Genomic DNA, 64,770 nt, shown 5'->3' with positions numbered 1-64,770 from the left:
GCACTCGTTCAAAATTGATTTCATCCATCTTGTCTGCTGCTCCCATGGCTCTGATGGATCCGGCTTGATATGGAGATGCAGATTGACACGATATCCCAGTTTCCGATAGTGTCTTGAAAATGCACGAACAGCATCGTGACCCACGTGGAGGGATGATGAAAGCGGTTCAGAGTGGAAAGAATACTAGTACGACCTTCAAGTTTTGTAAATTTGATCTCTGCATGCCATGTGCAAAGCCACACACTTTGATAAAGGTAAGCTCCTTCAGAAAAAGACAGCGCAGCCGTGTAGTTGCTCCATAACCAATCGCTCCCATGGCTGCGAGTTCGACAGATGCGGGTGTTAGAGACACGTTGATATTGGTATTAATGTACAAGTACCATTCATGAGGACGATTATTTCTACGATTACAAGTCTCTGGTAGTATATCGGATAGTACACCCGCCTGTCATCACAAGATGGACGCGGGAAAGCGGGGTTCGATTCCCCGCCAGAGAGTCTTTTTGGGCATTTACTTGGGGAGTCTGAGCGAGTTTTTTATGCCCCGCCACGTCTGCATGCAATACAAGTTAATTTCGCAAATGGACTTCTTGAGAGCTATACATCTTCCATGGCTTTCAAGTCCTCACAATTTCTTTGATTTGGCCTACAGATTATACAGAATATATCTCACCACTCCAGGAATTCAAGTGGAAAATAAGTTATCAAGAACGCGTCGGATGAAACGACGGTATAAGGAAAATAAGTCCTAGTGATTGTGGTGAACAAAGCGGGTAACATGATGATGGTGATACGCGGGTGTAGCTGAAGGGGATATGTACGGGTGGCGCGAAATGAACAGAGCGCTGACCAGTAAAACAGCATGATGCAAGCGAGAACAGAGCAAGCAACGATGAAGAGGGGGGTGTCCAGGTGGGTACTGGTGCATTTGCGCGAATCGACAAATCGAGTACGGCAGACAGCGAGCGAGATGCGTACTAGATCAGACAGCAGCGTGACAGCGACAGATCGAGCGCAGAGCAGGAGGCATAGATGTGGCGCATAAACAGGCGGATGTGGAGAGAAACCGTATTTGATAATCATAGAATCAACTCAAAGAACAAAATCAAAGAACAAAAAATGAAGTTGGCGGTGTGGGATGGTGTAATGGTTGTGTTGCACAAAATTAACAATGATCATGATGCTCGTGTGATGGATATGATGCAGGCGGGGGATAGATATTGTGGGTGTCCGTAAAATGGATATGCGTTTTGGGTGAGTGATAGCCATGATTAAGAAGATTGAACGAAGGGGTAGGAGACCATGCGCGTCGCCGGCCTTATGAGTTTTCATCCTCGTCACCGTCCAAGCCTGCTGCTGCTAGCCGCTCTCTTTCCGCCCGATTCCTTGCACGAATGACTGGCAACTCGGCTAAAAGAGACACCTGCTCGCCTTCTTCCCACCGCTCTAGAGCCCACTCTCGTACGAGTATGCTCACCTGCATGATGATTGGGTTATCTAATATGCGTGCGCAGTTCATTAAGACGTACCTTCATGAAGCGCTTGCCGGCGTATTTCTTGTAAAACGATTCGTGACGGATGGGTTTAAGAATATAGTTAAGCATCAGGTTGGCGGTCGGAATTATGGAGCTTTCCGCATACGATGAGAAATGGGCGTGATTAGGAGTCTAGAGCCCAGAAATGTTATCAACAAGATCGAACATGCCACACACACTACTTACCCATTTATCATTGCCGAGAATGAGGCGTCCCAACCAGGTCGCCGCCGCAGCAACCAGGGAAGGTGGCGTGGCCAGCAACCGCCACTCCAGTGTACCCACTTCTAATAAATATTTTCCCATCGTCCTCGATTTGACATCGTAATCATCCGCTTTGCTTATACGGCGCAGGAAGTGCATCGGGTTCGGATAGCTCAAGTTCCAGTCGATTGTTTTCAGGACGTACCGCTCTGCGAGAAGGATCTCGGATTCAGTGTAGGATGAGTCCGCGCAGTGAAGGAAGTGTGAGACGGATGGTGCGACAATCTCTTCAACCTTGGAAGAGACGAATAGACACGTAATGCCCACGAGTTGAAGTTTAGCAAGGGAGACGACGCGTGCCGACAAGAACCTATCGATGATGTTCACGCAGAGGAACAGGGTCTCAGGAAGTAATCGGAACCGTGCGTGTACTTGCACTAGCCAATCGAGAAGGATTCCACGCATCGACCAGGCCAGCTCTTTTTGCGACGCCATGTATTCCGGATTGGGAAGTGTTATAAGCTGAAGGCGGCTCATTAATTACAATTGAGTGATAAAAATATTCGGAGACTCCTACCTCGGTCTGCTTCATGTACTTGAAGATCTCGACAACATATTCGCTGACCATCAATGGATCATCGGAATCCTCAGCATCGAGATCGTCCCACTCGTCACCGTCGGGGTCAGCTTCAGGTGCCACATCGACATCCAGAACAGCTGCCACTTCTGCCTCGTGTTGCGCTTGCTCGTCTATGTCAGTCTCGGGAGCATCAGAAGACGTTCGCCTCTTCTTAAATACACGATCGTCCTGAACTTCCTCGTGTATCTCAGTCTTTAAGACGAGATGCGAAGAAGTTCGTCGAGCAGCCTGAACACGTTGTACCTCCTGGGTGATCACCTGTTGGGTGTTCGCCCCCGACCTGCGGGTTGAAACACGTCGCGAGGGCTCAGGAGCCGGTGGGTGATCATCCACAGCCATTGCATCGTCGTCATTGACCACAAGTTCCTCCTTGATATCTTTCAACGGTTTTACCTCTGGGGCAATCACAGACCGTGTAGTGCGACGTGTGGGAGCGGTGATCTGTCTCAAAGGAATAGTGGGCTTCGCCTTTATCACTACGCCATCAAACATTTCCTTGGTCGGTGGGGCTACTTCTTTGCCTTTGCCTTTTCCGTCCTTAGCAGCTGTGGCAGCGGCCTTGTTCTTGTTGATGTTCTTGGTCGTAACTTCGCCAAGCGCTTCGCGCTTGCGCTTTCCCTGGAGAGTGAGATCGACCTTGTTTTCATCGTTGGCCCCAACTTTTGCACGAGAAGCCGCGGTAGCGCCCAAGGCCCTGGATTGGAGTGTGGCGGTGGGAGCGGGAATGGCAGACGTCGATGGAGGCTTCACACGGGAGATAACACGAGATGGGCGGGCATTAGCGTTCTCGCTATCCTTCTGAACCGCCGTACGGGTAACCCGCGTTACACGGCGAGTCTGAAACATAACATATCAATCAGCGACAAGCCCATCGATGACGAACAAGAGTCGATAACGCATGTGGGACTTACTGGTAAGTTGGAAGACATTAGCTATCTAATTTACGCAGAGGGTACTCTATCTGTGCGTGCAGTAGCTAGATGGATGGAATGTAAAACGAAGAGCGAACGGAGGATGAGAGGAACTACTTGAACTATTCCAGAAATGGCCATTTTAAATTTCAACCATCCACACATAACACAAACAAACAAACGCGTTCGCGTTTCATCACGTGATAAATGCCATTGTCCACGCGCACGAGAGCGCTTGTCTTTGGTCAGAGTCCATTATCGTTTATTATCAGTAGATGGGCTGCGCCATTTTGACTGTGGTCGGATGAATGTATTTAAAATCGCATTATGGAGACAGACATCATCGTGGCATTACGCGCGCCTCGTGATCTGCCGCATGTTGTCCACTGTTATGCAATGATATCGGTTGTCAGATTCCCATCAGTGCGCTGGCGTAAATACATAACCGATAACCAATTTGCGCTAGTACGGATCGCTTCAACGTCGACTATTTGCAACTCACCTGATTGTTTTCAAAGTCTAGTACTATCGCAGGTTCGCCGCAAGACTGAATTATAATTCATGACAATCCCAATATATTACAGCACCGAGTAAGCCGAGTACAGGATCTGCCTAAATACCATCACTAGAGGAGTCCAGTCCGAGAGATCCGCAAGTCCAAGAGAAACACAACCACCTATAGAGTTTCCCGTGCCACTTTAAAGGGCAGACGTGGAAGACAGATATAAGCAGCAATGAAACCCAAGAAAGTACTTCACCTCATCAGGATCCTCGAGGGAAAGCATCCCAGCCGAACGATGCAACCGGAACCAGGACCACCGCAAGCCAAAGGAACAGCCCGTTAACCAAAACACAAACCTTGCGACCAAATGCAAAAAGAAGGAAATCGTAGGAATGATGGGACAAGAAAAATAGGAAGAAGGAAAGAAAATTTCGGGAAGAGAAAAAAAACCTTTGCAAACGAGACACACTGTAAACTTGATGCATCAACATTCTTCGTGCTTCCGACGAGTCCTGGGTGTCGCATCATCCAGATCCAGAGCCAACTTCCGCTTGGGGGACGCTTCGTCGAAAGGGGCAAAGACGGAGCTAGCGGAAGGCCAGGAAGGACGGACGATGGGAATACCGAGTCCACGACGGGTGACGAATGGACGATGGCTGACACCAATAGGCTGGTGGATGCTGGCATACACGGAAATCGCATCCGCGAGGGGTGAGCCCGGAACGACGTCGAATGCAAAATCCGTGCATGCTGAGTCAAAACACGGAACCCAAGAGGGCATCGTAAAAGAGGGAGAAGGGGGTGCGGAAAGTGAAGAACATGGGGAGGAAGGGACTGATGTATGAGGTGTATCAACCTCAGAGGGCAGGGATACTGTAAAGACGATTAGCGCTCGAAAACGGTAGAAGCCGACGAAATCTCACTGTCAAAGTCATCCGTGGATGCCATCGAATAACACGAGACCGAGGAAGCAATAGACTCATCGTCAGAGTCGTCATCAAATGCCGAACGGCAGCCCTGATCAGTCGGTGGAACTTTGGATACAGTATGAGCTGCCACTTCGGGCTCTTCCTCCTCTTCTTCGATGACTGAAATTGCGATTCCTTGACGAGCGGAAGTTTTAGCGCCAAGCACAACAAAGAGGCAAACAACTGACCAGTTCTCTTCTCTACCTTGGTTAGCTCAGCTCTGATCTCCACAAACTGACGGAAGTATTTCTTGTTCTCCTCCTCCAGCTTGCGGCAGGCGCTGTTGCCCGCTTCAACCTGATCCCAGAGACCCGAGCGCTGAGCGAGAAGCTGCTTGACATCCTCCTGTAACTCTGCGTTTTCGTCTGCATGATGATGCAAAGCTGTGCACTGGTCCCTAAGGCCGACAATCTCCGTGTACGCGAGCGTAAGGCGTTCCCTCATCGAAATATTTCGATCTTCGCTCAAGGAATCGGTACCTAGGACGGCGTGTCAGCGATGATAGTTGGGGTAGAAAGGAAAGCATACTGCTCGAGGTATAGGGTATAACGTTCCCTTCAGGAGATATTATCTTCAATTCAGGTATTCCTGTTCGTGAGAGTCAGCCAACAGCGAAGAACATAGAGAAAAACGTCTCACCTGCAGCTGCTCTCTTCAACTTCCTCAGCTCCTTCTTGGCTCTTTCGAGTTCCCTCTTCGTCCGGACGAGCGTTCCTTGCAACGCTTGGACTTCTTCATCATGTTCTTGCTGTAAGTCGGATGGCGTCTTCTCGGCTATGAGTTCGTCGCGCTCGGCCTTAAGGTTTGCGATCTCGAAGCGGAGTGCAATGTTGGCAGATTGTAATGAGGAGAGAATAGACCTTTGGGAGCTCATCTTGGCTGTAGCATCCCGGGACGTCAATTCAGCTTCGTTGCGACGAACCTCTTCAATCTCTAGATCGCGCCTAAAACGGTCCATTTGGTTGCTCATGGTTAGATTCTCCAGCACGAGCCCATCGATATCAGCGTTGGCAGTGTTGAGAGCATCCTGCACATGTAAGAGCTGCTTCAGGAGAACGGCGTTCTCGTTCCACGCATCGGAGAACAGTGCGTGGACATAGTGGCCAGGGCCTATCGGAGCGTTGTGCAACTGCGGGCTAATGTCGGAACAACTGATGCTCCAGTGCAGCCGAGGCTCAGGTACAAGACGAGGGTTGTCCAAATCTGATTCCAGGATGGCAGGGGACGACGAGGACGGAGGAAGGCCTGATGGAGATGAAGCACATGTGGCTGACGAAGAAGCAGCCTTCGAGGTGCAGACTGCTTTCTCCGCTTCCTGGAGCCTGAGCGAATCTATGGACAGAGCAGGACTCTGGGCCGTCGAAGGGTCGAACTGACAGCGGCAGACGTCGAAGGCCAGCCCAGCCATGATAACAACAAGATAGAAGAGGACCAAGGTCACAATCTTGAGGACATCAAGGATAAAGACCAGCGTAGAAATCCCAGCAGAGAGAGAAGGGGAACACAAAGAGAGGCGAACGTTACACTTGTCGGAAGACATATCGATAGATAGGTGCAAGTAAAATCGTCTGGATATGCGAATATGCAGATGTGCGGACGATGGGAGTGAGCAAGAAAGATGAACACTGATGTTTCAGCCTTCGTGTGCGGGTTTTATACCTGGAAGGCTGACATTATTAAGTTAGCATGCCAGCCTCTTGGTCGCGATCAAGGTTTCACCGGATTTCAAACAGGCCTGCATACTTTGAATTAGGTATAAGACACTCTTGCCTGCTGCACCTAACTCGGATTAAAGCTTGTCCTTGCCCATTTGAAACGGATAAAACTTGTCCTCTTCCATGTAGCGTGTACTTGGCCAATTCGACACGACTGAGAAGGATGAGTCCGAGAAAACAACTTAGGCGTTGTTTGGATCACAAGCTGTTGCCAAACAAACCACGTCTAGGCTGACTAATAAGCCTCGAATTAGGTTGACCCCTTTTAAAGTTTTGGTACTACTGAGTCAAATCATAAATACCCCGGTACGATCCCACAATGGGCTTTGAACTCAGTACTCATGCCCGATCATCCCTCAACCTATCATTAGCGGTGTAAGTAACGTATACAGGTGTCTGCAAGCAGCTATTACAGGTAACAGTGTGATACATAGTACTATGTGGAGGAATTAAGTCGATGAAACACACTCATTGAATCTGAGGATTTACCAGCTACCAGAACCATAACACGGAAGTTACCAGAGAATATATCACCCAAACGCGAATAAGACTGGCCTGAGATAAGACACGGGGCACTTCCAGCTGGGTGTAGCCTCGCACATCATATATCACTGCATGAACGTAGAAGTAATAATACAATTGGGGCAAGATTTGATTATCATGATATCAGAATCAGAATTAGCTCACTTGATACGAACGAAAATAATCAAATTCGATTGAATGGCGATTTGAAGCTGAGAATTCGAAGTCAGAAAGAACTGATACAATTTACTTACATGCCACATATTGTTGCAGTCCGTCTGGTGAATCGGGACATGAACATGACATTAGACTAGTGCCCCCCCCCCCCCCCCCCATTTCACCACTGTCGGGGGGAGGTTTATTGGAGCTACTTACTCTGGTCACTCGGATCGACAGCTCTACGTCAGCTTCACTGTACCCAGATTAAAATTTGGACTGTCAATCTTCCATCTCTATTTCGCCTTTCACGAATCTTCCCCTTCATGCCTTTTTTTGCAAGATTGGCAACGGGGTTTAAATCTATAGAAGTTGATAGTCCAAATTTGTCCGGAACAGCGGGATTCAGGGAACCTAGTAGAGTGGTATCGGTGGTTCCATACAAGTGCGTCACAACTGCCAGTGGCTCCCACGAGTCTTGGGCACACAGGTTGACTTGCGCAGTTAGCATTAGTACTGAAGTACTGACACATGGTCAAATGGCATATTAGCACCGGATGTAAATGGATTGATATCATATTGTAGGCTCGCCTTTCATGCACATGCCCCAGAATAAATCCTGCAACGAAGGCTTCCCCCACTAGAATGAATGCAAGAGGAGGTACAATGATACCTATACGGGGAAAGACTCAAGATTTGCTTCTGCTTCCTCTTCTTCGTTTTCCACCAGATGTACGTTCAACCTCTCTTGGACAATACCTCATCCATCTGGCATCTGAGTACTACTCCCGTTTCCCATGCTATTGTACGGCAGTCGGAGCTGTTTGATCAGTTCCCGCTAACCAAAGGTTTCACAGGATGAGGCAACTCTAGGAATACAGCAAATATAAGCGCCGAAGGTGTAGGAATCTGGGGTAATATAATTAGGCGGATTCCACTGTTAGGGGTGGGACACATGCCGAGATGGAAGAATCGGAAAGCTGTCTGGTGGTCGTGGTATTGGATCAGAAGATACCAAGCGGTGCGGGACAAAGAGGATACAGCCGCCTGCAACGTTAACGCGATCTCACACCTATGTAGGAAGAAGACCTGTGACAGAAGCGTGTTACACATTCAAAACGCGACCAGACACAACATCGGCATAGCCCGAAACCATTCCTACGACGAAGGTTCTCCGCGGGAGTGCGATACAAACATAAGGCCTAGGGTTAGCATTGAACAAGACACCTCAGTTTCAAATCTATACCAATAAAGAGTAGATAAGGAGTCTCTTCGTCAGACAAGTTAAACCCATCCCTCCTGTACCATGTAGTTGAGATGAATTTGCATCGATTCGTCGACGTAAAATCCGCCCTAGCAGCAGACACTGCAGCGGCGGTGTTTGAGCAATGTACGCCGCATGACGTCTATTATGAGGTGAGAGAAAAGGCACAGCGTCTTGATACTATGCTTACTAGGCGGTGACAGGGTTGACATTTTCCTCACTCCTTTGTGGACATGGTGACGTTCGTGTTGTTTGTGCCCTATTTTCGTGCAGGAGAACTGAACTCAAATGTATACCGAATCCTTCCCTATTTCCCTGGGCTGCACAGGATTCGGTCTTCCTCTGCCAGCATCCCGAAACCGGCTTGGACACACTACTAGATGATCTTCGTCTTCTTTGCAGGTGTTTGGGACACGTACAACATGATTAATTAAGATGTTGCGCCTAACGACGAATTGAAAGCATCGATGCAGTTAAAGAATCATCTACAGAGGCGTTGATACCTAGATGGTAATAGTGCCCAATCAGCAGAAAGTCGCAATCGACAGATGATCTTGGAATGATGGCAAATCCCAAGGGAGGACGTTCGAAAAGGACAAAGCATGCTTATGAGTAAAACCTTCTTGATTCCGGTACAGAGATCCATCCCGTTTACCATGCCTGGCGACGGGAGAGTCTGAATAGTAGACACTATGGAAACCGTTAGACTTTCCATAAGACACGACTGTATATGCAGGAAAAGTGTCAGATGCGATCAAAGAATGATGCTGTGAAACGTTGTCTCCACGTGATCCGACGGTTCTTTCCGGGAACGGATTTTGTGCAAGTAAGTTATAAGATGTAGCAAATTCACAGCTTATTCCGTTCCGAAAGTGATCCTAACACGAGTGACCTCGTCCATAGGATGCAAGGCAGCCATCATAATGCTGTGCGTTGCTCAACACGTGTATGCTGTGGAAACATGCAGTGCATATCTACACCCACAATGTGTATTGTGCATGTTGGGAACGTGGGAGGGGTACGCCAAACTGGGTATCGAATATGCCGCCCGTGCTAGTCGGATGGGTGTCTTATAGACGGGCGGTCGATTACCAGTTGGCTTCCAAGAGACCCCAACAATCACAATGGAACGACCAAGGTTCAGAAGATCAAGACGAATGAGAAATGCCGAAGACCAACCACGGCGAACCGCTGTCCCACCGCGAGCACGGCCTACCCCAACTCACCCCAAAGAGACAAACGTAATACGATTACCTGAAGGAAGTGGTCTGGGGAGATTTACGCTGGATGTTGGAGGACCTCTTGATGCAGTGACGAGTGTCTGTTGGTCGAGAAGTGGAGAACAAATGTTCTCAGGTTCTCGAGATGGAACGATCCGGGTTTGGTCGTCAGGGACCGGAGCCCAAGTCGCTCTCCTCCAGGGACACACGAACACAGTTCACGCCATCGCAATATCTTTTGATGGTCGCTTCATTGCGAGCGCATCCTCTGATTGTACTGTTCGCCTATGGAGCGTGCGTACCTATGAAGCAGTCAGCCCGCCTTTCGAGCATGCCGACGAACTCTATTGCGTCACATTCTCCCCTGACCGTAAGCGAGTCGCATGTGGTGGGAAAGACACCAAGGTGTATCTCTGGGATATCGAGCCATACACTAAGCCAGACGCTAGTATAATGGATAGCTGTGAACCAGCTCCGGAATTGCCATTGGCTCCCTCAGATGAAGATGTAAGAATTGCTTGCACTGTGCGCTTAATTGTTAGAAGTAGCTGATGCGAGCAATTATTTCAGATTCTTAACGAGCTCTTGATACAGGAGGTAGGGAAGTGTATTACTTATGCTTTCAATACTCATGACTGGCAACAGGTCGCTGGCTTCCTTCCCCCGCTGGCGCTTCAGAATGGAGTACGTATATCGTACCATAGTGTGATATCTCTGATTTGACTGCCGCAGGTTCCACCTGATCTGAATGTTCCCTCAGCATTTACTGAGAATTGGCCCAGCAACGAGATCAACAATGCTCTCGAAGTGAGTGCCAACGTCTGGGCTGTAGTTTAAATTTCGCACGTTTAATTATCATCTTGACAGGATGCACCAAAGGACTCGAACCAGCCTAAGGAGTCTATTGAAGTCCTTCCTAGTCCGGTACCTTCCTCATCCTCATCCAAGCATCGCTTCTTGGATAGACTACCACTCTTTCGTCGTCGAAACGATGTCGATAATTGTAGTGCCACAAATTCGTAGGTGTATTTGTTACATCAAATGAACAATCATTCATCATTTTCAGGATCCTGGCGAAAGGATGATGATATCTGAATTTCTGACATATCCCATAGAGATTGTGACCCACAGACAGACCAAGTTTTGTTGACAGTAACAATATCGTTCGACTCCAAGCTCTGTATCGATGGTGATCTTGTATCAGTTCAACTGGTTACTTTACCTACCATTATTACTCCTCAAGGAATAATTGTCACGATATTCAGCCTATTTCCACTTCGTTTTGCGTATATTTCCATCAAGGAAGAACATCATGTTTTTTTCTCAAATTTGCGTCGCTGCCATGCCATGCTATACAGGAGTATTGCATAATACTCTTGACATTTTTCGCAGTTGCATTGAGTGTTGCCGAACGCAGTCGACTCGAGCTCCATGGAACATACATTCCTAAACCGTATCTTCGTTCTTATGTGGTGAATATTGAGGTAAGTCCCAAGGGTTTGGGTTAGCAGTGGCTTACACATTCTGAGGGTCCCAACCGGTGTTCCGGCGGGGATCAGATAATCAGCCTTCTTGCCTATCACATGGCTATAGGAAAGTAGGCTGATCGAATGTGCGCAACCTTATGGTTCAGAACTGCCGTTTATCATCGGGCAATCGGAACATGCATCTGGCATTGCTTTAGGTGTGTACAAGTAAACTTGCAATCATCGAGAATGTATTCACGGGGCCCGAATTCATAGCGCAGTTTAGGTGCTCTTCGGCATGATCGGGAGTGGGGTCTCTGCATACAGCGCCTTCATATCGCCAACCGCTCAATCAGCCTTGTCCGCAATCAGACGTACTTCCTGGACTGATTCAGGACTCCACGACAGATTAATAGCACCAAGGTTCTCCTCGAGATACTGTGCGAGTCAAAACCATGAATGCGCGAGGTTATACGCAATGATGTAGCGACTGACCCTGTCACTGCTGGGTCGATGGATAGATATTCAGGATACTGATAAACATACTGCATAGCCTTGTGCTTGACGTATGTTTTTCTGTTTATCACCGATTGATGTGATGCACTGGATTCAGAATTTCAGACCGCTCGCTTCCCGCGCAAGTTGCTCCCTAGCTCGGTTTCTGACAAAATACCTCAGGCTGTGCTCGTCAATATTTTCTCGGACGACATTGCTATTCGCGGCTTTCTTCACAAAACGCAGAATCTTGTACACACACATCTTCTAGATGCTGACTACAAGTCCCTTGCTCTTTCAGCCCTCATGTGAGTCTGAATGGCTTCTACTTTACAGATTCCGTTCCACTTGCAAAAAAGGGCTTTGAGCAGCTACGAACTAGTAAGTCCTAATCCAATCCCGCATATACAACTCCTTGGAGGCTAATATCCACATGGGAGTCAGGGGTTTCAGCTTTGTGCATGGAGGCCTGTCGGCTCTGACACTATATGGAAACGGGCATATAAAAATTTCACCCAATAGCGTCCATATATGTTAACATACTGCTAGCATGCGGTACGCTTCATTCATCTACCTACTTTATTATTCTGACTACCCTGTCCAGCTTTAATCCGGGTCTCAGATGCAGGCCTCACCTCGGTCCTCTTACAGATCGCACCCGCCACCGGTAGCATGTTATTTTCATCATTCGAAAAATCTTCTAACGTTTTAGAAGTCCTCTCCAAAGTTGCATCCATTGTGTATTAACTAAACGTAGGCAGGCAGAATTTCTCGGAAGATATATGCTTCTGCAGGGTCAAGCCTATCGCGTGACTCGTATGTGCTGCATTCTTTCGTTTGAGTCGCACGAACAGCTCCTCGGACGCCCTCTGAAGAAATCCTGGACGAGGGCGGGAGTGTATACTAGCACAGGCTCAAGCTTCAGCATCAACGTCAACAATGTCTGCAAACACTGGCTCGGGAATCATTGTACGACGCGTCCTCCCAGGACACCGATGAAAACTTCTCAAAAAACCAGTTCACGAACGCCGTTGCAGTAGAACGCCTCCGGAATCTATACTTGACGAGCTAAGTCTAGGCACCCACGAACTGCATCGCAAAGATATGAAGAAGTTATATTAGATCCCAAGTAAAGCTAGCGAAGTTGGGAAGGGTCTGAGTGAGCAGACAGAGCAAAGTAGTGGTACACAGCAAGTCGGTTAGGCGCCTACGACCATGACGAACACGTGCTTGCGGGTGTTGACGCCGAGTGTTCATGACTTGTGAGTGCTCCCAGTCCAGTGAACTGCGAGTCTACTCACACCATTATGATGGTGATGGATCGCTTTGGGCCCGGTCTGTTATAATGTTTGTCGCATTGACATGGTCGTGCGCACGTGCAACTTGAGGTTGAGGTGGTTGAGGTTACTAGATTATGATTAGACTACAAGTTTTCTCAGGCGTGATTGTAAAAGTTTTTGATTCTGTTTCGAATCTTTCGATATTACAAGTCGTACACGTCGTGTGTTTATAAGTGATTCAGATCTCAGACTTTAACGAAGAAACTTCTCCCAGTGGCTTTTCGCAAGGGATTCGAATGCAACATAATACTGCAAGGCGATGCCCCTGTATTCCGGTGCCTCCATGCCTCCATTGTGATCACTGGCGACCTCGCATTTCAACACCTCAGTCCTAGCTGACGGATATTGACAGGAATTGACTGCATCGCTCAACGCTTTGGTGACGGGCACCAAGTAGAAGGTGGGGCGCGTCCCAATCATGGTGATGCAAGGCATAGTCATGACATCGAGTGGGTGCAGGCCCCTCTCTTGCCGCTTGTTGTTGTTGAGCTGGTAGGCCGCAATGGCTCCTGGAATCATACGTGCTTCGACATTTGAGCTACCTATCTGCGTCTTGTCCATTTGTAGAAGAAGTAGCATGTCTGATTCCGTATCCCGCAAGCATACGCTTATCTGCGCAACTTTGCGGTTATAATCACAGATCAACAATGGGATCGAGCGTCGTCTTGACACGCAATACGGACCCCTTGTGAAGCCAACTGTAATGAGAAGCTGACAAGCGAAGTCGTTGATGCTCGACACACGAACATTCTGAACCCAAAAATCTGGTGTGGTGGCATCATGAAGATACCGGAGAAAAAGAGACGTGTTGCGCGAGACATCAGGGTCAGGGCGCACGTCCGAGTCGGCGGTGGCAAGCGCGGGATCAAGGCCTGCCGCGGTTAGAGGTACATCTATCTCCTGGGGAAAGAATTGCTGTGATAGTACAGCAGTGACGGTTATGTTGTAAGCGATTAGCTCATTGACATCCCAGTTGCTGCTGGACTTTGCAGAACGAATAATATTCACCTGTTCATGGCAGGGTGATACTTAACCATGTCTAACTATACACAGTACATTTTGTAAGTTTGTCTCGGAGTCACCAACATGAAGCTTCATGAAGCTTAACAGGCACGATGCCTCACTGGTTCTAAAGATCGGGATCTCTCTTGTGATCTCGATGCTACTGGAAATGTTTTTCTCAGGCTTCCAAGAATAGCGCTACCACCGGAAAAATTACCAAATTGGGATATTCCAATAATCTCACTATTCCCACATACCTCCCTGGCTCTACTGCTGCACCAGAGCTTTCCCCTTGCTCACTCATGTATATAAGTAGTAGAATGGCATGTACATACATAAAATGATACAATAGACCGCTTTTTTCATTGTCTGAGAGCTTGTACAGCAGTCTACAGTACTGACTACAATATGTGCATCCCAGGACTAAAACATATTCGCTTTTTTGCCCCTTTAGCAGGGAAGCAATTCTGACTGTATATATCATATATTAGAGTGTTAATGAATATATTACACCGCTTGTTTGAGCCTCTGTAGTGTCCTACATCAGTAGATATGTTAAATTCATGAATACCTCTCAAAAAACATAAACCAGTTCGCATTTTTTAGTGTTTAGGTATATAGACTGGTGAATATTATTTCTAACATCTCTTTACTAGTATATACATCATATCAAGAGTATATGTCAGCAGGATCAGTCCCTAGGGTCATATGTATTGTCATCTTCCTGGTGGTTCACTCCCTGAGAAAATTTTTCCTGCAGCTCCGGCCCTCTAGGATGGTAGGTAGTCTTTTACTATGAACATATGGAATATATTTATCACATAGGTATACCAGAACAATACCAGGATCCTTGTCTACAATCCAAAGTCACTTTTTGCCTACAATGTACCATATTTTCGCATTTTTGAGGTTTTTCACTACATTCTCACTACATAGACTATACCAGCTGTTCATATATCACTTATAGTACATATATGAAGCCTTCCCAAGGCCATGATCAGGCAGAAATATGACATAGTAATGATATCAATGATATAGGGGCAAATCCCACAATCATGCAAATGTTATATTTCAACCCTGTCTAGGGCGAAGATTTCATTAAAAATGTATAGAATACATTGTAAACTACTTAAATATACTATACTAATATATGTTGTGAAGGTAAAGGTGATGTGGAAGTGTTGTGGTCTCAATTTGTTGCATTATTATGGTCAGACCACCCTTGCATAGACTGTTGGTGCATAGTACTTTTTCGATGTTTGGACTTTTTGACTTTCCCACGACCTATTTCTTATCTATTGGATTCCCCTGCTGTCAATTATTCATGGATCCTTCTGGTAGTCGAGGACTGTATTACTTGGTATATATAGTGTACTCCAAGATAGTCTGATCATAATATTTTACTATATTCATGTCTGGGAATTCTTATCAGTGAGAATAGGAGATATGTGCTTGATATCATTACTCTGACATATTTCTGCCTGATCATGGCCTTGGGAAGGCTTCATATATGTACTATAAGTGATATATGAACAGCTGGTATAGTCTATGTAGTGAGAATGTAGTGAAAAACCTCAAAAATGCGAAAATATGGTACATTGTAGGCAAAAAGTGACTTTGGATTGTAGACAAGGATCCTGGTATTGTTCTGGTATACCTATGTGATAAATATATTCCATATGTTCATAGTAAAAGACTACCTACCATCCTAGAGGGCCGGAGCTGCAGGAAAAATTTTCTCAGGGAGTGAACCACCAGGAAGATGACAATACATATGACCCTAGGGACTGATCCTGCTGACATATACTCTTGATATGATGTATATACTAGTAAAGAGATGTTAGAAATAATATTCACCAGTCTATATACCTAAACACTAAAAAATGCGAACTGGTTTATGTTTTTTGAGAGGTATTCATGAATTTAACATATCTACTGATGTAGGACACTACAGAGGCTCAAACAAGCGGTGTAATATATTCATTAACACTCTAATATATGATATATACAGTCAGAATTGCTTCCCTGCTAAAGGGGCAAAAAAGCGAATATGTTTTAGTCCTGGGATGCACATATTGTAGTCAGTACTGTAGACTGCTGTACAAGCTCTCAGACAATGAAAAAAGCGGTCTATTGTATCATTTTATGTATGTACATGCCATTCTACTACTTATATACATGAGTGAGCAAGGGGAAAGCTCTGGTGCAGCAGTAGAGCCAGGGAGGTATGTGGGAATAGTGAGATTATTGGAATATCCCAATTTGGTAATTTTTCCGGTGGTAGCGCTATTCTTGGAAGCCTGAGAATCACCAAAGGAATCAGAAGCCGTTAAGCTTAATTGTAGGGGATTGATAGTTTACAAACAAACTTACAAAACCATACTGTTTCTAGTCAGTGAGTATTATGCTTAATTTTAACAGTATAGCCTGTAATATTGGCCATGTTCTCTTTCTCTTTATAGGGGTCAAACTTGAGTGTCAGAGAAATAAGAATGACCAATCAATGAAAATTCCTTCACCTAGGGTTGAGTTACGTCGCAGCGGCTGCGTGTTGTGTGCAGGAGGTGTGCAATGTGATAAATGCGCGGAAGCACAAGCTTAAGCAGCAGAACAGACAATCTCGCGGCAGCTGAGTCATCATAGAATGTTACGCGTGCTTTGTTTATCACTACCTTTTGGCGTAACGGTTAAGGGACGACAGTCTTGACTACTTACACACAGCATCAGAATAACTTACAACTCGACCAAGCGCAAGGCCCCGACGCGCGTCAAGACTTATTGGCTGCCAAACACTTAACTGTTTTAGTTTTCACATCTTAGAGACATCCTCGAGCTATGGCAGAATGACCGGCAGCAGATATTGCAGTTCCCTCGCAGGATCCAAAGAAGAGGACAAGAAGCTAGATACCAAAGTGAATTTTGAAAAGGACGGCGACCCGAACTAGTGAGTGTTAATCACATTAGCGAAATCAACATTAGCTTAACTTATGTTTCCTAGTCGGAAAAATATGCACAGCTCAAATTCGAGCTGGAGATGCTCATGGAACGGTTCAAGGTGCGTGCCACTCACGATCGAGGTAGAACAAGTAATTGAATTGGTAGCAGGAATCAAACACGGATCTCTACCGTCCTGCTCTTGAAACGCTCCGGACACTGATGAGAAAATGCACATCGTCCATGACTTCCATTCCAAAGCCACTCAAGTTTCTACACCCACATTATCCCGACCTGCAGGAGCTGTTCCACACATGGCCCGCATTCGAAAACAAGGTGCGATGGAAAGCCTGTTTGTGTAACACGGAGGAACTCTCCGCTATCGCCTCCTTTCTTTCTGCATCTTAGCGGCAATCATGGGGCTCGGTGTAGCATACGCAGGCTTGCACCGCGAGGACTCGCTCACTCTCCTCTCTGCGGTCGTAGACGATAGCGTGTCGATGGAGATCGCTGCACTCAGCGCGCTCGCACTGGGATTCGTGTCAGATGGGCAAGGGCACGATTGGGGTCAATCCTTTCTTCTCGGACAGGAACATCATGAGTCGACCGGCTGTTGCGGGTTTACTGGCGACGATCATGGCGTTTACGGATGCTAAAGCCTGTGAGTACTCTCGCTCTGATTCATGCAAGCGGATCCTGATGAGCGCATATAGTCGTGCTCGACAAGTACCATTGGATGCTTTACCTTGGTGATTGCCATGTACCCTTGCTTCCTCATCACGCTCGATGAGAACCCCGAGAGCAAGCCTGTGACAGTTCGCGTCGGTCAGGTGAATACACAGTTTTCCCTTGCCTGTGGGGAATCCTTATTCGTTACATAGGCTGTAGACGTCGTCGGCCAAGCTGACAAACCACGCATGATATTAGGCTTCTAGACGCCTGCACGACCGGGGACGACAGAGCACGCAGAGTTGGCAACGGAAGAATTCATCACGTATGCACATGTTCTAGAGGTGCTTGTTATAATACAGAAGAACCACGTCATGCTATCTGGACGTGCATCTTCTGTCAATACTGTTCAAGGAATGCTCTTCGTCACGCTGTGAAAGAAGCTGACAGACTCCATTGAACGCACCGGAACACACTACCTTTCAATATTAACCATCCTAACTTCTCGGTAGAAATGGGGGTTGGTCAGAAACGCCCGCGCGCGCGTCATTGCGCTCATCGTCGCTTCCTCAAAGTCCAACTCTTCAACACATTCGAAAGTACTGCATCCCCCGCATTCCATCCAAACCGTTCGTCGTGGACAGTGAAACGAGCACAGTTTCCTCTGCGACCCGCATATGCAATCACACGTCGAGGTTTGACGCTGGCGTGAATCATGTTCTCGACCTTCGGACTGATTTCTTTAATCAGTCAATTGTACACAACATTTTCGAGAGTGGGAACACGAAGAGACACTATAGAATATGCCAAGAATGTATGAGTTGCTACTGTAAACATCGTCCAAGAGCCAACCGAAGGGTTGTCCTTGTATATAGGAAAGTCACGGTAGGACGTTTGAATGCGCACAAAGTTATGGTTCAGCGCTGCCGTTCATCATCGGTCGACAGAAACATGTATCTGACATTACCTCATGTACGGTACAAGTACAATTGTAATCATTGAGAATGAGTCCACGGGGCTCGAATTCAAGCTTCAGGTGCAGTTCAGGTGCTCTTCGGAAGTGGGGTCTCTGCATACAGCGCCTTCATGGCCGCCGGAGGATAGCGATCCCCAACCACCCAATCAGCCTTCTCCGCAATGACACGTACTTCCTGAACTGATTCAGGACTCAACGACACATTGATAGAACCGAGATTCTCCTCGAGATACTGTGCAAGTCAAAACCATGAATACCCGAGGCTATATGGCTACTGACCTTGACCTTCTTTGTACCCGGAATGGGGATGACATCTTCACCTTGGGCAAGAAGCCACGCCAACGCGACCTGTCCAGCAGTAGCATTATACTGCTCGCCTACTTTCTTGAGGTCGTCTGCCAGTTTTAAGATGTTCGGGAAGTTTTCCTTTGAGTATCTAACCAAGTACAGTTCGCGTGAGCCCCTACCAGGCACTGACATGATACATACCTGGGAATCATCCTCCTGAAGTCATTAGGTTCGAAGTCATCTGGAGATTTCTTTTCATCCGGTGAGTGTCCAAATCAGTTTTACTGGTCTGCCAATACTTACATACTGTCCCGTGATCAAACCACGCCCAAGTGGCGAGTAGGCAATGATTTTGATTCCAAGTTCGCGAGCCGTATTTAAGATGTTGAGCTTTGAGTCCTCGATGTCGAGTGTGAAAGGCGAATATTCCACTTGGACGGCAGCGATAGGGTGCACTTTCTGGGCACGGCGCAACGTATCCGCAGTGCATTCTGACAGCCCGAGATATTTCACTTTCCCCTGTCTTTCCGGCAATGAGCATGAACAAGGATTTAGAAACTGTTCGCTTACTTAACAAGTTCTGCCATGGCACCGACAGTTTCCTAACTGATTTCAGAAAAATTCAGAGTCCACATACAGAGACGTACTTCGATTGGTGTTTGGTGATCAGGTCTGCATGATGACGATAATGAAGTTTGAGTGACCTGTTGACACGCTAGGCGCACCTGTGCAAGTAGTAAAGATCGATCTTGTCAACACCAAGCAACCTTTGTGATTTCGCAAATGACTCGTGGACATATTTTGGAGACCCATCAACGCCTCTACCGTCAGATCCACTGATGATGATACCGAATTTGGTAGCAATAAAGATTTTGCTGCGCTTTTCGGGGTTCAGCTTGAACCTGCGCTCCTGGATTGTGAGGGCCTATTACTGCGACAGTACAGTATAACGTACCATTTGCCAATGAGCTCTTCGCTGTCTCCATAGATATCGGCAGTGTCCCAGAAAGTACAACCGAGCTCATACGCTTTATCCAGAACCTAAAAGGGACAATCATGAATTAATGTAGTGTACAGGGGGTAGGGTGCTCACGCCTCACCTTTAAGCGCTCCTCATCTGAACCAGTCTGACCGTAATACGCTCCCATGCCCATGGCGCCAAAGCCGATGGCAGAGACATCGTCGGTGCCAATTTTGCGTGTAGGATATTGGGTCATGATGTTAGATATAACTGAGTTGGCGATAGTGGAACTCAGGAGAAAGAAATGGCTTTATATACCTCAGTCTCAAGTTGGCTTACTGATTCAACGAGTGACTAAGAGAGACACGAGCTGTGATGACGCAATCGATATCCGCGGCCGGACGGCGGCATCACCAGTGACTAGTAGTACCACAAAACAAACCCAGATGTTTGCCACCAGACCATGTACGTCAGTGTCTGTCCCTCGTTCAAGTTGGTGTCGTGTCCATGCCAAGCCTTGGGCCTTATGTAAGTTCAAGGCCTCACTGCTTGTGTTAGAATTGGACGATACATAGAGATGCGAGATGCATCGATGATGGATTTGAGATAACGCGTAGCGAGTAACGGTAAACAGGAGTTTACCGAGTCCGAGAAGACTTGTCAGCTGCAGCGTTACATAACTTGCATTTGTCAGAGCTACTGGCATGGGCCTACGTCACCGGCACCGGCATGCCTTCAATACCAAGAATTTGGAATACTGTTGCTGTCTTTCTTATCACTAATTGATGGACTCAGAGTATTCCTCGCTTCTTGACTCGGCTTTCTACAAATCCCTGCCAAGCTCGCTAATATTTTCTCAGACGACACCGCTATGCACGGCTTGCAGAACACCGTACACACTCCTCTTCCCCGTGCCCCACAAGTACCTCGCTCTTTCGCCCTCAGGTCTGAATGGCTTCTACTTTACCAATTCCATTATACATGCAAAGAAGGGCCTCGAGCAGCTTTGAAATAGCAAGTCCTACTCCAATCACACATATACAACTTCTTGGAGGCCTATATTCACATCGCATTTATCAAGAGTCAGAGGATTGAACTTTGTGCATGGAGGATGCCTGTCGGCTCTGACACTATGGAAATGGGCATAGAAAACGTTCGCCCAATAGCGTCCATATATGGGTCCCATCCTCTCCCTCATCAATCCTGAGAAGCTCTTTTCGTCAATGTAGATCATACTTGGTCTTAGATGAGATGAAAACTATAGACTGTGATACAAACTCGACTACGATGCATGTATATACTGAAATACCAATATTATTTCAGTCGCGATACTGATCCCCTCCCAGTCGTATCGCTCCATCCCTTCCTCTGGTCCCAGGACGCTAGCACAACACGCAAATACTGTGATAATCAGGGACTAACAACTCCTCGACTGCTGACCAACTTCTCAAGCATATCGCTGGCAGCAGTCCTCAACTCTTTCACAGCAACGGCGACACTCTCACCCTCTCCCTGCTGTGAATCTCGCCCCTCTAGTGCGTTAAGAACACTATCCACATTTCCGATGAGGAGCTTGAGATCGAGTTCCCGAGCAATGTGCATATACCTCTTCGTGCCTTCCGCAAGGACAGGAAGGAACTCGAAACAGTGTATGTCGTCAATTACATAGTGGGCACAGCCCCATGCACTTTGCACCATGTTCCACCACTGCCACTCTGTAATAGAATTGAGGGATGTAACCGACGATTGTTCAGGTGCGATCCGGAGGAGAATGCCAGTTAGGTAAAATGCATGTTTCCCGACGCGGTGCTCTGCAACCATGCTAATGCATCGATCTATATGTTGATCCGCAAACAAATGGAGGTGCCAGTTGGAATTCCTCGCGAGGGAAAAGAGCAGTTCGAGATAGCACAAGTCGCTCTGATCACGGACGAAGCGGTCAGGGCTATCATGGGAGAGTGTCACACCTGGTTGCGGACAAACTGCAGTCAGGATAGCGGGGGAGAACTCAGTCAAGATCATGTCCCGCAGCTCCGCATTATCAATGGCATCGATCAAGACTATATCTTCTCGGGCACTGTGGGCAAGGCGAAGAGCAGCATGACGTAAATGGACAGTGTTACTATGCATGCAGGCGATGAGGCTGTTGAGGAACTGGTGTCGTTTAGCAGGGCTGCAGCGTACTTTCCTGGAAAACAGGAGTAAAAGGATGTCAAATAAAGCTTCGTCATCGTCGAAACGAATGCACTCGTCGAGGTAGTCGATCAGCCAGTCAAAGTCTTCGGGTGAATGGGAATCACCTGTCCCTAAACACTGGCAATGCCACAAGTTGACAGGGTCCCGAGATACTTTGGCAGCAGTGAGCGTGAAGCGCAGTGCATTCTGCAGTGTATTTTGCGGGTCATCCATGAGCTCCCAGGGATTATGTTGTTCGGCCCAGTATGATTTGATTCGTGAGTAAATCTTCCTGCACGCGTCCAGGTTCCGCATGGCGTGCAATGAAGGATTATAGTAATTTTTGGCAGACTTGAGCACAAGACAAATGGCTTCGATGAGGTTGGCTTCCCGATATGCTATACCTGTGCTGTCGTCGCTGAGATCATCATAACGTGTCCAGAGAGTAATTTCGAACTGCTCCAAAAGGGTATTCGCAAATCGAGGCAGGGCAGAACTACACAATCTCTTCGTTAGCCATAGCAGAAGCACCAAATAGTCGATGGCACCTTTTATCAATCCGAACTATGTCCTTCTTGTCAAACTGAACCCCGACCATGACACAAGCAAGAAGAGCGCAATTGGCCATGATTTGGTTCGATGGAGAGGATGTAGATGATAGCAGTTTTGATATCACCTCTATGGCGAATATTTCCACTTTTTCATTCGCTCGCCCAGTGACAAAGTGGTAAGGAAGGGAATGTGACAGCCACTCCGCTACGGAGCCGGGACAATCATACAACGAAAACCACAGAAATCTGCGATCTTCATCTTGCAGAAAACAAAGATTCCTAGTCACAATAAGCACCCTCTGGTCGACATCTTTTATGTTCCTCTGAATCATCTGGTCAAACGTGTCATAATCTCTTTCCCTGCAACCAAGAAATTTGCCACTGGTGGGGTGTGCCTTGAGAACGTGGCCACAATATAAATGACTCATAGCCATTAAACAAGCTGAGGCCTTTTCCTCCAACGACGGCATAATTTGCCCGTGGAAGCCAACGCAGCTCGTATAAATATCATACAGCTGATGCAGCATGTCTGAGACGTCAAGATCTAGGGGCCATTCGACCTGCGGAACAAGGCTGGCAGCGGCAAGAAATACTTCAGGATCCGTAGAGGTCTCGAGCAGCCACTTGACGCTAGGTGCTTCCAGATTGCTGGTAGGTATGTCAGGGAGGGTGAGGACGTGGTCATTGTCCGACGAAACATTTAGATTCGGTCCAAGCAATTGTGCTTCCGAGTCCACGACCTTTGTGGAAAAGCGCAGGACAAAACGCAGCCGGTTATGAAGACTAGTGATTGACTGCTGAAGAGATCGCTGTGCGAATGCGCCGATCGCACGTACAGGGCCTGAGGAGTGAAATGAGCACCGAGTATCTTTGTGATAGTAGATAAGACCGTCACCTCTAGATACTGCAGACAATCGGTTCCATCCTGGTCTGACAACGTCAAGCGATCGTTCCAGCACGCCTGACATGGAACAGTCAAAACCGGTGCACATGGAAGAAAATATAACTCACCGTGCAGCGACTTCGTAAGCTGCTGGAAATAACTGGAGGTTCGTTTGAATACCAGGCGTAGAACCCCTGCCATGTTGATTCAGACGGGGAATAACCACCAGAACTCAGGAAAATGATCTTACTGTCGATGCGCAACATGCGCAACATCGTCGATGTTGGTGTCTGGAATGGACAAGCAGGAGATATCAAACATGCCATCACCGTCAGGGAATAGAACAGAAATCCAAAGACTGTCGTTGCGATGATGACCCAGGCGATGCTCCGCTGGTCGTACCACATATTGGCTCCAAGAGCGATTCCAAAAAGAAGAAGGGAGATCTGAAGTATGACAGGGAAACATTGCACGACAGCATCGAAATACCATGTGACGATGCCGTCGAACTTCTCTTGCCTGCGCTTGCCTCGTTCCTCCTCCGAGCCGCGGCCATATCTGTTCGACTTGTAGTACCCGAGCCACTGCTTGCCTAATACGGCCCCGAATGCAGCGAGCAAGCTCATGGACAAGCTTGCGTATGCGACCATTTGGATCCTCACAGCCAACGCGGATGGCGACCACGTAGATCGTGGGTCTACGGGAGCGGTGCCCGCCTCAGCGAGGTTGCCGAGTCCGATCTGCACGATTTGCTTCAAAAGGGCATTCGTCGTGTCGCTGGGGTCGGGATTGAGATTGGACTCCATTGCAACGATGAAACCCGTGCTGACAGCCGAGAAAAGACCAGACTGATCAAACATCAGTCTCAGCTCTCAATGCGCCGAAGATAAGAACGCTAAACTTACGAAGATCAAGACGATGTCCATGTCAGTAGTGTATCGCTCAAGGAACTCGCCGTCGTGTTCCTCTGCGACTCGTTTGTACACCCCCCAGAAACGAGACCGTTTGTCCTTTCCGATCTTCGACGCAATCGTGGAGTCCTGGAGAATGTCCAATACTTGCTTCATCACATTTGCTCTGAGTGTACAGTGTCGTCAGTTGCGATCGCTTGTCTTGTTTTTCGCTTACAATTCGCTTAAAGTTGGCTGGTCCTTCTCCGCCACTACCTTTCCCCCCTTGCTGAGACAATTCAGGAGCATGTTTGACATTATTATCGACAATGACTCACGGAGCTAAATCGCCGACTGGTGGAACATTGGGTGTGCTTCCTTGTTCGTGAGGTCCTGACGGCTGTGAAGGCCCAGCATTCGAGCTGCAGTTCTGAGCGGCGCAGACGCCCATCGAGGAAAAGAGACCCTTACATCTCTGGTGGCAGCTCCGCCAAAGGAAAATTTATCTTCTCCCTGTCTTGCTGTTAGATGGGTGACAGATTCCAGGAAGCTGCAACTTACTCTTCGATGGGTCCTACGGCGCCAATTTGCGGGGCAGGCTGCTCAGCGTTGTAACTGAGCTGATCCTCGGCGTCGTCGGTGCCTGATGCTTGTGACATGAATAGGTTATACTTATATTAGATCCCAAGTAAAGCTAGCGAAATTGGGAAGGGTTTGAGGTGCGCAGACAGAGCAGAGTGGTGGTACACAGCAAGTCAGGCTACGAACATGATGGAACACGTGCTTGCGAGCGTTGACGCCGAGAGTACTTGTGAGCGCTCCCAGTCAAGTGAACTGCGACTAGTCTCCCTTACTTACCAACATGATGGTGATGCAACCAGCTAAGTTGGACTCGGTCTTTATGCGATATAGTAATGTTTGTGCGTTGTCACGGTGCACACGTGCAACTTACAGATCATGATGTAGATTAGATAGACTTTGCAAATTTTATCATGCTCAAATTTGACACCATCGTTACTGACAAGCAGTTTTTGGCTCTGTTTCGATATATAAATAATGTTACAAGTCGTATACGTTGTATACTTAATTAAGTTTTAAGGAATAAACTTCTCCCAGTGGCTTTTCGCAAGGGATCTGAATGCAACATAATACTGCAAGGCGACGAGCCTGTATTCCGGTGCCTCCATGCCACCTTTGCAGTCACTAGCGACCTCGCATTTCAATACCTCAGTCCTAGCTGACGGATATTGACAGGAAATGACTGCATCGCTCAACGCTTTGGTGACGGGCACCAAGTAGAAGGTGGGGCGCGTCCCAACCATCGTGCACCTCAGGCAGCACTTTTCGGTGCTTATAAAGGGTCTAAGAGACCCGGTTTCTATGTTATGGGAAACTGGTCTCTGAGACCCACCCTCCCGCCATCTAATTATAGCTCGTGCTCTTTCATTCCCTCGCGGGCCTCCAGCACCTCTTTACAAGCCTCCATTAACCATCCCAATAGACCTCTAGGACCACTCAGTATTACTTCTACCCTCTCAAAGTCACTCCCTACTATAGACCGAATCTTAACTTTATTCTCATCTGCTCTACAGTTTTCGGCAAATACCCACTTTGTAGATCGTTCAAAATGCCACGCGTGATTTCAGTAAAGGTCATCGTCGACACGTGGGAAGAAATTCCCAAAAAACTGAAAAAAGTGCCCGCAGCTGCGGGCACTTTTTTCGCATCTGAGGAAATTTGTTTCCACGGTCCAAAGATACGTCATACTTTCTTTCTTCGAATTTGACTCACCCTAGCAAATGTCTTGGACGGCCTAGAAACAATGCGTACTTGCCCTCCTTGCACCTCAGGCCTCATTGCCCTAGTGCTGCCGCAGTCCGGTCCAGGACCTAGGTTCGAACCCGAACCTTTGTGGACCGGACCCATGGTTCGGTCACAGGTCCAGAATTTCTCTTGGACCGAACCCCTTGGTAGGTTCGAGGTTCGGTGTGTTGTCGATAAATCCGGACCGGTTCGAACCTATCATGTCGCTGGCTTTGACTTACGATTTTCGAAGTCGAAGCCTCATGTTTTTGGCGAGGCTTTCTATTTAAGTATCATCCTTGCCCTTCTGTTCACCGTCTTCTCCTACTTCTCCTGCAAGGCAATCTCTCGGCTACTTCAGTAATGCAACTCATTCAGGCGCCAGTGAGTTCGCAACAAGTCTACTGTCTGTCACAATTAACTTATGATGTGATTTATTTCAGAACATACCTACAGTTGTGATTCACCATACTGATTATCTGCCATGGGTTCTCATTTTGGTGTTTCATGGTGCGCAACAGTTTTAAATCTAGTTTTAAATAAATTCACTTGGTACCTAGGTTTGAAATTTATGCCCCCTGCTGCTATGTCCTCTGCACGTCGTGCTGACGGTTCGTTGAAAGACGCCAGTGAGATAGCGTGGTACAATGATGCCGAAGACGACTCTCCAATGGTTCCTCCCCCTGCTCCTGCACACAACGGCACTCTCAATTCGTTTGTACGTCGTTCTGGTCGAGCGGTCAAACCCACAGAGAAGATCCGCGAGACTCCGTCATTGTGAACGAGGAGTAGCTGTACGTAGTGTACAAATTTGTCGTTGTTGTCTTGTAAAATTTTGATTTTTTTGCAAATTGAAATAAAGGGTTTGAGGGTTCGAACACGTTCTGAACTTGAACCGAACCCTTCCGAACGCGTTCACAGGGGTCCGGTCCATGGTTCAGCCTCCTTGCTCGAACCTGACCAATGGTCAGGTTCGGGGTTCGCAAATATAGGGCCATGAACTGGACCGAACCGGACTTCAGCAGCACTACATTGCCCTCTTCCTCACATTGTTACCCTCCTCTCGGCACCTTGTTACCCTCCTGCGCACCTCATTGACCTCCTCTTGGCACCTTGTTACCCTCCTGCGCACCTCATTGACCTCCTCTCGGCACCTTGTTACCCTCCTGTGCACCTCATTACCCTCCTCTCGGCACCTTGTTACCCTCCTCCTGTGCACTTGTTGCCCTCCTTTTTCAATTTTTTTTGGGAATTTCTTCCCATGTGTCACATGGCTTTGCGACAAGCTGTCTGGCATCTGTAATATGTATGGTCTTTGTGCACGTAAGTTGATGGGCATTCTTCTCGCCATGACTCCAACTAAATCCCTCAACACTCGTAAAGCTCAACTTGTTTCCTCTGGCCTTGGGCAACACTTCGTAAGCCCAAGGAAAGCCAGGGATAGGAGGAAAACTCAAACACTCGTTGAGTTGCCTGGCGCACAACTCAAGCGTCGTCGGCTACTTGCTCAAATGCAACGACTCTTGGATCATGCACCCTCCCAAACAGGGTCTTCTCCTTGTACCGTGTTAGGAGGTCATGCTGATGAAGTCAACAAGATGAACATTCTGGACGACTTGGATTTCACAGGCGCTGAAGTTGAAATGTCAGGGGAGTCATTTTCTGACAGGCCTGCAACCTTGGGGAGCAATTCACACAAGCGACGTGTTCTCCCCGATAACCCGACAAATATATTATACAATAACTGGCGAAAGCTCATACCTACACTCGTGGACCCGCATTTGAAGTATTATGCCCGAACTATTGGTCAAGGCTTGGACAAGCCCCACAAAGTGATCTCAGCATGTGCAACTCTCTCCTGTGCACAGAAAAAGACTGATTTATTGTGTCTATTCTTTGACAGTAAGTACTCATGCTTTCAGCCCACCTGATGATCTAACGAACGTCAAACACATCAACAGGATTTGAATCGATCGAAGTACTGAGCTGTGAATGCTCCAGCCTTCCGCAGGTCCTCCTTCATCATGGGCTGTTCCCTACCGCACCTTTACAACCTCGTATGGCAGTATCTGTTGATCTACTCTCCTTTTATCGCGCACTTTTCGAGCGCTCTTGTGATGCAATCAATGCTCTCGCATCGGCTCTCAAAACGCACTATTCATGCAGAGGTTTTCAAGTTACTGACTCGGAGGTAAGACATATTCATATGAGATATCACATCACTGAACTAGCCCCAAGGGTAAAATCGTGCAGGACCCATTTCGTCGTGGTCTAGGCCATGCTGTACAGTGGTATGATATCCTACAAGTCGAAATCGAACAGCAAGTGGACACAGTCCTCCAACACAGCCGAGACTGTGTGGCTATTCACCGACCACCCCAACCACCTACTGTAACCAGGAATGAAAGTTCAGCATCAACTATTTTGCACTTTGCCCGATGTGCACCACTTCTCGCTCAGCGCTGCCCAGCATGCTTTGGTGGGACACTGTATGGGAGGCCCATTGATCAAGGCGCGGACATACATGTTGCTACAGATGGGAATTTTCATCATCGCCACCGACGTTCTGCGGGTGATTGTCCTCACTTCTATGAACCGACTTACTTCCTTTCAAAACAGTTTGTTGATGCAGTTGGACGCCGAATTGATGGACAACGTAAGCGACCTCCGAAGCAACACACATCCCTCGTACCTGATGAAGCTATCGACCAATGCGAGAATGCATATGAAGCAGCTGATGGGAAGAAACAAAAAACTGCAATGGACAGCTTCGACGACACGGGAATCATGGCCCTCATCTGCCGTCATGATATTCCCTTATTTTTTGCTAACATTGATTCTCCGGGCGAACAGCAGAAATATTCGGTAGCGCTGATAGAACATCTGTTCACATTACTCCCTTCTCAAGCCACGGTTGTTACCCTCTATGATGTAGGTTGTGTTCTCGCTCGGTCCCTCTCAAAGGTATGTACACAATTGTAATCAGATTTATTACTAATTAGTTTTAGTTCGAGATTCTCCCCCCTGATGTTGTATCACGTCTGCGCTTTGCGACTACGGCTATGCATGCCTATGGTCATGAATGGGCCTGTCAGCTGGTGCACAATCCACGGATGTGTATAGGCCTTGGCTTATCTGACGGCGAGGGGACTGAGCGGCTGTGGTCACGGTTTGTTCGGTTGATTGGTGTAGAAAGGTCATCATCAGTACGTTACATTATATTACATTTAACAACATACTAACTACCTTGAGTCATTTAGCGCCAACGCCGTCTGTGGTTAATTGACCGCCAAGCAACTGCGATAGGATCAGAAATGAAAGCAGACCTCGGAGACTGGATCAAACACCGTCTCAAGCGGGGCATCAATGCCCAGAGCTCTGCTGCCCTCGACATTATCAATCACTGTGAAACGTCTGTGGAGGACCTACAGGCTCAGTGGGCTCACCAACGACAATCTCAGCTCTCGATTCGCGCTCGTGAGTTAGCCCATAGTATACACACAATGAGTACTTATGTTGGATGTTTCTAGATGCTCCTGCTTGTCTCAAGAAGGAGCTGGATACTGTTCTCGCTCTACAAGCTGACTTGGATGTGTCAGATCGAGCCCTGCAGACTACTAGGACTATGCTGGAGAAGGAGGCATCATCCGATGACACCTTCAATGTCCTTGCGAGCCTACAAAGGGGCCACGATCGTCTAATGACTAAAGTCGAAGCATTATACTCTTCTCTTAATGTTCAGGATAGATTCCCCGAGCTTGACGGAGTCAATCTCAACTTCGTCCAGGTCCTTCTTATGGCACGTGATCTTAAGATAAATATTCGAAAGCGTGCTATTGCCAGCTTTTTTGAATGGGATAAGCTTGATCGTGCTGTAGGTGGATCCCACCAAGCATTAGGTAACCCTTCATGTATGACCGTTCCTCCATTCTAACCTTATTGTTCAGGGACAAAGCTTCACCAACACACTCGCAAAGCTATAGCGAAACGCCAACCTGCTCTCATGACAGCAATTAGAAAATTCAATTCTTACTGTGAGCGCTTAGAGTCGCTTTACAATCCTGCTTGGAATGTCCCGCTTCCTACTCCCCTCCCGACAAAATTAGCTGAACTACGTGCTGACCAGACATTAATGCAAGATGTCTGGGTTACACCCGCTGTCCTGCATGATACGGGAATCATGCATGGACATAACTACTACTAGGAATAACCCTCAAAAGATTATGTCTGTTAGCACAGTCCTCAGACTAGTCACCCCATACCTTGGTATCAAACCTCGGTCCTATATTTCAAGTTTTATATGGAAGAAGAAGAAAAAGTCATATGTGAAGTAAAATGAAGGTCAAGGTATTGCCTTACCTTTGGCTTATTCACTTTGGCCAGAGAAAACCATTGAGAAAAGCTCAAAGCCTAACAAAAACCTATCTAAAAAGCCCGTGTCTTGCATATTGTATTTGTATCATTGTTTCTATCTTGTTTTCTCTAGCATTGTTCTTTTATTTTCTTTTATTTAGGATGCTATGACCTACCAGATACTCCAGAAAATATTATTTCTGAGTATGATGTCATAATGATGTCATATAGCTCCACAGAAAGTTCTAGACTATTCTGTTGGAAATTATGATGTAATGTATGAAGTCATAATGATGTCATAGGCTCTAGAATATTCTAGCTCCACTATGATGTCATCTCTGATGTCATTGCTCTATCTTTTATTTGTATTTTATACTTTTATTGGGTTTCACCCAATATTCTGATTGGTTCTCTCTTTATTTTATTGTTTGCGAACCTACATTACTTTCCCACACAAAATGTATATAAGGAGAGCCCATTCTCCCCCCAAAAAAATAGAGATCCCTCTTCTAGGAAATTTTCTTCTCAGAGAAACCCCCTCAGTTGAACAAGACATCTCACTTGTTAAGATCTCCCACTTGTAGCAGAACAAGTGCAGGGAAACGTATCCCTTGAGAATACAAGTTTCTTACGATAAGAAGCTTACGTTACTGTTTATTTGACCAACCAGTCTTTGGTCCACGTGATTTTAGAGACCGTTGTCTCTCCTGTTTTACTGTTTAATTGACCAACTCGTGCCTTGGTCAACGTGATTATTCTTGAGACCATTGTCTCACCAGTGCTATTTGTGCCTATTTGACCAACCAGTCTTTGGTCAACGTGATATCACAGAGACCCCTTTGTCTCTACTCCTATTCGTGCCTATTTGATCAACTCGTGCCTTGGTCAAATCTACCCAGTTCATTTCAGTGCCTAGAACGTGCAATCTAGTTGTACTTCAGACCACAGTTCTGAATCTAGGTAGCAAATCCTAGACAAAGCAATTAGAGGTACACATAAAAGCTCCGGCTAAGTTGATCACCTGATTGGTTTAGCGAGCCTCCCAAGAACTCACACGTTATCTACCACGAAAGAAGAAAAGTCGTAGACCGTGTTAATCGAGGACTGGCAAGAAGTCTTATCCAAGTGTAATTGTGGTGTCATTACATTCTTACACGCTTTATATAAGACCCTCGGTTATTAAGACACCGCGATTGGAGACGTACCTCGATGGTTGGAAGACTCAGACGTTAGGGACGGAATTCGTGCCCTTCTTAAACGTGACCGGTGCAGGGAGGAGCAAAAACGCTTAGGCATGGAGGCTGACAATTTGTGTCGCTTCTTTGAAGAAGAGCTGACAGCATTGGAGCTTTCGATTCGATTGTCCCAAAGTATGTATGGTTCCCACTTAATCATTCAAGGTTTCATTGACGAAATTTCTTATTTATAGATGAGCGCTTCCTCGTTCCATTAGAACAGAGGTGCTCACATTTTCTCAAACTTAAGGTGCGATGGTCAAATGCACTAGCATCTTCGGTTCGATTTAGCAGCCGTGCAAAAGAGGCACTAAACAGGGCTATAATTTACTCTGGAGGTACTCATGGTACCCCTCTTCATTTGACGAGTGTGATAGTGCAGGATCCTGTTCCGGAGGATGAGCCACTACTGCCCGAGGCAGATGACCCCATAGAGGTTGAGCCAGAGCAAGCTGCACTTGCCGACATTCTGGAGGGTCATAGTGCTGGAGCGGATTTCAATGAGGATCAAGACTTAGTGTCTAATGTTTGTGCTGACATGGTCTGGGATTGCCCTGAGGTACGTCAATATCGTTGATAGGCCAAATATCACTAATGTATTGGCAGTGTTACGACTAGGATAGTTCGAGCTCTCCCTAGGCGGATTGCCTAATCTGATAGCGGGCTCGCTATTGGAGAGACGGGGATCTTCTCTCGAATGAGAGGTTCGGGGGTTCCACTAAAGGTAGCGTCGGCTTTCCTTAAGGTGCGGCTTAGACTGAAGGACTGGGACTGTCTTTCAGAGGAAGTTCTGGATAAAACCTAGTAGAATCAAGTAGGGAATATACATGATTCTGTCTGCTCTATATACTGTCGTCCGTGTGCACAGACCAATACTACGTTCGGTAGGTAGGTATGAGTGTGTCTATACAAGGGCATCTTATCTGATGCCATGCGGGCGATTATCTATGCATGAGGCTTACCATGCCTCTTCTATCTGTCCTCAAGGTGAAGCATGCCTTGGAGTCTAACTGCGCATGCTGTGGCATGCGGCTTCTCTTCTGACCATGAGGCAGAGTTTCCTCATGATCCGGGTTGAGGACCATCTAGGTCCGTCCAGATGTTGCCTAGGCTGGTCTAGGTCATCTAACGGCATCCAGGCCGTTCTAGGCGTCTCTACGAGTCTTCGTTGAGTCGGTAAGTCTTCCAAAGACGGTGTATAAGCGGGATAGGGGCTAAGGTCATGATGACCTCCGTAGGAGGGGTTCTCGGTTACATGTTATTGTAACATTACCTCCGTTTCTGGGTCGAAGTCTCCGACTACGACAAAACTCTCTCCCGGGTTTCTTCGTCTGGAGTGGCAGTAGTACTGCGGGTATCAATGGGAGTGGGTGACCGCGGCGTGGGGTTCTTTGCGATTAGTTCTTCTAGCGCAACGTGGTTCTTCTCCCAATCTACGAGGAGTTCGTAGTATTCCTCGTCGTCTCGAAACTCTGGGAGGGATGATTCTTTTCCGAGTTGAGGGCAATGGACCGACAGGTGGTCGGGTCCGATTTCGCTGCAGATGCAGCACACAGCGTCTGGACACTTTCTAAAATTGTGTCCGTATCCTCCGCATCGTCGACAGATGCAGGTGCGGTCTACTCGCGCTTTCTTGGTAGGGCGCGGGGGTCTTTCTAATCTTTCTCCAACGCGCTTCTTCGCGATGTCTACGAGGTCGCTGAAGTTGTCGGGGAGGAGGTGTAGCGCCATTGCGCGGATTTTCTTCTGGTCTTCCAGCACTATGAGGGCTCTAGTTGCTGGGTCTAAGTCTTCACGGTTCACCGATATTTCTAGGTGTCGCGTGGTGCGGATGATGTCTATCACCAAGGATGCGGATGCGGCGATGTTGACATCTGACTGTCCTAGGATGTCGCTGATCTCTAGGAAGTGATCTGGGGAGAGAATGGCCGTTTCGGCGACGGCACCTTTCTCGAGGTGGTCGAGGATTTTGGAAAATCCCGAGTTCTTTAGGGGAACGATGACGGAGGCTTCGATGTTGTTAGGCATGATTGTTGCGAGAGTTTCTGGCGAGTATATCGTTGTAGAGGGTTTATATGGGCCTCCAAGAGTGCTCTAAGCTCCGCTTGATCAGTTAACTTATCTTTTAATCTCTTTATCAAAGTTCAATCATGAAGGCGTGGAGTGCCTCATGGTTCTTTTGGCAGAGGGGAAGTCACCATGCCAGTGCGTTCGAAGGATAGTTTCGAGTCATTCCGGACTATCAGAAGCGGAAGTTTTGCGTCATTGCGAACGTGCGTGTCTTGATCTTTCATTTTAAGGTTGAATTCAAGATCTGGGGTATGTCGTTTCGAGATGTTCTTTTTGTTGATTTTCTCGATCGGCGTTCTAGAGGGTTCCATGGGCTTGCAGGAGTTTCCACGGAGTTCGTCTCGTGATAGTTTAGCGTCTTTCCGGACAGAGGTGAAGGTAAGGCATCCGGGGCTTGCAGGAGTTTCTCGGTGTATTAGTCTTGTCTTCGAGGTGAAGGGGTTCCGTATCTCCGGGTTCGTCCTTCTATTCTCAGTTTAGAGTCGTGATGGACAAGGGGTAGTTTAAGGTCTTTCCGGACCGAGGATAGTTTCGAGTCATTTCGGACTTCTGCGCAGTTTATAGTCGTGCCGGACTCGTGGCGATTGTCGATATTTATAGATAAGGGTGCGGCCGGGGTGAGGGGAATTAAGATGAAATGAGTTTTTAAATGAGAATTTCACCCCCCAAGTAGGCCGTTTGATCACCGATCAAATCTAAAAGTCTAAATCAAGGTTTCCGCAGTCAGGACCGGACTGATCCGTGACTGGTGCGATCTCTCCCTGGAATAATCTAACATCCACAGGGTCGTCCTGGTGGGGACAGTGGCTTGCGATACGCTTTATCGTTCGCTGAAAGTAGTTCTGCTGTTTAATCCGATCTACTTCCATCGGAGTCATCGCGGGTTCTTCTGCTATGGCAGGGGCCGCGGAGGTGGTATTAACGACTGTCTCATCGTTATCTTCTTCATCAGTCTCCATCATTTCCTTATCAGCTAATGTGGGCACGAGGAATGGGCGAGTGACTGGTGCGGTTCTCGATCGTTCTGGGAAAGAAACGATCGGCTCGGCCCGGTTGATCCATTGATCAGCGGCCGGTTCGTCTTCTGCTAGTTTATACTCTTGGCGGAGTTTCTTCGGTGACGGCGCTTCTGCCGTGACTACCGATCTACCTTTTCCAAGAACCGAAGCAGGTTCTGCTGAAAAGACGTACTTCTGAGTTTTCTCCGGTTCAGGGGCCGGTCTAGGGATTTTTGCACGAGGGGGTTCCTCGTCGAAAGTGGCTCTGCCTTTTCCTAAGATCTGGGCAGGTACTGCAGAAAATCTATATTTATCTGCGGGTGGTGAGGTGGCAACTAAGTCCGACTGTCTCGTGGACTTCTTCTCGACGTTCTGGGATGTCGAGGCGTGGGGTTCCAATGGCTTGGTAGCCGGTGCGTACTCGAGGATTTCGTGGAGTTCCTCGATCGGGGTTAATGTCGGATTGAATCTCCATCTTCCCGAAGTTAGTTTCGACTCGTTTCGGAGATCTTCCATCGGCGAATCAGCCGGTTCTGGTAGTTTAGCCTCATTTCGGAGGTTCTGCGTGACAGGTGCTTCTGTCAGATCTAGTTTATACTCATCTCGGAGTTCTTCTGTCTTCTTCGTCAGGGTGCCTACCTCTCTTCTTTGGCGCGTGTTTCGCGTCCTCTTTTCTCTACGGAAGAGCGGCTTCAACCCGTTCCTCTTCCTACCTCTCTCAATCATTCTCTCAAGTCCTCTTGACTTGTCAGTGGCAGGGATAGTTACCGTACCCTTCTTCCAGTCTATGGAAGGCTTCACAGCGGCCAGCCATGTGAATCCGAGTAAGATGTCGTCTAAGCGCGGCATTACAAGGAATCGTCCGTGCATTACTCAGTCGTCGATCTTTATGATGAGTCGGCAAAATCTTTTGACGTTGCCTCCGTCGACTATTGTTCCGTCTCCGTTCATTACCCTTTTTGGTGTCTGAAGGAGGTGCGTTCTAATGCGATATTTCTTGCAGAATTCTCTGCTTATAAATGAGTCGCATGCGCCCGAATCTATGACCATGGTGGTTGTGACGGGCGGCTTAGTGGTGGACATGAGGGTGGCGGCAACCCGTAGTTCCTTCTTCTTGGATACGCTGTTCTTGTTAATTTTTAGCGGTCCAGTCTTATCCTTACCAGCCGCTGTTTTGCGGACTGTTTCTTCTTCGATAATCTTTCTCCTCATCGGGCACTTGTGGTCGTTGGCTTTGTGTCCAACGTGATGGCAAGAAAAGCATCGTCGTTGCTTCAGGTGGTGTCTTGTCTCCATTCCTGAAAGGTTGGCGGCGGCGTCGGTATTTCTTCTGATCATCATGATCTGTGTCGGTGCGTTCATGGTAGAGGGAGTAGTGCGAAGGGACAGTGATGGGCTTAAGGATTCAAAGCTTCGTACGTCTGTCTTGACAATTTGTGGATAGCTTTACGCCGGTCTCGGCGGTTTGGTCACGAGAGTAGAGGTCTACGCTTGTCTCAGCGGTGCGGTCGGTTCAGTTTCAACGGCGGTGCGTGATGAGCAGGGCCGGGAAAGTAAGACTTGATTCTTTTGTTACGACTAGGATAGTTCAAGCTCTCCCTAGGCGGATTGCCTAATCTGATAGCGGGCTCGCTATTGGAGAGACGGGGATCTTCTCTCGAATGAGAGGTTCGGGGGTTCCACTAAAGGTAGCGTCGGCTTTCCTTAAGGTGCGGCTTAGACTGAAGGACTGGGACTGTCTTTCAGAGGAAGTTCTGGATAAAACCTAGTAGAATCAAGTAGGGAATATACATGATTCTGTCTGCTCTATATACTGTCGTCCGTGTGCACAGACCAATACTACGTTCGGTAGGTAGGTATGAGTGTGTCTATACAAGGGCATCTTATCTGATGCCATGCGGGCGATTATCTATGCATGAGGCTTACCATGCCTCTTCTATCTGTCCTCAAGGTGAAGCATGCCTTGGAGTCTAACTGCGCATGCTGTGGCATGCGGCTTCTCTTCTGACCATGAGGCAGAGTTTCCTCATGATCCGGGTTGAGGACCATCTAGGTCCGTCCAGATGTTGCCTAGGCTGGTCTAGGTCATCTAACGGCATCCAGGCCGTTCTAGGCGTCTCTACGAGTCTTCGTTGAGTCGGTAAGTCTTCCAAAGACGGTGTATAAGCGGGATAGGGGCTAAGGTCATGATGACCTCCGTAGGAGGGGTTCTCGGTTACATGTTATTGTAACAGGCAGGGTCTCCTAATTGATGACTTCTGCGTCCCATCTCAAGACTTGCATGTCATTGTGCCTGGACGCATAGTAACTAGAACCACATCATCAACTGGAGCCTTCCCCTCCCAAGTGTTCGAGCCGAGAGACATAACTTTTCTCACTCATCCGACCGCATTCCTCAATGATGTGTGTATTAACGGTTGCGCTGTCCTTCTACAAATGGATATGCCAAATCCTGCTGTGGCTGTCTTCTCTACGCATGATCTTCCTCGCATCCGCTATAATGCAGCTGACGATATGCTCTGGCGCAATACATCATCCACACGTTATTGGGAGAAAGATGTGTGGGTTCTTCCTATTCATAGACCATCTGGTGTTGGGCATTGGGTCGTTTGCGTAATCTACTTGTCAAGAAAAGAGCTTCATCTCTTTGATAGTCTAGCTGAACGGAAACCATGGAAACAGGATGTCAAAGTCGGTTTCCTTCAACTTTCATCCGATGCTCACTTTGATAGATTTGCAGGATATCATGAAACTCATCTGTCGACTTCTGATGGTGGCACGTCAACGAAATAAGAACGTTCACATTGACATGGATAGATGGGTAGCTCGCCCATTGACCGTAAGTTCAATAACATTTCTCTCCTCTTAGCCCTCCGTTTTTGATGATGCACGCAGGTCAAACCTCTTCAGACTAATGGTTATGATTGTGGTGTATGGGTATTAGCAACAGTCATTGCTGTCCTACGTGGACGACATCTTACGCAACTCCGAGAGGATGAAATGAGTGATCTTCGATATTATCTACGATCTCGCATACTTTCTATACCACTATTCTAGCATGCATGTAGGTTCAAGCCAAGTTGAATTAGTGTAGTATGATGTCTAGACATATGGATTCTTCCCAGCAATTAGCAAGTCCTTCTCCGTTTGATAATTCACGATCCTTCGTGCTACCCACTGGCGGTAGCATTCAGCCATGATCTTATGTCTTGCACATGCTTGAAAGTGGGAGACACAAGTATGAAGCTCATCCCAGCGTGAAATCAAACTCTTCTGCACCTCTCGAATCTCCTCAAGAACCCTGTCACTCTCTCCCATATTATACATGGCTGTGCGGTGTGCGCAAGATTCCCTTTCAACCCGCAAATGTTGTCCATGCATCACATCGACAAGATTACGAGTAAAACGCTCTTCCTCTGGTGAGTCAGGTGGATCGGGGAAATCGTAAGGAGGTGATTTGTCCCATTGCAAGAGGTCAGATTCGTCGATCAAGTTTGAACCAGCAAGAGATTGGTGAAAGAGATAAGAATGGGGCAGGGGGAGAGCCGCAAATTGAAACAAGGAGGATGTCAGAGGTGCTTCAGACTGGATCTTGAATGTACGAGGTCCACGTCGACCATTACACTTGGCGTAGGCACAAGCATTCTGAGCTTGCCTCATCATTTTACCTCTGTAATAGTGAAAACTTGTGAATCAGACCTGGACAAGAGTTGTATAATGCTTACCGTTGTGACTGAGAATATGATTCTCTGTGTCGTTGTGAGGCATCCGCTTTCTTGTCTAATGTAAAGTACTTTGCTCGTCGGCCCATGATGATTGGGATAAGCAGATGAATTGTAAAAATGGTCCCTAACAAGATCACGGTTGTTGTGAAGTCCATACTACTGGCACATTGTGCTGCATTGGAGAAATAGAATACAGCCAATGATTGACTGTGGTGTTCTTGTTCAAAATTTGGTATTAATACAATGGGGCGTGCTGCTAGAGTTCATGAGGCTAGTTCAGACACCTTGAATGCTAGTGAATGCCCGTATGTTTGTCTTTTTAATTCAGTATGATGTATATATTCAAGCTCATTGGCTTACAGACGGTTTCCACCTCGCAGGAGGCTCCCAGTAGCCTCAATGCCAAGCCTCCAGGCAAACTGATAGCCCTCTTGGGTGCTTGGTGCTACTGATACTACATTATTCCATGCTCATTTACTAGTTTGGTAAGGGCACCAGGAAAATGCTGCGACTGCTGCAGTATTTGCTGGCACGACACAACGAGTATGCTACTAAGTACATAGCACCTAGAGTGGATTGACCTCCCGCTGGAAGAGCGGCCACAGCTTATTCCCAGGGAAAACTGGACATGGCCAAAACGGTTGAGATCAAGCGGAATATGACGAATTTAGAAGCACCATATTTCACTATAGGAGACTCGCCGTGGAGACAAATAGAATATTTCGCATCTGTTGCAATCTTCTCGAATGTTGTAGGATATGTTAAGAATATTGATATCATATTTCAGCATATTTCAATCGAGTTCCACTGGTACGACAAAATCGGTTGTATTCGGGTGAAATATGCTATAATCTACTGATACAAATGCTTCGACCTACGACCAGAAAACACGATATAGGATGATGGTGATAGAACTAGCACGACAGTGTAAAGCAGGCAACCTCGACGGCAGCAAAAGAACAGGAGCGACATGGACAGGCGAGGAGGGAGACAATCGGGAGGAAACCGGCAGGCAATAGCAAAAGAACAGGAGCGATGTGGAGTGAGACAGGCGAGCACAGGTAATTTGGAAGCGACCAGCAGGCGATGGCAGGAATGATGTAGACAGTAGAGGAGTTAGACGAGCGAGCAGGCGGCAGTGGGCAAATAGCTTGAATAGGCCGGGCAAGTTAATACATGGGACCATTGACGACTTCGCTGTTCTTCGTCCAGCGCCCTACTTTTTCCTAAGAAGTCTCAGCGACTTGATAATATGAGTAGCAAGGCTGTACTTACAAGTTCTCTAGCCTCCCTATCATAAGACTGTGGACAGAAGTGTCAGTAGAATGAAAGGATATGGTATCGAGGACGGTAGTGGTTGTCGGTACAGGTGCCAGCTTCAAGTTCGAACTTGGAACAGTCTCGGAGTCATTAGACTGGACAACATAAAGAAGAGTTCCACTTACTGAGCATACAACCTTTGTTATGATACATACGGTGATAACATACTTAAATTGAAGATTCATACAATCTGCTGAGGAAGTTGGCGACAGTAGGAGGATGACGACTTGGCAGGAAGATGATGTTATGAGGAGAAGTAGGAAAAATAGGGTTGCCCCAATGAATTATAACTTTGGGGTGAATGATGTCACAAACTCTGCGCAAACAAAAGAGTACGTACTATAGCTAGCCGTTGTGCGATGTATGTGATGCAGCACGATGTGAAGTAGTCGATGAATTGCATAGCAGAAGTGCATGCGGTGCACGTGCGTCGTGCGAGCGCTTGACAAACTTTAGTGCGATTGACAACGCAATGGCCGCAGTGTGCGCATCAAATCGACAACGATGTAATGTTTTTACGATGCGATGTGTAGACGATCGTGTCGTTGAAGATTACACAATATTATAGCATAAATTATATGTCTAAACAATATTCCGCTTGATCTCAACCATTTTGGCCATGTCCAGTTTTCCCTGGGGCTCACCTCCGAGTCAAGACCTGTCAAGACCACGTCACAATTCGGAGGTCACCGGTGTCACCACAGCTATATACAGTTGACAGCCAACTCTAACGCCATGATGTCACGGGACAGTGATATACCCTGCTTCGATCACGGGTCATCGTACATATTCTTTTCGAGTTTTCTCGACAATAAAATAGACTAAATTCAACATTAGTTACACAGTATTGACAGTCTTCTCGCCTTGCAATGTAGATTGAATCCTCGAACTTCTCTGCTCACCGCTTCCTGACTCGGCATTGTCCAAGTCGACAGTAGTGAAAACCCCACCCGTAGTAATTCGCGTCGTGTAATCATCGTCATCGATAGAGATCGAGTCGTCCGCACCCGCGGAACTAATGATGCGGTACAGGAGAGTAACTATCACAAGGAGGTTGCAAACAAGAAGCGACAGGGCTGTCTGGTACGTTTAACACTCAGATTAAAGTACCCCTAGAAAAAAATTTGACTGTACCTCGAAGTCTGTCGTCAGGGCAAGAACAGTGATATATTTCGATATTTGACAGACTCCCCGGAAGATGGATATAATGGTGACGATGATGCTGGAGGAGAATATGGCGAGAATCATCCTTTTTTGTCTTTTTGGCAGTCTGAGACTCCAGAGTAAGCGCAATGGCAGAATAATCAGTATTGTGTCGGATAAGCAATCAGCTTACAAAGCGTGTGAGTTCAAGTCGTGTAAGAGCCACAAGAAAGTCGCACTTATCAGTTCGAACATGATCATTGGTTGCGTCATAAGTATATGCACCTTTCTAGTTGTTTGATACCAGCAGGTGTTATGCCCATAATGCCACGCTTTTTGTGCAACAAGTCCTGCCCACAAACCGAGGAAAAGACCAGCAAGACAGAATATCAGGCGACGGAGGTGCTGCGTTGTGTAAACAATGCGAATGATGGAGAACAAGATACTTTGCCGGACAGCCCTACTTATCCTTGAGAATCGATGGTGCAAATTTAAACACGAAGATACTTACCACACGACGGAGGGGAAAGTAAACGAGTACACCCAGAACGATATAATTCCTTCTTCACCCACTGCAGGCAAGAGTTCAATAATGAGTAGGCAATATGCACAAGTGGACTCCTTTTACCTGCTTTAGTGTAAGTCCAGCAAGAAGTAAACGCGGCTACCCTGCAGAGAAATGCGACGCCTGCCCAAGCATCCTCGACCCAGAACCTGCCCAACCAAATACGATATGCGAGTCTAAAAATCATCAATACCAGCCCTAAAACCATAAATACACTTGAGACGGCTGTGGGAGGGTCAGTGAAGCTTTTATACCATGCAAAAAATTACCTCTCAGAGTCACGAAGGTCGACCAAGAAATCACCAGTGCCACTAATATCTTCAACTTTTTCTAACCTAATGAGACAGAATGGCTGCGTCAAGGCTCGTAAGTACCATGTTACATGCATGTCACACCGCGTCACAACCACGGCAGGCTCGGCAGGACCACGTCAAAATAGCTACACGCCCTGTTTGGTAAGTCATGCTTTTCGGCGCTACCCTCATTCAAGGCTTCTTCAAATATATTACTCACATTCCAAAGATTTCTATGGCCTCTTTTGTGTGTTATCCATCAACTCCATCGGAACATGACTGCGACCATATTCGAGCCCTCACACCTTGTTGATGCTGCCACGCAGACAGACGCCCATTCTTTTACAATTACTCACCTCGTAAGCCCCCCAGTCAGTTTCATATCCAAATTCTGCTAATCGCTTCTAGCTTGTGGATGCAGCAGTGTTGACAGAGGACCCAGGAGTTAGTGAGGTTACTGCCAGTCTCCAAGTCAACGATGAATGGAAGGCCCTTGATGGTATTCCTTGTATTATAGGTGGCATAACGGCGCTTGCTGGTAAGTTTTGTGAGTTCACTTTTACACTAATTTTGACTTAATTTCAGCTTCTGTTGGTGGCACCCTGCGCGGGCGTGCCAAAAATGACTTCCCCTGGAAAAAACTGCCCAAAGAACTAGCACGGCTTGGATGTTGCCTTGTCAACTATCCTGAAGAGACTTTGATGCCTGGCGGGACTTGACCCACGCTCACTCGGAGCAAAGGCATCCACGATTTGACCTTCCGTCATCGTGCTAATCTTGTCAACGCTCTCAAGACAGGTACCCTCACTATTCGAGCCATCACAAGCGATGTTGCCCGAGCACGCCTTGTAACATCCAAAGACCCAATTATCATAGGCGAGGCACCCTCACATCGCTCAATTCACTCTCGCGGGCGACGTATGTTTGCTGACGGTGATATTGACCGCAAAGGGCCTCGCCGTCTCCCCTCACCTCCTGCTACACCATCTACTCATTCCGCTACACCATCTACTCGTCCTGCTACACCTGCTATACCTCCTACTGCACCTCCTCATTCTGCTACTCCTGCTACTCGTCGTCGTGTCCAAGTTTTTGTAGAGATATCACGCCCGCCGCCCCGGCCAGCTTCTAGAGCTGTGGGCAAATCAGCACCCCCATACATCACTCGCACCAAGGACCTCATTCCACCGATAACTTCTGTTGAGCCGTTTTCGTCTACCTCTGAATATGCCGAGGATTCTGATGAAAGTATCACTGTGGATGAGGAGCCGTATGTTAATAAGAGTGATCGTCCTGCCAAGCGTCTCAGACGTTGATGGGTATAGCTGCAAATAATTGAATATTTTCCAAGAACGTAGATAGCATGTTAGTATAACAATTGTTTTTGAAGTTGTACTTTAATTTCTGACAATGGAATATCAAATCTCATTTGATGCAAACTCGGTAGAAGTAAGCTCATCCTTTCGTCGATACGTTATCTTTAGTCATGACTCACAATATGACATTCATTTTCCAACCTCTCTGTAGCCTCTCTGTAGCCTCGCTGGCCTCCCCAAACACTCCCCTGCTTACTTCCTCACCCTTTATACCCTCGTCAGCTACGACCAGCATCTAGGGTCACAATTACTGTTTCTGGCTACCCCGTCATTTTTGGTAACCACTTCGATTCGAAGTTTTGATATCCAACATCTGGGAGTCTAAATCATCGATTGTAAAGTAAGTCACCTGTACTTTCTAAAGCTCATTTCAGCCTTTCTGACATGATGATACCACCAGTCCGAGTCTTCAGCTGCAAAGTAAGTCATTTGTGTTTCCTTATGCTCGACTCTATGTGTATCTGTATCTGTATTTGGCGCTGTACATATTCACATCATCCTTAATATTCTTTCAGCCTTTCTGATATGATGGTACTACCAGCGGGTCTAGACCATATCTTCAGCTGCAATGTATGTCACTTGTGCTCAACCTTATCCATATTAACATTACTAACGGGAACCTCTCTTCAGCCTCCTGAGGCTCCCCACACCCTCACTCACCCTCACTCACGAGCTTGTGCATCTCGGTCACTATCCGAATAAATTTAATGTCTTGTACGTTTGTTGAGCTTCTGTTCTACCGTTCCAATCTAACTTTTTTTAGTCCGAATGAAACTATGGATTACTGTTGTGCAGAGGGACCCAGTATCAGCTCAAACCAGCCTCATAAGTATCAGGGCTCCGGTGCTTTATTTTTGTGTCCCTTCTGAATTACTGCCAGATTTTCTCTCTAGTATTTTGCATACAGGTCAGTAGGCATGCACTCACATTCTTCTTCTATGGACTATCATTGACTATATACTACAGAAATGACTCAAAACGCCCCCGATAACCCACCATCTTCTCACTCGAGCTATGTGGGCCTATCTTCAGATACCTTCGATTACATGCAAGAACAGTTCGGTGGTGGTCGTTGATGTGCAACACCACCTGTCGAGCTTACTCCTTCACGACTCAGGAGTAAGCTCAAGGCCACAGCACGTGATGTTGGCCTTGTCAAAGGTGCATCAATCCGCCGCCAGGCCTATGAAAACCTCACTCTGGGAGATCAAGATCCCGCACCTGTGCAGTCTGGTACAACGGACTTCACGCATACGGTGGCAGACAGCACTTCGACAAACGAAACATCATCGCTAACAGGCCACGTGGCTAGTAGTCGACACGCGTCGCCATTTCCTACTCCACATGCTCCTGCCCAGCTCCAGGATATTTTTATGGCTCTATGAGCCAGCAACCTGCGTGGATGGATCCCAACTCCTCTGACGCCTTTACCATGATGGGGACTACATCTTTTTTACCTGGAGGATCACAACATCACCTCATCACACAGGACATGAACCGCTTAGCACCGCCTCCAAGTTTTAATTTTCCTGCAAGTTCGTCAGGTCAAACAATGGCTTCTCGTGCATGTTCCCTAGAGCCTCACACTACAGGCCAAACACCTTCAGGATTTACGCAGGATTTTTCAGGCGAAGTCGCACCATTCATCCTTAGGCCTGTTCCGTCATCATCGCCTCAAGATCATGCACCTCCCCTCCCAGCAACAAACATAATTCCACCAACACCATTCCAGACTAACACTTCCACCTCGACGAATTCCATTGGTGTGGCCACTGCTTTTCATCAACGCTTTCCCGAAGAGCATGAGCCAGTGACCCATCAAGAGGGGCATACTGTTACCGGGCGTAGGTCCGCAGAACTGAACACAGCACTCGATGTAGGGTTTGCTGCAGTCGAGCGCTGCTTTCTCGACCTCTCGACATCTACTACGCTTCCTGTTTCACAGTTGATTAACTTGTTCTTGAAGAGTCGTGGACGCACCGTGAATGGTACCAACTATTGGAACTTGTACGCCAACTACTTCAAGGAGCATATCAAGACGGAACTTGCACGTATTGGCCGAGAGGCCCCAGCCGGAGGTGGCACACCTAGTGAGTTATCATATTACGTCTTGTTGCACAGGAGGTTTATATTTCTTACAGGTGCAACCGTGCGCACTCAATGTTATGACAAATTCAAAGAGGCCTATCCCGATTCTTATCAAGACCTTCTGTTAATGCACGAGGAGGCGTTACTCCTTGGATCGTCTACTCAAACAATAGCTCAGCGTGGACAGGGATTCCAGAAGCATTATCGAAGAGTAATACAGATTGTATGTTATCTCACCCGAAGTTTCATCATCGCCTCATATTGTTATCTTAGCTTGACTCTGCTTCCGCTAAGTGTGGCTTTGAAGCAGCCGTTGTCTTATGTGGCAAAGTGGTCAATGAAGACGGATCACTTGGTCACTCGTATAGTACGCCGGGTGCTGCAGGGGTAAGATTATTTGTCGTCTAAATCCTTACATATACTTAGCAAGATGTAGTTCTGGCAGACACAATGCCGAGCCAGTGATGATGCCATCATCGGACATCTTAAAGCACATGTATAGTAAGTATGAATATGACTACATTTATGCTACAACTGACGCCGTGTCTCCAAATAGCAATAGCACGTTGTAGAGACTCGTGCCTCGCATTGTGTGATATGGCACTTTCCACTAGGGAGTACACAGCACGACTTGCAGCATCACTCTGTGTGCTATCCACAGCTATTCCCTTACGAGGCGCAGCTTTCCCACGCAATGCGCAGCATGCGCGCACGACTTCCCGCGCTTTACAATGTATACGCGCGCGCGCTTTCCCGCGCTTGAGCGCCCTATAGCGCCAGCCATCCAGAAGCATCCATCCACTGTCCACCAAGCTCTCTAGTGCGTATATTCCCATTTCTCTTATTTACATATCGTTCCACCTCTATTTTTACCATGGACCCTTACTTACATATATCTTTGCATACCTACTCGGTAGCGCTTCGGCTCCGCATGACAGCGCTTAGGCGCCATATAAGCGCCAGCAGTACATATTATTAGACACTTTACTTTCCAACAAGAACTTTACCTCCCACTTACCACCCACATACTACCTAGGAGAACATAGTAGAAATCTATTCTTTGACACCTCGCGCTCGTATCTCTTGTCTAGTATCTAATCACCCCTTAAGCAAACTCACTCTTACTCTCTCTCATTACCGCTCACGCGCGCGCGCGCTTCCCGCGCCTCGCGCGTACCTTCGCTTTCCCGCGCCTCGTGCGCACCTGCGCACTTTCTCGCGCTTCGCATCAGCCGACCAGTAGCGCCTTCGGTGCGCACTACTAGATCCTTGCTGCACTCGCTTCCCCTTTAGGGTCGAACGCACTTGTCGTCTCAAGTATAGCAGACTAGGCAACGCGCGACCTCACAACATTTACAGATACAGTCTGGAGCATCATTTGTTCCTCACAGTATTGTTGTTTCTACAACGTCCTTGGCTGTGGTGGATGAAGTGTTCCATGACGATACCCACAGCGACTCATTGACCCCCCGCTCGACTTTGAACAATGGTCGCGATCAGTCTCAGGCTCCCGAAGGACGTGATGATGGTTTGAAGTGGATTAAGCTCGAACTGATCAAACAAGTTGGTACATTGGAACGTTGCTGGTCTTTTGGTTCATCTAACTAAATGTACACTAGCCCAGCTTGGGGGCAAGTGTGCCTGGGATAAAAACTTCCCTTGGAAAGGCATGGCCAGCGCGCTTGCTGATGCCAATCTCTGCATTAGAGGGTATCCAGCTGACAGGTGTCTCTTGCCTGGCGAAGCTCACAACGAGAACTCAAAGAACAAGGGTATTGGGGCACTGACCCAGAAAGAAATCGCGGTGCTTGTGGAGGCATTGAAGTCAGGAACTATGCAAGTTGTCAAAGTTGACAAGGTACATCGAGGTAAGTTTCGATTACGTTGTTGTAAGCACATTATAATTCTAATATTATTTGTAGCATCTGTTATGGCCTCCGAAAGGCCGGTCATCACAGGCATAGCGCCTCCCTCTGACTGGCCACATGCCGGTGCTCGACGACTGTTTGTTAATGGTGACACAGACTACCACGGCCCAGCTCGTCTTAAGCCCAGCAATGCAGCTACCAAAGTCAAAAAGGCCGATAAAGTGACAAAAGCCCCATCGCCACCTGATGATGACGACGATGACAGTTCAGATGATGATCATCCAGTGGTACCTCCTGTTCGTAAGTTCCGAAAAGCTAACATGCGAGTAGAAATCACTGCACCACCACCAATACCACCTCCGTTTAAAGTCGTTGCACGACCACCCTCACACCAATTCAAAATTGTTCCAAAGCCGGAACCGACTGCTGCACATGATGAGGTGATTGAACTTACTTCGGCCAGAGAGAATGTCGCCACAGAGCCTGACAGCGAGTATGAAGAAGCACGTGGAAAGAAGAGAAAACTGAAGTCTAGGAATACATCGCATGCATCAAAGAAACCAGCCTCATCCAACGAGAAGGCTGACGTGTCAAAAGTGGGGAGGAAAGTTGCACATTCGAAGCAACCCAAAGCACCTGCCTTACCAACCTCAACGACTTCTCCAATGAAGGGTGGCCCTCTGTCCCCATTGACAGTGGGGTCATCGAGTGTGGCGGCATCACCAGAGCCTGAGGCTGGGGGTGAGTACCCCCCTTTATTCTAACTTAACTCTAGTTGACTCAAGGTGTATAGCTGCAGCAGTAGCGTCACTTCAGGATGGTCCTTCTAATGCGCACACAAAGGGTAAGTCTTTTCTTTTCTAAATCAAACATTCTTGTAAAATATCTATTGATCTACCCTCTAGTAAAACCACGTCCAATCACCAAGGAATCCAAGGGTACAATGAAACGTGCTCTTCGGATGGCATACAGCCACTCAGATGGATCTGAAGTGGACAAGGGTAAGAAGATGGATGTGGCTGTGAAGAGTGTTGTCCCCCCTGCTTTAGATAATGTCGCTGTGGAAACAGTACAGGAAGACTTGCCTTCAGAGGCTCGAACCACCAATCCTATTGAGGAGGATCTTCACCATATCGTTCACGACCCTCGCGACCCTCCAGATACCACACACCAAGCTCGTGATGAGCTTCCTGTCCATCATAACCCTCCCGAGGGTATCCAGCAAGGCTCCAATGAGGCTGTCCAGCGAGACCCTCATGAGGGTGACCCTATACATCACCCACGGGAACCTCAACATGAGGTTGTCCCTCTCCGCAATCCTCACGAGCCTCGTCATTAAGAATGACCGTACTGGGGTGCAATATATTTTATTAGAATAACATAAGTACGAACTATAAATATAATTTCAACGAAGAAAAACATGTGATGAGATAAGACGACATAGGTGTAAGTAGAAACACAGCGGATATGACAAAGAGGAAAACATAATGCATGTGAGAGGAGCACCAGAGGCTCTATATTATTTTGAGGGCAGTGGGATCCACTGGCACGATAACATGCTTGAGGGCTCTTCTAGGAGCATGGCGTGCCACGGACAACCAGAGCCAACCCTTCAACGAGGCCTATGAGGGTACTCCAGAGGATGGGAGGGAGACTCTCTCAACGAGGCTATGAGGGTACTCTGGTGACTCTGGAGGATTTGAGGGAGACCCTCCTAGGAGAGGGTTATCTCAGAGATGTGTTATGTCCTACCACAAAACCGGGTCTGACAGACCATGGGAAGCACTAAAAAGTGCTGCCAAGGGTGAGCATACTACTGTGACGGCAAGCACCGTCCGAACGTGCCATAGTCAGTAATAGAGCCGATGATAGTGAATATATGGCTGTCATTATGGCGAAACTGATGACATTCGCGATTAGCACCACGCTAGAAACCGACTTTGTGCCGCTACCCCAGGGAAATACACATTGGCCAGAAGCAGTTGTTGCAAGGCATGACGAGCTAGGGCCTGCGATGGGATCATATCCCGCTGCTGTGGCAAGCCACTGGAACAGAGTTTGTGTATAGCCCAGAGGATAAATACCAAACATAGATAAGCAAAGTGGGCCTGATAATATTCGGCCGACTCACATTGTCACCATTATAGTACACTGACTTTTAGCTTTGACAAGGGTCGATACATATGGACCGGAACTCACGACAATAGCTCCACAACTCCCTTCTGCCCACGAGCGGTTCATCCTTGCTGATGGATGTAATAGTAATCTTGTTCACGTCATCCATCTAGTCTAAGGGTCCCTGGTTCCAAATCCTTAGAGGGTGGGACCGCGACAAGTTACAAGACGTACCATAGATACGCAGATACTTTATACTAGTCTACAGCGAGCCGTGAGGTGAGCGGCCATGAGACACAAGACTTGAGCTTGAAAGTTTATTGGAGAGGTGTGATACTCGCTTGATGTCTCGGCAAGGCCTGAAATTGTGAAGACAAATATCGGACGCATGTAGCCAGTGCAGTCGGTTATTACCAGCTGAGAACATATTCTTGCTGAAACGGTGATGGCAAACTGCCTCGTGTCTTGAGTGTCTATGAAAACGAGGATGGTTAGCGTGGTGAAGCAATATAAAAACGCACAATACACGCACCTCTGTAACTTAGAGAAAGACACCCACAATCCCTCGGCTGTGCTCGACATCATCAACGTCCAGTAATATGTCACAGCTCATTCCAAGCACCACACCCATTCGAACTTTTGAAGATCATGAGAAGGGTATAAACGCATTCGCAGTGTTCCCCGATAAACGACGGATGATGACTGGCTCGGAAGACAAGACACTTCGTCTTTGGGACTTGGAGACAGGTGTTGTATTAATGAAGATGGAAGGCCATAGCAGTGAGGTGCGGGCATTGGCGATATCGCGAGATGGTAAAATCATAGCAAGCGGTGATGAAAATGGAGAAGTCATGGCCTGGCACGGTGAAACTGGCGAATCCATCGCCCAACCCATCAAAGTCCGTTCCAGAGTCATTATCTCGGTGGCTTTTTCTCCGGATGGTACGGTGAAGTTTTGGTGTACCAAAACGTGGCAGATGCAAGGAGAACCAATCGAGTGTGGTTATGCCGAAAGCGTTCGATATTCGCCTTCTGGTGAACTTCTTGCCATCGCAACAGGCTCCAATATCGAAATTTATAACCCACTGGGCATTGCAAGGGAACGCATTGCATATTTGAAAGGTCACACGGAATCATGGAACATGTCACTCGCATGGACGCCCGATGGCACACACCTTCTTTCAGGAGGCAAAAATTACGTATTGGAGTGGGACACATCAACATGGCAACAAGTCGGTCATCCGTATGAAGGCCACACTGATTATATCAACGCCATTGCCATTCATCCCGCTGGCACCCTCGTCGCTGCTGCTTCTGATGACAAGCATGTCCGTCTCTGGCGGCTCTCAGATCAACGAACCATCGCCATCTTCCAGCATTCATCTGCCGTGACATGTGTCGCGTTCTCTGTGGACGGCAAGCACATCCTCAGCGGAGGTTATGATAACAAGATCTCAGAATGGGCAGTACCAAAGGACGCTCATTCCAAGGCGAGTTTCCATTTCTGACTCTCCTCATACAATTCGAGCATCCTTCGTACAGATCCTTGACATCACAACAGCCCGCGATGCATGTCTGACTGGGGACTTGTCTATCGCTGAAGAGCTCCTCACTCGTGAGACCCACACCAATGTTAACGACTTTACTGCATATGCCAATCGTTCGTTCGTTATGGTCCGGAAGCACAACTTGGACAACGCCCTTGAGGATGCAATTAAGGTGACATGGACCACCCATCATTGTCATCTCATGGAAGGCTAACATTCATCCGTGATATAGTCAATCAATATTCGGCCATCATTGATTGCCTTTATTTCCAAAGGCATCGCCCTCTGCGGAAAAGGTCACATCCGGGAAGCAAGGATAGCATTCGATGTTGCATCGATGTTCATGAACCAAAATTCAGAAACCACCCAATTTCTTCTCTTGATCAAGGTACATTTAATTCGTCTCACATGCTATCCGCTTCATCTGGTATCCCAGGCCATCGCACTCTTCAACGCAGATCAACACGAGGAAGCAATGCTGCTCATCGAAGACCTGGCTGCCGCTTGTCCGAGTGTCGATCCTCTCGCGCGTCGTGTCGTGGAAGTGAGTATCATGTGGCCGCACTCGGTCATCAATCCTAATATTTTCAACTTACACAATAGACATATCTATGTGTTCAACTCGGAATCAGAGCTTTTGATGGCGCGCATCACGACGAGGCTGCCGATCACTTCACTGCCGCTGTTAACTCAGATGCTTTATCATCGAAATACATTCATTTCCTATACCAGGACTTGACCGTGGTGCGTCGATGTGATGCACACATAATGCTCTCCATAACATAGTACTTTGTGCAGCTCTTCGGCTGGGATCTCGAGTCCTTGCTGTTCACTACACACCAGAAACGGTGCCAGGCATTCCTTTCGGCAGGTAAACCAGATCAAGCTCTCCACGCACACAAATACATGATGGACGCCATCGACGAGACTGCGACGACCAGCTGCCTCGATTGGTCCAATGGCGAGTTTTAGTGATGTCACCTGTGGCCATCATACTCACCTGCATTTGACTTAGAATTCAAGCAACAATGTAGCGTGCTATGTGCTGCCAACGGAGATTCCGCCCTCGCTGCCAACGATTATGACAGGGCTATTGACCTATACTCGGCGATAATAAACTTGAATTCTGCATCTGATGTTGTCTTCGCAAAGCGTAGCAAGGCAAAGTTGGGCAAAATGCTATGGATGGAAGCGCTTCTTGACGCGCAGAAGGTGCGATCGGAGCTATTGTCCCACAACCAGTGCTCATTGCAGCGATACATAGGTCATCGAACTCGACTCTTTGTCTTATCTTGGATACAACTTGAAGCACGCAGCGCTTCATGGTGCGGAGCGCTATGATGAAGCGATTGAAACCTTCCAAACAATGCTCTCGATATTGGACAATGCACCTGATGTTCAAACACGAAGTAAGTCTCTGATAACGCATTCGTCGACATGTTTACTCTTTCTCCAGAGCTGCACCAGCAATATCTCAGACCTTCTGAAGTAGAACGCGCCATCCGACGGGTCATTGATGCCCGACTCGACAACGCTCCGCTGCGTGTACTTGACACCAACACCGGTCTCTTATGCGATCGAGAAATGCAGATAGGGGCCTTCAAAATCAGCGCGCAGTATAAGGAGCTCGTGTCATCAACAATCACGCATGCAGACTTGCACATCGAACACATCGAAGAAGTGGTGAAGAGATACCTGCTATATGCGATGCTATCACACAGGTGGGAAGGGAAGGAGCCGCTGCTGCAGGATATCCAGGGCAAGTGCGTGTACGACTCAGACTTGGACTCAGTTGGCGGCATGACGAAGCTGCGGTCGTTCTGCAAAACTGCTCGTGATGCGGGCTACAACTGGGCATGGAGCGATACATGCTGCATCGACAAGAGCAACAATGTCGAAGTCCAGGAATCGGTCAACTCCATGTTCGTATGGTATCATCATTCCGCGCTCACGATCGTCTACCTGTCTGATGTTCCGCCTTCGTCAAAGTCTGGCAGACTGGCGAAGAGCGCTTGGAACACGCGCGGATGGACGTTTCAGGAGTTCATCGCTCCCAATGTCATTCTCTTTTATCAGAACAACTGGACTCTTTATCGCAATGATCGTTCTCCCAACCACAAGGATTCCGTCGAAATCATGCAGGAGATAAAGGACGCGACGGGAATAGACCGACCAGCCGTTGTGGCCTTCTGTCCCAGTATGCATAACGCGCGAGAAAAACTTCATTGGGCGTCAACCCGTGTTACCACGCGTCAGGAAGACATCTCATACTCATTGTTTGGCGTCCTTGGCGTCCGCCTACCTGTAGATTATGGTGAGAAGCAGGACAAGGCTCTCGGGCGGCTCCTGCAGGAGATCGTGGCTCGGTCGGGGGACATCACTGGCCTCGATTGGGTCGGAGAATCATCAGAGTTCAACAGCTGTCTACCAGCCTCCATCACTTCGTACGAAGCTCCGCCATGCCAGCTACCACCCCTGTCCGAGGAAGAAATTCAGTCATCGGTTTCTTCGCTGCGAAGGATGGTGGCTACTGATTTCGCTTCGAACATTTACACCATGCTTCGGAACACGAGCGCCCCTCGCTTCGCAGCACAGAGACTGCATCTGCCGTGTCTTGCATTCAATGTCAGGAAAGTCAGACGAATGCGTAGTCCAGCCCCGGAAACTCATTTCACGTATGAAGTGAAGGCAGACGAACTTCACGACTTGCTTATCACCACTGGAGAGACCCTGGTTCAGTTCTGGCCGGCAAGGCCCACTGAGCGAAAATTTGTCCTTGTCCGTCCCTGGGATCGGTCTCTCCTGGAGCTATCTGAATTTGTAGACCCGTCTGACTATGGAAATGATATGGAGGGCGAGGATGATTATGGAACGCCGCCTTCTCCGTCAGACGACTGGTCTGGTTGTTCTCCTGTAAAACAGGGGATGTCTGACCTAGAATTACGAGCATTGCGGCTGCTTGTTCGCCTTGGGCAGCCTTTTAGCGCATTTTTGCTGGCGCAGCAGCGCAGTGGAGAATACAAGAGGATTGCGACAGATCATGATATCATTGGACAGGTCAAGGACGTGGTTTCCGTTGGAGACTCGATGGACATCAGGACCATAGAGATATTGTAGTCACGTGTTTTTATTTCAAAGTTTTCAAAGATGATACCATACAGCTGCAGCATACGTATCACACATGCATGTTAGATGCACATAGTGAGCAGCTCGGGTACAAATTATCCTTCTAGTCTCGTCGCTTCCCTGTCATTTCTTGCGACCCTTTGTTCGTCTTCAAATAAATGCTTTTCTAGATGCTTTGATGAGGGAGAACCGTTGGTCGTTTTGACGCGCGATTGGTCGAAAATGAAATAAACTTTGAAACACGTGCATGAAATATGAAAGCTTGCTTGATTCTTGATAGTGCAGCGAGCGTATCAGCGAGTACCACTGATGTGTTGGTGGGCGTCGACAGTTTGAAGTGTGAAGTGTGAAGATGGAGAGTTAGGAAGAGGGATGAAGCAGAAAATGTGTATTGTGCTGAGGAAGGAGATGCGCTCACATACTTCAGTCAATTTCCCATGTAGAACCAGTGCCCCGGATGTGCCAAAACCCTGTAGAATCATGGCCAGCCAGTCCCCGGCCGGTCTATGTAGAATACATGCTGGCCGGCCTTGTATAGTAGTAGTCCACATGTATAATACACTACCATACTATTGTAAAAGCATGACCAGCCAGTAGATGTAAGACAACTGCCGGCTGTAGGTATACCAATATCAAGGCTTGCTGGTGTATTAGGATGCTGACTGTTTCACATCTATATTTGTAACTGGCCAGCCTTTCTTCTACATAGGCAGACGTGGGGTGGCCCAATATGTGGGATTAAGATTATACTGGCCAACCATATCTCTACCTCAGTAGAAACCAGGCTGGCCAGTATGTAGGTCTTAATCTAGCAAACCGGCCGCCCTGCATCTACCTATGTATGGGTAAGGCTAGCCAGTTTGTATGTTTTGAACTAGCATACCGGCCGTCCTGCATTTACTTATGTAGGGGCCAGGCTGGCCTGTTTGCAGGTATTAAACTAGCATACCGGCCGTCCTGCATTTACCTATGTAGGAGCCAGGCTGGCCTGTTTGCAGGTATTAAACTAGCATACCGGCCGTCCTGCATTTACCTATGTAGGAGTCAGGCTGGCCAATATATATGTACATAGAGCGAGGAAAGCCAGTTTATACTCAAGTCATAACTTATCACCAGGCAGTGCGAGAGTCTAGACAAGCATATGTAATTACTGTACAAGATTGACTAGCAATGAAGACAATGGAGGATACAAGATCATATCTTCTGGGATCTCTTAGAGGGTTGCCTCGCCCTACCTGATCTACGAACCACAGGCTCAGTCCTAGGCTTCTTGGACTTACTTGATGAAGCATGGTTAATTTTTCTCTTCCTCCCTTTCTGCACCACCTCTTCAACCTCCTGCTCCTGCTGTTCTTCTCCCCCAACTACATTCTCCTCTGACTCAACATCCTTCTCCTCAACCTCATGCCTTTCCTTCTCTACCACCATCCTCATCTCCTCATCCTCAACCTCGTCACTGAGTCCCTCTTTGTTCAGCCTCTCAATCTGACCAACAACTGAGAATAAGACTTCCCGGACAGCCTCATCCAGAGCGACCAAGAACTGTAGATCAATAGCAGAATGAGGTAGGTAGAAAGGGGTATTGGGATCAGCCTCGTCTTCCTCATACTCTATCACACGCTTAGACTCCCTATAGAGGAGCCCAATTCCTAGTATTACTGGCATTGCCGATGATGGCCCTGAGATTGGACAGGTCTGTAGCTTGTTTAAGCTGGCCATCAATGTCGCATATGAGGTGTGAATGTCCTCGGAAAGATAATTTTCGCTCCAAGACCAGTCAGCCCAGGTAGGCAAATCTTGGTGTCGCTCTGAAATTGGCTGTTGGACATATAAGCCATAAAATTGAAAACAGCACCAAGTGACACTAACATTCTGTTTGGCTAATATTGCCAGGTCCCTAGTGGCGTCCACAAGCTCCAAGTAGTTTTCATTCTTGCTAAGGGTTTCTAAAAATGTGTATCGGTCATTGATGGCAACATCATCTGGTGTTGTCTCATGAGCGGCCGGCTGTGTTGTACGTTCTGTGAAATGAGAGGCAAATGGAGCCGGCCGGCCTTGATCTTCTTCATCTAAGTCTAGGGTGCTCACTACTTTCGTCTTGGACTTCCCAGTGACCCGAATATCAGCATCCTTGGCCTTAATAAAGACAACTAGCTTCTGATTTGTAGCAGAACGTCGTTCCCAATGCATCCATAGACGATTTACCTCCTCTGTCTTCATATGAGAAGGGTCTTTGACCACAAATCCTGTGGGAACTGAACCAGGTTCCAAATAATTGGACGGGCTGGCAGTTATCACGCCCCAAGGTACAGGTCTAGAGCCACCTGTGCAGACTTCTACAAACCATTGAGTCAATCAAATGTCATGCACATATTGAAGATGTTAGATCTTACTGTATGAAGTATGAAAGATACTTCTAATCAATTCGTGTTGGCCCTTGAGGCCAATACCATCACGAAGAGGAAGTTTTGCATACCCCTCATCATCTACTATGATTTCAGGTAAGACAGGTCCATCCTCACAGTCTGAAGCCGCATGGTCTGAATCCTCTGAAGGGTCTATCAATTTAATAGTCAGTGAGCATGATATTTAAAATCAAATGAAACACGTACAAAATTCAGTCTTAGACCATTCTCCAAAGGATTCAAATCCATTTGCAGCCCACTCCTTGATACCACTCGAGCTCACAGAAAATTTTTTCTTGGCATTCTGAGGCGTAGTTTCGTGTCTATAGTAGTTTAGTTAGTCTTGAGATTTCCATGTTGATTTGATGACTTACAGACTGACGGACAATGTCTGACTAGCTTTTTTCTTATGACTAACAAGCATTACTATGCGACAACCCATGGTGCGCCGAATTTGCTCTGCAAAATCTTCCAGAGTTTTCTTGAGGTTATTCTTACGATATCTCAAGCCAAAGTGTTAGACTGGAATAACTGTAGATTTGAAGTAAAACTTACATTGCCTGAGTTTCTTCTGGCGCCCCCTCCTCATTCCATTTCTTCATGGCAAACTTGACCTCCTGCTGTTGTGAAGGTGTCATGTTGTTGAACCACTCCCTGGCATTCCCAGTGCGGTACTTGATTGAATACTCCAAGCCTTTACTCTGTTGTTGGGCCTTGTCATATGAGTCGATCTCCTGCTTAAATAATTTCTGTGCTACATCCCACTCAGACAGGGGTTTCTTATAGAAAGATGGTTCTCTTGGGCGACTCGCTGCCTCACGTTCGTCTGCCTCTTCCTTGTCTTTGAGACTTTTGGCATAGTATTCTTTTATTGCCTGTAGGTAACATTTATGTATATCATCAGACAACTAAATACATGTACAGTATAAGAATTTTGTGACCTTTTTCAAGGAAGTAGGCAAGGCAATGGGTTCCTCTTGCTCGTCTTGAGCAGCTAGTATGGCCCTCCGAATCTTCCTCACCACAGGCTTTCCAACAGATGAGGAACCTGCAGCAAAAATGGCCTTAGAGTGAAGGTCGAGAATTGGCTTAAAGGCAATAGACCAGTCGGTAGACATCGTAATTGATTCAAGATAAAAATTGCAGGTAGGCTGGTACAGGCGGTAGGAGGGTGGCTAGCCGAAATTAATTTGAACACCCATGTTTATCAACAATAACGTGTGACTTATGAAAAGTCACACGTTATTGTTGATAAACATGGGTGTTCAAATTAATTTCGGCTAGCCACCCTCCTACCGCCTGTACCAGCCTACCTGCAATTTTTATCTTGAATCAATTATCAAATTGGATATATTGAGACGGTCAAATTCACATCAAGTAACAAGATTAAAGGCACATTATACTTCCATTGAGTGGAGTTAGACAGTGTAGATAATAGACAAATTCACATCAGGTAAAAAGATCCAAAACACGTTATACTTCCATTGAGCGGTGAGGGTATCTAATCAAGTAAGATGAAGAAAAATGAAACATGAAGGGATGTACGAAAAAGCTAAGACAAAATAATTGTATCCTAATCCTCATCCTCATCAGGGACACTAGGCATGGGCCTCAAGACAACCGAAATCCAGCAGGAGCCAGGTCTTTTGCCTGGCAAAAGGATCCTGGAATGAGGTGGTTGTGAGAATACATACTTTTTCCTACATTGGCCATTCTTGCATTCAAAGATGTAATCTTTGTGCATGTTGACAGAACACCAGGCGTTACTCCACCCACACTGTGGGCACTGGACCGGCAGGTACTGACCCCAGGGGCGAAGTTGGGAATGCGTCCAGGCGAACTTGGTAACGGCCAACGAACCTGAGTTGTCAGGCATCAGCAAGAACACGTCAGTGTGGCGCCCAAGTTTGTAGGACTGGCCCAACATGTCAGGGAAGACGATGTGAATGGGCAAACACTCGATGATGACCAGCTCCGCGAATGCGAGCAAAAGGTGGGTGGCGAAACTCGGCTGAAAACGAACAGCATTAAAGCCAATAGTGGCTGTGATGCGATGACTGTTAGGGTTAGTTAGTATTTGCAAAGATAAGATCAAATGGACTTACTCTATGACCGCCTGTTGCAAGCCTGAAAAGGAAGTGACGTTGTTGATGAGCGCGCCACACGAAAACAGCCATAAGTATGATTCCGCGGCACCATGAATCAGGGGATGCCAAGGTGAAAGCAGAACATCGAGAACCTTTGGTGTCAAATGAGCAAATACAATGTTAGTCAAAAAAATGCCACTTACAGAGTGAACGCGTGCCGAAACGTATGACTTCTTGTTGCCCTCGTACCCAATAAATGGATCTCCATGCTCGTTGTCGGTGTGGTTAGTGATGGCGACGACGACACGAGCCCAGTTGGAGCTCATCAGCGACTGGATGATGGCAGTCGCCTGCAACCGGTACTCGTCGATCTTTGAGGCATTGCCGATGTCGAACACGATGGACCGAAATTCAAACCCTCCGCTGGGGAAGTATGGCCGAAGGAATTCGGAGGCCAGTTCGAAACAGCCGCCGGTGACGTCGTGGTCGACGAGGACGAGATGGAGCATGAGCGTGGGTGCCGAAGACAGTTGGGAATGGAGTGAAACCTCCAACGTAGCACGAATTTGGAGGAATGAAGGAAGGAGCGGTTGCCCCTTCCTGTAAAAACCCTATAAAATGAAGTGAATGTTAGTTAGCATGAAATAAACGAAAAAACTTACAAAATAGGGCGACTGAGATGCGCGCCCGTGTCGTTCCATGCCAACATGGCAAGATATGCAGACGAACGTGACGTCATCGGCCTGCACCGCGTGTGCACTGGCAGGCGGGATGTTCATGCAGTTTGAACACATCACCCGCGGACAGGTGCTGCAGAGGAAGAGGCAATCTTCCCCTACAGAACCGTCTCTGCAGATGAGACAAAACTGCAAATAAAGACGCGTGTTAGTGCAAATAGTAGGTAACTAATCACTTACCTCGTTGTGTTCAGACGGCTCTCTCACATTCAGCTCACCCGGCGCAGTGACCGCTCCAGTAGATGCCAGCAACGACAAGGCAATTCGTGGCGCGGTGCCACCGGTGGACTTCTTGCAGGTTTGTTTAGACTTCACCATGGTGAAGAGAGACTATTATAGATATATTCAAATTAGTAGATGACACGGCAAATAGCACTTACAGTTATGTAGTTCAAACAGATGCAAAGAGAGGAGAGCGCCGGCTGAATGTACTTAGAAAGAAATGAACAAGTTTGAACGTTGGTTGATTGTGACAAACAGATCCAAATAGTCATGTGATTATCAACAATGAACTCAACAGCGTCATAATATTGGCTAATCCACAATTCAACGTGTTGCGTGTCAAAAATCCACTCAACACGTGCTGGCGCGCTGGCACGTGTTGAATTTGTGGATTTTTGACACGCGACGCGTTGAATTGTGGATTAGCCAATATTATGACGCTGTTGAGTTCATTGTTGATAATCACATGACTATTTACAAACAATAACAAACTGACACGTGAATATGAACAACAACAATCAGTTCTCACGGTTCAATCTCTTCTTTCGTCTTACCTTCATCATTCTCCTTCATCCTTTATTTCTGCCAGTGCCGTTACTTCAGGGCGACTTCCGGTGTACTCCTTTGGGTTCTTGCAGACTGCAGCTGCAAGAATTCAAAGGTACTACCCTACAGTCGCCCTTCAAACATAGTAAGTTCAACTTTGGTGGTGCGCCTACTTACTAACTGTTTTCATTTACATATACTCTCTTTCCCTTGAGGTTTCTCAAGGTAAGTACTTAATTGCTCACACCCGCTTGCTAATGTCTGTTGTACTTAGGATTTTGGAGACTTTGGATGGCGCAGTGACAGCCACTCCTCCCTTTGAGCGCCCTCCTGGCAGTTCCCTAACGTAAGTCCTTCTTTTCCCGCGTCTGCTTGCTAACGTTTGTTCTATTTAGTATTATACTTATGAATTTCAGGACTTTGGATGGCGCAGTTAGAGCCACTCCTCCCTTTGAGCGCCTTCCAGTTCCTTAAACGTAAGTCCTTCTTCTCTCGCGTCCGTTTGCTAATGTCTGTTCTATTTAGTATTCTGCTTATTGGAACTGGGGGTTGCGCAGTGCATGCCACTTGTCAGTGGCTCCTGCTTATAGGAACTGGGGGTTGCGCAGTGCATGCCACTTGTCAGTGGCTCCTGCTTCTTGAAATTGGCGGTAGCGCAGTGCATGCCACTTGTTAGTGGCTCCTGCTTATTGGGACTGGGGCTCAGCGCAGTGCATGCCACTTGTCAGTGGCTCCTGCTTCTTGGAATTGGCGGTATCGCAGTGCATGCCACTTGTTAGTGGCTCCTGCTTATTGGGACTGGGGCTCAGCGCAGTGCATGCCACTTGTCAGTGGCTCCTGCTTCTTGGAATTGGCGGTATCGCAGTGCATGCCACTTGTCAGTGGCTCCTGCTCCGACTTTTTAATAGCCTGCTCCAACTTTTTAATGGTGGTAAGCGCTCAATTCCTGATGACCTTAACTGATCTGTTTTGTTCTCTAGACTGCTGAACCTGCCGGTACTTTTGTGTGGCAAGTGCTCTCTAGTTAAGTGTTAATCTTGTCTTAAATTTCAGGTCTAACGTTTCTACAGGACAAATTTGTATTGTATTATATATATATTTGCTACATACATTTTCACCTGGAGTGTTGAGGCTTTGGTGAGGAGGGCCCCCTCATTGAAGTCTCGCCTCCCCTTTTGTATTTGTTACTTTATTTGTTTGCTTACTTGTAGTAAAATTTATTGTCACTCGTACTTTGTATTTGAAAATGTATGTTGATGGATGCACTTTATTTGCTGCCGGCTGAAAAGGTCACGTGACCGTGTGTATATTAGCAAAGAGCCTTATTAAGAAAGCAAGCGCAAAAGCACAGTAGTGTATAATAATCAAACGCTGCACAGACCAAAGCAACTATTATCTACTACATGTCTTAGATAGATAATGTGTTATGTAGATCTCAATTCTGCCTTGATGCGGCTCACCATTGACATGCTGAAGGACGCTATCATTGATTATTGTCTGCCAGTCAAAATATACTATTGGCATAGGCAGATGGTGGCAGAACACTAGGACAAGTAGCCATGACGCCATATGATACAAACTTCCCTTCCCGGTCAGAAGGTTGATTCTTCTTTGAAATTGCCTTCTGACCACAGAGGGGAGTCATCATATGGCGTCATTGTCACCATCTGCCTGGGCTGCTAGCATATTTTGGACTGACGGACATTCTCAATACCCTACAGGCCGCTTAGAGGCTAGCCCGCCCTCAAAACTGTTCGTGTTAAGAGTTCTGCCTCAGAGGTAATACTTAGTTAGCTACACCTATACTGTAGGGTATTGAGAATGTTTTCTTCGGTTAACAAAGAAAACATTTTCAATACCCTACAGTATAGGTGTAGCTAACTAAGTATTACCTCTGAGGCAAAACTCTTAACACGAACAGTTTTGAGGGCGGGCTAGCCAGTATATGCCTCAGAGGTAACCTCAGAGGTATCTCCAAACTGTTCGTGTTAAGAGTTCTGCCTCAGAGGTAATACTTCGTTAGCTACACCTATACTGTAGGGTATTGAAAATGTTTTCTTTGTTAACCGAAGAAAACATTCTCAATACCCTGCAGTATAGGTGTAGCCAACTTACCTCTGAGGCAGAACTCTTAACACGAACAGTTTTGAGGGCGGGCTAGCCTCTAAGTGGCCTGCAGGGTTTCTCAATACCCTGCAGTATAGGTGTAGCTAACTTACCTCTGAGGCATATACTGTAGGGTATTGAAGATGTTTTCTTTGTTAACCGAAGAAAACATTCTCAATACCCTACAGGCCACTTAGAGGCTAGCCCGCCCTCAAAACTGTTCGTGTTAAGAGTTCTGCCTCAGAGGTAAGTTGGCTACACCTATACTGCAGGGTATTGAGAATGTTTTCTTCGGTTAACAAAGAAAACATTTTCAATACCCTACAGTATAGGTGTAGCTAACGAAGTATTACCTCTGAGGCAGAACTCTTAACACGAACAGTTTTGAGGGCGGGCTAGCCAGTATATGCCTCAGAGGTAACCTCAGAGGTATCTCCCCTCCATGGTCAGAAGGGAAGAGTCAGCCTTCTGATGGTGCAGGGCAGTTTGTATCATATGGCGTCATTGCTACTTGTCCTGGTATCCTCCGGATGCCAATTTACTATTATACACTACTGTTTTTGTGATTGCATTCTTAATAAGTGAGTCCTTGCTGTCTCTCAAGGCGTTGAACTCCAGCTGGAAGTGTCTCCTGTTATTTGAGACAGGGATCCCACAGTGTAGTCCCAGATTCAGAATATCATTCATTCTTCTGTGGTAGTCTGCCAATATTAGTCTTCACTCTTCCAGCATCTGAGCGAGTTATTACAGTACTAATTATGTCACAATCTGGGCAAGACTTCATTTAATCAGTCTTCCATCAGTAGATTCCATTCATATATCCAAATTTGATCGCGGGACAATTTTTTCGGAAACTTCATTTAATCAGTCTTCCATCAGTAGATTCCATTCATATATCCAAATTTGATCGCGGGACAATTTTTTCGGAATCATTTCATATAAGTTAAATTGAGTCTTGATCCGAACGAGCTGGTTGAAAATTTTCCTTGCTCACCATGGACCAACAAATGAGTCAATCAATCAAGCTGAGAGCAGCTCTGACCACAAGGATCAAGGAAATTATGGGAAAATCATCAGCAACAGGGATTTTCAGAGGGGGGATATTGCAAACTCACCTTCTACACAAAGCAAGGTGAGAGGTTATATTTAGGGCCTTATTTGATCCGCTCTATTAAATGGTCTCACTTAAGATTAAGAATTGGACATGAGCTAGACAGTTGCTTAGCAACACGTGATGTCAACTTCCATGCTTCTGCGTCAATCTCAGAATATGAGATCAATCGAGCTGCACTGACAGTTGCCCATGCCATGGTAAATCCTTGTGAGTTGTTTCACTCTGCAAGATATCACCTGGTTTTAAATTCACATCATTTGCAGATTATGTGGATTGGGATGTTGACAGATTTGCCGAAATGGCCAAAGTCTCTACACCTAAATCTGATGGTCCCCTCGCTAATACCAATCAGCTACCAAAGTACTTTTCTGCAGCTATGATCGGTAAAATTTCAGCACCAGCTACTATTGTGGACAGGCAAGGTAAAATTTTAACAATTTACTTGCCAAATATTTTGTCTTCTTCTCGGGTTGTATGTTCATTCTTCCTTGGGAATTCCCCTCATCAATTGATAAATTAAATTAGGAATATGTGAACTCAGCCACTAAGGGTTTACGGACTTTACTTCTTGAAACAATTACGTCCTCCACCCAACAGTCTTGGCGATCTCAAGGCTTTGTTGTCCCAGAGGGGGGTGGAGAATTTGGAGCAGGCAGAGTCACAGTATCACCAGCATATTTTATGCAAAGACACGAGGTATAGGCCAAATTTAGTGGCTGTTTAGCTACTTTTGACTTTGTTTGATTTCATTTGCAGAGACTGGAAGACCCAATGGTTACCTCGGCTTCCTATAAGTCTGTGGAAGTCCAAGAGTGGCTAGCTGCTTTATCAGCTACTGAATCTTTCTGGAATGCCATTACCGCTGTATCGGCTCCAGATCTATTCGAAGCAGGCACCTTGGCAATCACTCGTATTATTGAGGAACTTCAAGGTTCTGATAGAACATCACCACCCATCTGTGATTGGCCCTCGATCTTCTCAGGATTGGAAATAATTGCAAATCGTACAACTTTATCAACACAGAGATTCTGGTGGCGCACCTTTCTTTTTGATCTTCTGATTAGTTTAGGCAGTGGCCATGAGGCTAAGTTGACATTAGCAGATGTTGGGGCCGAACTGGATTATTACCCTGGGACAATGGTCTTCATTTCCGGGAAGGTTTTACAACATTCTATTGGTCCATGGGGTCCGGGAGAAAGGCTCGTTATTGCCCATTTTATGAGGGATAAAATCCACTCTAGATGCGGGGTATCCAGACCCCCCTTTCCAACACAGGCCTATTTTTTGCAGATGGTGGGGCAGCAGGATAGTTATTTGTTGTGACAAGTAGATGATAAGAAAGGAGTGGTTCTTGGAGGAGGAGGGGTGGAATGGGACAAATCAAGTGTTTGACAGTATACCTACTAGATTAGTTGATGTGATCTAGTGATTCCTATGAATGGTTTCAACTATCAAAAATAGAATGTTGATAATATCAATTTTTCCCCCCACACGTAACCCTATGTCTCCCAAGAAAAAAACTCGACTCAAGGCAGCTACATTTTCCTTCCAAGGAAGAGGTCGTTTGTCTAAAGGCAAGGACCTTGATGTTGCCTATGTGTCTCATAAACAAGTCATTGGAAAGAGAAGGAAGCCAACCTGGGTGGAATCATGCGCTGATA

At 47.1% G+C, this 64,770-nt stretch overlaps 23 protein-coding genes and 1 non-coding gene across 24 annotated transcripts; 11 read left to right on the top strand and 13 right to left on the bottom strand.

Annotated features, from left to right (window-relative positions):
- Window positions 1-414: 414 nt before the first annotated feature.
- HD556DRAFT_t86 lies at window positions 415-498 on the top strand. The gene has a single exon. It is a non-coding gene; the product is annotated as a tRNA-Asp (tRNA).
- A 114-nt stretch (window positions 499-612) lies between these two features.
- Window positions 613-1,288, bottom strand: HD556DRAFT_682706 (uncharacterized protein). The gene has a single exon (XM_041311298.1). It carries the CDS (start codon window positions 1,081-1,083, stop codon window positions 670-672), a length of 414 nt encoding a protein of 137 aa, XP_041157574.1. The 5' UTR covers window positions 1,084-1,288; the 3' UTR covers window positions 613-669.
- A 30-nt stretch (window positions 1,289-1,318) lies between these two features.
- Window positions 1,319-3,308, bottom strand: HD556DRAFT_1310411 (cyclin-like protein; the record flags this gene model as incomplete). Its single annotated transcript, XM_041300408.1, has 5 exons — window positions 1,319-1,477; window positions 1,530-1,667; window positions 1,722-2,261; window positions 2,317-3,216; window positions 3,291-3,308. The coding sequence occupies 5 exons, from the start codon at window positions 3,306-3,308 to the stop codon at window positions 1,319-1,321; spliced, it is 1,755 nt and encodes a 584-aa protein (XP_041157573.1).
- A 546-nt stretch (window positions 3,309-3,854) lies between these two features.
- On the bottom strand, window positions 3,855-6,393 carry HD556DRAFT_682696 (uncharacterized protein). The gene is made up of 4 exons (XM_041311297.1): window positions 5,400-6,393; window positions 5,289-5,348; window positions 4,716-5,239; window positions 3,855-4,665 (listed from the first exon to the last, which is right to left on the bottom strand). The coding sequence occupies exons 1-4, from the start codon at window positions 6,298-6,300 to the stop codon at window positions 4,132-4,134; spliced, it is 2,019 nt and encodes a 672-aa protein (XP_041157572.1). The 5' UTR covers window positions 6,301-6,393; the 3' UTR covers window positions 3,855-4,131.
- Window positions 6,394-9,158: 2,765 nt separating this feature from the next.
- On the top strand, window positions 9,159-11,075 carry HD556DRAFT_1389467 (WD40-repeat-containing domain protein). The gene is made up of 5 exons (XM_041303512.1): window positions 9,159-10,144; window positions 10,208-10,234; window positions 10,283-10,321; window positions 10,370-10,444; window positions 10,505-11,075. Exons 1-5 carry the CDS (start codon window positions 9,542-9,544, stop codon window positions 10,658-10,660), a joined length of 900 nt encoding a protein of 299 aa, XP_041157571.1. The 5' UTR covers window positions 9,159-9,541; the 3' UTR covers window positions 10,661-11,075.
- Window positions 11,076-13,130: 2,055 nt separating this feature from the next.
- HD556DRAFT_1488107 (uncharacterized protein) lies at window positions 13,131-14,036 on the bottom strand (the record flags this gene model as incomplete). The annotated part of the gene is made up of 2 exons (XM_041308756.1): window positions 13,131-13,946; window positions 13,995-14,036. The coding sequence occupies 2 exons, from the start codon at window positions 14,034-14,036 to the stop codon at window positions 13,131-13,133; spliced, it is 858 nt and encodes a 285-aa protein (XP_041157570.1).
- A 1,893-nt stretch (window positions 14,037-15,929) lies between these two features.
- Window positions 15,930-16,558, top strand: HD556DRAFT_1389457 (uncharacterized protein). The gene is made up of 3 exons (XM_041303511.1): window positions 15,930-16,240; window positions 16,314-16,394; window positions 16,460-16,558. The coding sequence occupies exons 1-2, from the start codon at window positions 15,939-15,941 to the stop codon at window positions 16,330-16,332; spliced, it is 321 nt and encodes a 106-aa protein (XP_041157569.1). The 5' UTR covers window positions 15,930-15,938; the 3' UTR covers window positions 16,333-16,394; window positions 16,460-16,558.
- A 225-nt stretch (window positions 16,559-16,783) lies between these two features.
- On the top strand, window positions 16,784-17,530 carry HD556DRAFT_1445903 (uncharacterized protein; the record flags this gene model as incomplete). The annotated part of the gene is made up of 4 exons (XM_041307006.1): window positions 16,784-16,852; window positions 16,939-16,995; window positions 17,046-17,226; window positions 17,283-17,530. The coding sequence occupies 4 exons, from the start codon at window positions 16,784-16,786 to the stop codon at window positions 17,528-17,530; spliced, it is 555 nt and encodes a 184-aa protein (XP_041157568.1).
- Window positions 17,531-18,582: 1,052 nt separating this feature from the next.
- On the bottom strand, window positions 18,583-20,394 carry HD556DRAFT_1389445 (Aldo keto reductase). The gene is made up of 9 exons (XM_041303510.1): window positions 19,908-20,394; window positions 19,763-19,848; window positions 19,533-19,709; window positions 19,455-19,479; window positions 19,378-19,409; window positions 19,111-19,330; window positions 19,009-19,058; window positions 18,799-18,955; window positions 18,583-18,751 (listed from the first exon to the last, which is right to left on the bottom strand). Exons 1-9 carry the CDS (start codon window positions 20,022-20,024, stop codon window positions 18,587-18,589), a joined length of 1,029 nt encoding a protein of 342 aa, XP_041157567.1. The 5' UTR covers window positions 20,025-20,394; the 3' UTR covers window positions 18,583-18,586.
- Window positions 20,395-21,090: 696 nt separating this feature from the next.
- HD556DRAFT_682288 (uncharacterized protein) lies at window positions 21,091-23,789 on the bottom strand. The gene is made up of 4 exons (XM_041311296.1): window positions 23,506-23,789; window positions 23,390-23,455; window positions 22,492-23,335; window positions 21,091-22,439 (listed from the first exon to the last, which is right to left on the bottom strand). Exons 1-4 carry the CDS (start codon window positions 23,576-23,578, stop codon window positions 21,179-21,181), a joined length of 2,244 nt encoding a protein of 747 aa, XP_041157566.1. The 5' UTR covers window positions 23,579-23,789; the 3' UTR covers window positions 21,091-21,178.
- A 169-nt stretch (window positions 23,790-23,958) lies between these two features.
- Window positions 23,959-24,390, bottom strand: HD556DRAFT_1205360 (uncharacterized protein; the record flags this gene model as incomplete). The annotated part of the gene is made up of 2 exons (XM_041296457.1): window positions 23,959-24,225; window positions 24,283-24,390. Coding segments are annotated over 2 exons (375 nt in total), but the record flags the coding sequence as incomplete, so codon positions are not given.
- Window positions 24,391-25,370: 980 nt separating this feature from the next.
- On the bottom strand, window positions 25,371-25,592 carry HD556DRAFT_1488081 (uncharacterized protein; the record flags this gene model as incomplete). Its single annotated transcript, XM_041308755.1, has 1 exon — window positions 25,371-25,592. A coding segment is annotated over one exon (222 nt), but the record flags the coding sequence as incomplete, so codon positions are not given.
- Window positions 25,593-26,138: 546 nt separating this feature from the next.
- HD556DRAFT_1528800 (uncharacterized protein) lies at window positions 26,139-26,851 on the top strand (the record flags this gene model as incomplete). Its single annotated transcript, XM_041309390.1, has 4 exons — window positions 26,139-26,342; window positions 26,411-26,454; window positions 26,514-26,580; window positions 26,631-26,851. Exons 1-4 carry the CDS (start codon window positions 26,192-26,194, stop codon window positions 26,849-26,851), a joined length of 483 nt encoding a protein of 160 aa, XP_041157563.1. The 5' UTR covers window positions 26,139-26,191.
- Window positions 26,852-27,419: 568 nt separating this feature from the next.
- HD556DRAFT_1445899 (uncharacterized protein) lies at window positions 27,420-30,274 on the top strand (the record flags this gene model as incomplete). Its single annotated transcript, XM_041307005.1, has 7 exons — window positions 27,420-27,972; window positions 28,032-28,261; window positions 28,309-29,034; window positions 29,079-29,276; window positions 29,331-29,547; window positions 29,601-29,969; window positions 30,018-30,274. 7 exons carry the CDS (start codon window positions 27,420-27,422, stop codon window positions 30,272-30,274), a joined length of 2,550 nt encoding a protein of 849 aa, XP_041157562.1.
- A 1,443-nt stretch (window positions 30,275-31,717) lies between these two features.
- On the top strand, window positions 31,718-32,276 carry HD556DRAFT_1445898 (uncharacterized protein; the record flags this gene model as incomplete). The annotated part of the gene is made up of 3 exons (XM_041307004.1): window positions 31,718-31,793; window positions 31,853-32,217; window positions 32,265-32,276. The coding sequence occupies 3 exons, from the start codon at window positions 31,718-31,720 to the stop codon at window positions 32,274-32,276; spliced, it is 453 nt and encodes a 150-aa protein (XP_041157561.1).
- Window positions 32,277-32,957: 681 nt separating this feature from the next.
- HD556DRAFT_1310402 (uncharacterized protein) lies at window positions 32,958-33,686 on the bottom strand (the record flags this gene model as incomplete). Its single annotated transcript, XM_041300407.1, has 1 exon — window positions 32,958-33,686. The coding sequence occupies one exon, from the start codon at window positions 33,684-33,686 to the stop codon at window positions 32,958-32,960; it is 729 nt and encodes a 242-aa protein (XP_041157560.1).
- A 2,967-nt stretch (window positions 33,687-36,653) lies between these two features.
- On the top strand, window positions 36,654-37,783 carry HD556DRAFT_1445895 (uncharacterized protein; the record flags this gene model as incomplete). Its single annotated transcript, XM_041307003.1, has 6 exons — window positions 36,654-36,677; window positions 36,746-36,779; window positions 36,830-36,866; window positions 36,961-37,417; window positions 37,467-37,565; window positions 37,622-37,783. 6 exons carry the CDS (start codon window positions 36,654-36,656, stop codon window positions 37,781-37,783), a joined length of 813 nt encoding a protein of 270 aa, XP_041157559.1.
- A 45-nt stretch (window positions 37,784-37,828) lies between these two features.
- On the bottom strand, window positions 37,829-38,537 carry HD556DRAFT_1445894 (uncharacterized protein; the record flags this gene model as incomplete). The annotated part of the gene is made up of 2 exons (XM_041307002.1): window positions 37,829-38,396; window positions 38,452-38,537. 2 exons carry the CDS (start codon window positions 38,535-38,537, stop codon window positions 37,829-37,831), a joined length of 654 nt encoding a protein of 217 aa, XP_041157558.1.
- Window positions 38,538-40,704: 2,167 nt separating this feature from the next.
- HD556DRAFT_1488079 (uncharacterized protein) lies at window positions 40,705-41,702 on the bottom strand (the record flags this gene model as incomplete). Its single annotated transcript, XM_041308754.1, has 5 exons — window positions 41,543-41,702; window positions 41,426-41,486; window positions 41,154-41,374; window positions 40,906-41,102; window positions 40,705-40,851 (listed from the first exon to the last, which is right to left on the bottom strand). Coding segments are annotated over exons 1-5 (771 nt in total), but the record flags the coding sequence as incomplete, so codon positions are not given.
- Window positions 41,703-49,672: 7,970 nt separating this feature from the next.
- Window positions 49,673-53,883, top strand: HD556DRAFT_1488069 (uncharacterized protein; the record flags this gene model as incomplete). Its single annotated transcript, XM_041308753.1, has 9 exons — window positions 49,673-50,685; window positions 50,762-50,938; window positions 50,999-51,154; window positions 51,203-51,310; window positions 51,370-51,510; window positions 51,565-51,737; window positions 51,801-51,978; window positions 52,031-52,175; window positions 52,223-53,883. The coding sequence occupies exons 1-9, from the start codon at window positions 49,819-49,821 to the stop codon at window positions 53,881-53,883; spliced, it is 3,606 nt and encodes a 1,201-aa protein (XP_041157556.1). The 5' UTR covers window positions 49,673-49,818.
- Window positions 53,884-55,086: 1,203 nt separating this feature from the next.
- On the bottom strand, window positions 55,087-57,415 carry HD556DRAFT_1445890 (uncharacterized protein; the record flags this gene model as incomplete). Its single annotated transcript, XM_041307001.1, has 7 exons — window positions 55,087-55,710; window positions 55,762-56,228; window positions 56,286-56,450; window positions 56,505-56,620; window positions 56,672-56,800; window positions 56,853-57,172; window positions 57,239-57,415. The coding sequence occupies 7 exons, from the start codon at window positions 57,413-57,415 to the stop codon at window positions 55,087-55,089; spliced, it is 1,998 nt and encodes a 665-aa protein (XP_041157555.1).
- Window positions 57,416-57,870: 455 nt separating this feature from the next.
- HD556DRAFT_1310397 (uncharacterized protein) lies at window positions 57,871-59,439 on the bottom strand (the record flags this gene model as incomplete). The annotated part of the gene is made up of 6 exons (XM_041300406.1): window positions 57,871-57,961; window positions 57,992-58,354; window positions 58,403-58,536; window positions 58,588-58,995; window positions 59,047-59,250; window positions 59,302-59,439. The coding sequence occupies 6 exons, from the start codon at window positions 59,437-59,439 to the stop codon at window positions 57,871-57,873; spliced, it is 1,338 nt and encodes a 445-aa protein (XP_041157554.1).
- A 408-nt stretch (window positions 59,440-59,847) lies between these two features.
- Window positions 59,848-60,917, top strand: HD556DRAFT_1310396 (uncharacterized protein; the record flags this gene model as incomplete). Its single annotated transcript, XM_041300405.1, has 7 exons — window positions 59,848-60,034; window positions 60,105-60,114; window positions 60,164-60,235; window positions 60,415-60,458; window positions 60,566-60,766; window positions 60,798-60,820; window positions 60,870-60,917. 7 exons carry the CDS (start codon window positions 59,848-59,850, stop codon window positions 60,915-60,917), a joined length of 585 nt encoding a protein of 194 aa, XP_041157553.1.
- A 2,073-nt stretch (window positions 60,918-62,990) lies between these two features.
- Window positions 62,991-64,432, top strand: HD556DRAFT_1445887 (uncharacterized protein; the record flags this gene model as incomplete). The annotated part of the gene is made up of 5 exons (XM_041307000.1): window positions 62,991-63,127; window positions 63,186-63,316; window positions 63,373-63,581; window positions 63,635-63,805; window positions 63,866-64,432. The coding sequence occupies 5 exons, from the start codon at window positions 62,991-62,993 to the stop codon at window positions 64,430-64,432; spliced, it is 1,215 nt and encodes a 404-aa protein (XP_041157552.1).
- Window positions 64,433-64,770: the final 338 nt, after the last annotated feature.

Source organism: Suillus plorans, assembly GCF_016647745.1.
Source record: "Suillus plorans strain S12 chromosome Unknown HD556scaffold_48, whole genome shotgun sequence".
Taxonomy (NCBI): domain Eukaryota; kingdom Fungi; phylum Basidiomycota; class Agaricomycetes; order Boletales; family Suillaceae; genus Suillus; species Suillus plorans.
Note: the sequence above shows the minus strand (reverse complement) of the source record. Positions and strands in the feature narration are given on the sequence as shown.

Excerpts from the sequence above, each read along its gene's own strand:
- HD556DRAFT_1389445 (XM_041303510.1), bottom strand. The coding sequence starts at position 20,024 with ATGACCCAATATCCTACACGCAAAATTGGCACCGACGATGTCTCTGCC. Across the intron at positions 19,710-19,762 it reads GAAGAGCTCATTGGCAAATG|GTTCAAGCTGAACCCCGAAA; the intron begins GTACGTTATACT and ends CCAGGAGCGCAG. Across the intron at positions 19,480-19,532 it reads GATCTTTACTACTTGCACAG|ACCTGATCACCAAACACCAA; the intron begins GTGCGCCTAGCG and ends GTCATCATGCAG.
- HD556DRAFT_682706 (XM_041311298.1), bottom strand. The coding sequence starts at position 1,083 with ATGATTATCAAATACGGTTTCTCTCCACATCCGCCTGTTTATGCGCCA.
- HD556DRAFT_682696 (XM_041311297.1), bottom strand. The coding sequence starts at position 6,300 with ATGTCTTCCGACAAGTGTAACGTTCGCCTCTCTTTGTGTTCCCCTTCT. Across the intron at positions 5,349-5,399 it reads GTTGAAGAGAGCAGCTGCAG|GAATACCTGAATTGAAGATA; the intron begins GTGAGACGTTTT and ends TCTCACGAACAG. Across the intron at positions 5,240-5,288 it reads TATACCCTATACCTCGAGCA|GTACCGATTCCTTGAGCGAA; the intron begins GTATGCTTTCCT and ends ACGCCGTCCTAG.
- HD556DRAFT_682288 (XM_041311296.1), bottom strand. The coding sequence starts at position 23,578 with ATGGCAGGGGTTCTACGCCTGGTATTCAAACGAACCTCCAGTTATTTC. Across the intron at positions 23,336-23,389 it reads ATTGTCTGCAGTATCTAGAG|GCCCTGTACGTGCGATCGGC; the intron begins GTGACGGTCTTA and ends TTCACTCCTCAG. Across the intron at positions 22,440-22,491 it reads ATAGTTCGGATTGATAAAAG|TTCTGCCCTGCCTCGATTTG; the intron begins GTGCCATCGACT and ends GAGATTGTGTAG.
- HD556DRAFT_1389457 (XM_041303511.1), top strand. The coding sequence starts at position 15,939 with ATGATATATACAGTCAGAATTGCTTCCCTGCTAAAGGGGCAAAAAAGC.
- HD556DRAFT_1389467 (XM_041303512.1), top strand. The coding sequence starts at position 9,542 with ATGGAACGACCAAGGTTCAGAAGATCAAGACGAATGAGAAATGCCGAA. Across the intron at positions 10,235-10,282 it reads ACGAGCTCTTGATACAGGAG|GTCGCTGGCTTCCTTCCCCC; the intron begins GTAGGGAAGTGT and ends GACTGGCAACAG. Across the intron at positions 10,322-10,369 it reads CGCTGGCGCTTCAGAATGGA|GTTCCACCTGATCTGAATGT; the intron begins GTACGTATATCG and ends TGACTGCCGCAG.